This window comes from Cryptomeria japonica, chromosome 8, assembly GCF_030272615.1.
Source record: "Cryptomeria japonica chromosome 8, Sugi_1.0, whole genome shotgun sequence".
Lineage (NCBI taxonomy): Eukaryota > Viridiplantae > Streptophyta > Pinopsida > Cupressales > Cupressaceae > Cryptomeria > Cryptomeria japonica.
This window is the reverse complement of record NC_081412.1, coordinates 115,565,923-115,638,011: the sequence shown is the minus strand read 5'-3', so window position 1 is coordinate 115,638,011 and position 72,089 is coordinate 115,565,923.

Below are 72,089 nucleotides of genomic sequence, written 5' to 3'. Positions count from 1 at the left end.
AAGACATCCAAATGGATTTCTTGTGTGATTGATTTACCCAAGAGGTTATCCACATAGTCCTCCATTAGAATGTGCATCATGTCATTAAAGATAGCGGTCATAGCTCTTTGATATGTAGCTCCAACATTCTTGAGGCTAAAAGGCATGATATTCCAAAAATATGTTCCCCAAGGACATGTAATATTTGTCTTATGTTGGTCCAAAGGTGCGATCTTAATTTGGTTATAGACAGAGAATCCATCCATGAGAGATAACATTGCATGTCTAGTTGTAAGATTAACAATTAAATCTATGTTGGGTAATGGAAACTCATCCTTAGGACAAGATTTATTAAGGTCTCTTAAATCTATAAACAAACTGATATGTCCATTTGGTTTTCCTATAATTATAAGATTTGACACCCATTTTGGATAATCTATTGGTCCGATGAAACCAACATCAAGTAATGTCTAAAGCTTAGCCTTGACCAAAAGTGTTATTTGTGGATGCATATTTCTCAACTTTTGCTTTACATGTTTTGTGTCTAGTGCTACTATTAAATGATGCATGACAAGATTAGGATATAGATTAGGAATACTGACATATAACTATGCAAATTTGATCTAACGTTCTTTGAATAATTTGAAAAAATTGGAATACTCTTGCTTTGTCAATCATGTTGTGAGATAGATGTTACAAGGATCTTCTTCAATCCCAATGTTGGTTACTATTGTTTCCTCTAGTAACACATGTGGTCGATCATGATATGTTGGTAGGGGGAGAGTGTCAATCCTTCCATCCTCTAGATCCTTAGAATTTTTTCACCATCAGATATGCCATTTCTTTTTACTTTTTTATCGTCAAAGAGTTACAGTGTGGTTTGTTGGTATGTGGCGACTAGTCATGTTTCTAGGCTTAAATTTTGGTGACTTTTTCATTCGTGTTTTCTCCCTATTTCAGTTAGTATTTATACGTGAGTGTGGGGGGTTGCAAGGGGGTACCCTATTTGCAAGGTTCACTGGGGATGGCCCCTTGTGGCATTGTGTGCCCCGACAGGGGATTTCGGGGATAGAATCCTTGAAGCCACATATTATGTATAATCTATAATTCCAAATCTTGGGCATTTATTATTAGGTCACTAATCTATTATGGATATTTTGTGTGCTTTATTTCCCTAGAAGGCAACCCTATTTTATGAGGGTATTGTATTATAGTTTGATATCCTATTGTAATTTTCTCTCTATTGGATAATAGAAATTAAGTGGATGATTATTTCTCTAGTGGATGTAGCCTACTTTGGGTGAACCACATTAAATCTTTGCATTATTGTGATTTGTTATTTTTGCATATATTTTCCACACTATATAATTATTTTTATTTCTCATGTTTGCCTTTAAAACCCTAACATGGTTTTCACTAGAAGACCTTTTATTTATTTTTATATTTTTATGACTAAAAAGATTGACACCCTCTCCAAAATAAGTTGCACTATTAAGTTCTATGAAAAATCCTATTCTATTGTCCTCAATAAGAATATTTTAGGAAAGTCCAAGGTAATCAATAATAGCCTCATCATTTTGGAATGTGTCTAATCATGAAGGCCCTTGTTGGTCCCAATCTATGAGTTGGAGATGAATGAGTGAAAGGCCAATGGTTTGATCAAAGTCAAAGGTTATGAGGGTAAAGATGCATGAATCTTCATAGATATCAATGACATTATCAAGATAATCACCAATACTCTCTTTGTCAGTTTCAATAGTGGAGGTAGTTTGACTAACACTATGAGAAGCACACGTATTACCTGGGTTTGTTGAATCTTAAGGCTTAGACCCTAAGCCTTGAGACATATAGGGTTTGAGATCCCCAAAAAAATCAATCCATGCTTTTTCACTTGCTTAGTTTTATAAGAAGGAATGGGATTAACTCCTGGAAGCGAATCTAGTTCATTGAAAGTATTCTCTACTTCATAATCACTTGAAGCATAAGAGTCCCATTCCCATTTATTAGAGTTTTTTGTTGGATAATATCCCTCTGATTGTTCCTCCTTATCAATAATATTTGTTGTAGCATTGGATTGACTCACTTGCAAAGAAACTTATGCTAAGGGTTTTGTATTAGGACCACACAATCTCAAAGGTGTGAAACCCAAGCCTTTGTTTCTTTGCTTCCTAGGAAATATTTGAGGTTTATAACTTAGGTTAAGGGGTTGCATAATACCTTGTTTTTGTAAGCCAATGAGACCTTTACCATCATATCTCATTTTTTGTAAAATTTTGAAGCCTTCACCATAATTTTCTACAGGTATCTTGAAATCATCTTGATCTGATTGTACCTATATGTCCTTGTACAACATTTTTAAGAGATCCTCTTCTTCCATCTCACCCCATTCAGTAAAAGTGGTAGGATTCCACTTTATGGTAGCTTTTGAAACATGTTGTGATGATTGTGGTTTTCCATAAGTCTTAAGGAAGTCCATAACTTATCAGATGTACATTGATTGTTGTAGGATATACTCTCTCATTCCTTTATCCTTGGCGTTAGCCTTGATATCAAGTTGTTTGGAGGTGGAATATTTTAATGATGTGGATGAACTCACTTCTTGATTGATAGGAATGGTGGCTTCAACTTTAGGGTGAATGTTATTGCAATAGAGGTATGTGTTTGGGTCACATGAGATAGTAATCTCCACTCCATTATATAGAAATTTGATGCATTGATGATATGTGGAGGGAACATCTAGCATGGCATGGATCCTGGTCAGTCTAGGAGGATATTGTAAGTGAGATCAGGGTCTAAGACTTGGTAGAGGACGTCCTTCACTACTAGTCCAACTCTAATTGGTAGTGTGATTGATCCTTTGGATGAGTTCTCTTTGTCATTATAGGATTTTATGGTTAATTTTCTTCTTTGCATCTATAGCCCCTTCAAATAATCCTAGTGTTGTAACCAACTTTAGGGTACAAATATTTAGACCCACTCCATCTATCAACACTCGATGAAAGATTCAATATGTAAAGGGGTATTATGAGGTTGGTGAGGAGATGTATCATCATTTTTTATGAAGGTAAGGTAGTGAGGTGAGGAAAGATGTCCCACCATGGCTTGAAATTGGTCCACATGTAGGTTGGTAGGTACAAAAATATCTTGCAATGCCTTGTCTAGGATGGCCTTGTGCTAAGGGGATACGTGCATGAGCTCAATAATGGAAATATGGGTAGGTGTCTTTCTAGGCTGACCAACAAGGTCATACTAGTTGGATAAGGAAGTGGGTTTGGACATGGTACCTTGTAAGGTCACTTTAACCTAATGGGTTGTTGCATTACGTTCAATGGTTTTATCTTTAACAACTATGGTAGAAAAATGATGGTCCATCTCAGTAATGTGATTAATTGTGTACTTGTAGGAGAAATTGGCATACATGGCATTAGTATCAGGAGTACTCTTGGTGGATTTTCCTTTATCATGTTTAGGTAAAGGATCCTTAAATACTACATGTTCCTAATTGGATGAATGACCTTTAAATTTAACTGGACCACTCTCAATGAGATCCTCAATGATATTCTTAAGCTTATGACAATTGCTAGTCTTGTTCTCTTTGTTAACATGGTATTTATAATATTCATTATCATTCCACCATCCAAGTTTGATCCTAGGTTCAAATTATTTATCTTCCAGTAGGCTGATGAGCTTATGAGCAACAAGATTCTATAATACATACTCCATTGGTTCACCCAAAGGTGTAAATTTTCTTCGCAACATAGGATTTTTTGTCCTTTGGGTGTTAACTTGATTGTTCAATGTATTAGGTCCTAAAAAAATCACCAATGGCTAGGTTACCTTAACTAAGTTTGTATCTACAACCCCATAAATGGCGATGTTCTTCTTCTTAGACAAAAAGGGGATTTTTATTATTATTTGAGCTAGGATTATCCTTGTTGTCCTTGTATATTTTAATGGTGCCTTGCTAAAGGAGAAGTCTCTTGATAGATAGACCCTTTTTTATGACTTCTTCAAATATGGTCAAACATTGCGATCAGAGTTAGAAGACTATCTCATGAAATAAATTTTGCATGAAAATTTGAACCATTTTCTCTTGTGGAATATGACAAGGGAATCAACTAGCCAAGATTCTCCATCTTTGTAAGAAGGACACAAAATATTCTCCCTTTCTTTTCTTGGTATTGCATAAGGTCATCAAGCTAACTTCATGCTCAATGTTGTCGAAGAAATGCAAGATAAACTTATTATCTAGGGCCCTAAAAGACTTGATCCTAGGAGATAATCTCAAAAACCACTCCATGGCTTGCTTGCCTAAGCCACATGGGAAGATGCACATGAGATAAGAATTATTGTAGCCCACCTCTATGGAAGCCATGAAGGAATCTCTAATATGATCCTTAGGGTCACCTTTCCCTTTGTATCTATCAAATTTTGGCACCTCAAAATTCAGAGGAAAAGGTGGCATAGGTATGCTTGGAGAAAAAGGATAAGGACAACTATCTCAAAATGAATAATTCTTGATGGGGGTTCCTGATCACATACTGGTCATTTGTTGTTGTAATTCCTGAACTTACTGTGTCAAATCCCCAATAGGTTGTGCCATGTTTCCTTGAGTCACCCCTATGCCTAAGCCACCAAGTCAAGGATGAGAAGGAATGTAGTTATTGTATTGACCACCTAGAGCAGGAATATAGATAGGATATTGCCCATTGAGTAGAGATGGAGTAATATAGTTATTGTATTGACCCTCAAGTTAGGATGGAGGTGGAGGAATATAGTTATTATATTTACCATTGGGTAGAGGTGGAGGAATCTAATTATGATATTGTTGGTAATTTTGATTGGTAGTTTTCCCATGGTTATAGCTAGTATTGAAAGCATGACCTTGGTTTTGATCATTAAATTGACCATGTTGTTGACTGGAAGAAGCATGACCACTATTTTGACCATGAGTTTGACTATTGGTCTATTATTGGTTGTTCTTTCGACCACCCATTTGAAGAGTGTTGACATGGGATTGGCTTTGATCTTGTTAGGGTATGCATTTGATCATCTTACATGAGAATGGTCGACTTCTATAAAAGGGATGAGGGTGACTTGGGAATGGGGATACCTCCAAATCCTTTTCCACTGATACTAGCATCATTATGGTTAACATCCTTAAGTTTAGAAACATCAAAATTGGGAGGAAATTTGACACCATCTTGGGCAAGAATTAGGAAATAGCATTGTGGGTCCTAGTGTAATATAGCCTCAGGCATTAATGAATTTAGCATTAAACATATGCTATTGAATTTTTCCCAAGGTTGGGGATTCATCATTCACATTCTTAACATAACCTTGATCTCTAAAGGATTGTTGGTTGAAGAAATAATTATCATAATAATAATAATGCTCCATGTTTTGAGATCTTTGAGCATCCTGGGCTTCGTCTCTAAGCTTCTAGGCTCTAGTTTCAACCATAAAAAGGAAAGGTTTGACCTAGGTGGTGAAATGATAAGATGAAAATAATGATGATGGGGATTAGGCTAAGGTAATGGATTATATAGAGAAAGGTCAAAAGTTGTCCCTAAGGTCCTAAGGTTATATTCCAATGATGATAGGATCAAGACTATGAGGTGTAGCCACAAATCGATAACTCAATAAAGATGTGACCTCTCAAGAGATGATTGATTCCAGAGTAAGTTAATCCAACTCAAGAAAGTAAGATGATCTCCTACCAAAAGGTGATAGATCTAAGTAGAAAATCACCTAGTCATGTCAAGGTTGATACAATATTATGAGGACAAAACACTTTGGGTTCCTAAAAGACAGATTTTGGATAAGACTCTGGGGGAAATGATTGGAAAATGGATGAAAAGCTATGGTGAAACTAATGGTGATTGGTCAATAATCTTATGGAATTAGCTAGGAAGCTCAAAACCTCACTGAAGAAAATGTGTTAGAGTAGATAACAAATACACAACAATAGACTGCTAGATATGAAAAAAGATAGGTCAAATATCCAACTTCCTAAAGAAAAAATGCAACATAAGGCAATAGAAATGTAGGAAGGACAAAAATTTGTCTAATGAAAATAACATCAGCCAACTTGAATCTATTCACTCAAGTACTGGTTCAATACCTCAAAATACTAGGTCAGATACAACAAATTGTAAGCTTGAGACTTCTAAAAGCCAAGAAACCCTAATGTGAAAAAGATGACCTAATGTCAACAAGATTGTTAAGGTACCAACTAATCTAATCTAGCATGTCTATAACTCTAGATAAAAAAGGGACTACAATGAATCTAAATGATGCCAAATATGGGGTCAAGTTGTAGGTCTAAAGTTATTTTAATTATTAATCAAATACGCAAGGATATGCTGATAGATATGTAGGGATACTTAAAAAATACATGCCAGGATCTCTCAGATACATGAGGATAAACTAATAAATATGTGGTTCTAGTGAAAGTTTACCTATGTTTGTTTCAGATGTCAAAATTATGACTAAATTTAAGTGTTTGGTAATCAATGTGGCAAGAAGACACTGCAAACACAAAGAAACAATGGCTATTGATTGCTGAAAAATAATAATTGTATGGCCTAGTCTCCTTAAAACCCAAATTTACACTAGTCTAGCACAAAATAAGACACTCCAAGCAATCTTTACAACCCAAGGTCAAGGCAAATTGCAGAAAAATCAAGCCCACACTTGGTACTTGACCAACTCAAATGATCAACACCTTAAGGAGTGCTTTGCATTCTTATTTTTGTGAGAGAAGTACAGGTAGGGAGCCCTAGGCCTGGAGGCATAACTTGATAACCCTCTTTCTAGAAGTTGCAATTAGCTTATATAACCCAAAAAATTCTATCTTAACTCAAGGAAGTACAAATGGTGAGTACCTTTAGGGTGTGATGCATATCCCTTGCACTGAGATCACCACAAACATTCAATCAAAAAGGGTTGCTACTAAAACAAGGTTTCTAGTCGCAATTTGGGGACACCAACATGCATACATTTGGAGTGAGACACTTAAGTATCTAGTCAACCACTTTAGGGCTCATATGTCCCCTACACAATTGACACACTTGGTACGTAGTCATAGGTTTGAGCTTTGGCTTTGGCTTTTTCTCCCTTTATATAGTGCCCTGAAGGAAATACCACTCTAGGTAGTTCCCCTTGGAGTGATCACTTCTCCAAAGGCAGGCCTTCTAAAAAGAAAAAGAAGATATTGTGATTTCTTTTATACCCAAGATCCACAAAGGTAAGGGGAGATGATACTTTCACAACACCTTGGGGTCTAATCTTAAAAAAGCATGCAAGTGCAAAAGACATAAAAAAACTGATTCTTTTTAAGCACCAAATCTAAATGTGAGCAATTCTAAGAAAAGCACAAGCACAACTAGCTATCCCTACAAAACCACAAGTTAGTAATTGCAAAAATAACCCCACTTCCATGCTAGGTCCTACAAGAAAGATGTTAGTAGTCTAAGGGGCCTTCTACAACCAAAAAAAAGTTGCACCATTTTGTTAGTACCATCAAGGGTTAGCTAAAACTAAATCAAATTTATAAAAGAAAAACTGAAACAAGAACACAACAATTGATTGGCAAACACACAATTAAAGACTAACAAAAACAACAAATATGCAGAAAGATCTAAAACCTACAAAAACCCTAGTTTGCAAATACCTTGGAACACACTACAAATACACAAAAATATCAAGCGAATATGGCAAAAGATCCAAACCCTACTAAATCTTCATCTTTCAAAAACACATTAATAGACTACCAAATATGTCGAAAGGGAAAACAAATACGTTGACAGATCAAGTAGATACACCAAAATAGGGAAAATTGTAACAAACAAACAATAAACCCTAAATGCAAAAACAAAAACATAATATTAGTTGATAGAAACATTAAAAGAGGATGCAAAAATATGTCAAGACCCTACAAAAATGTTGAAACACAAAATCGTCGCAGATCCAACTTGCAACTTTTGAAAATGCTTCAAAAACTACAAGAAAATGATTAGTATGAAGGGACAAGGGTTCCACCATGCATGCCAATATGTTTATGCTAAATTTTGAATATATTTGTAAACCCTAATAAGATCCAACCACTAACCCTAGATCTACAAACTAATTCAACAAAACTCAATAGAGAATCTATCAAACATGCAAATACTAATGAAATTAAACAAAGTATACCTTTCACATGTCTAATAGGCTTGTCTTCATTATTCTCCCATCTTCCATGATCTTGTATTTAGTGTTTTCTCTCAGATTTGTGTTGCACTTGCATAAGAGCTCAAGGAAGAATCGATGTGGTTGTGATGATGTATGCTAGAAAGATTTTGACAGAATGTAGTTATGCTCAAAGCTATAGCTTCTGGAAAATGAGGGGAGGAAGCCTCTTTTATAGAGATCATCCTAAAAATGAAGGGTTTAGATTAAGAGGTTAAAAGGTGAATGGCCAAGATTACATAGATGAAAGAGAATCAATTATATTTGAGGGTAGCTAAAGATAAAGGGAGGAGATTAAGAGGTGAGAGAACTTTGGAGAGAACACAAAGTGAATGAAGAGACAATTAACACTTGTCACATGCCTACGGATTTTGATTATGATCCATGTGAACAAGTTGGAAGGCTACGATTAAAGATAAGAGGATAATGAATTAATTAATTAAATAAAAGTATTTATTTAATTAATAGAGGAAAAGATGGCCATATTAAATAAAAAAATATTTATTTAATATATGAAAGAGGTGAGAATAAATAAATAATAAATCTTTATTTAAATTGGAAAGAAACGGCTTAGTGAATTAATTAAATAAATTAAAATATTTATTTAATTAAAAGCCAATTTTAGGTGTCTATACTGAGTGTTATATCATGTACTTGTTATATTTTGTGGACTCATTCACATAGTCCCTGTTTTATTTAAGCAAACTATTTTGTGACTATTAGATTTGTACTAAAGTTCTTGAGATGTGAATAAACAATTGTTTGAAGAGGAGGTACACGCTCATGTTGTGTTGTTCAAAGATAGGAATATGACATACTAAAATTCAAAACGAAACAAAATAGAAATGAGTAGAAGATAATATATAAATATGATACGATTTTTTTTTCAAAAAATGAATAGAAAAAAATTGATTTATCAACAAACAGACATTCTAATAAATTAGAAAGTAATTAAAGATTATATTTATTAATAGAAATATTAAAACAAACATTATAACTTGTTTCATCGTACTTGTGTGTGCGCGTGCGCACGTGCACATATACATATACATATATACAGACACATATATATACCAACAACCAAAATATCGAAAAAAAAATAAAATAAAAAATAATAATTTAAAAACATCCTTACCTTTTCTCTTAAATATATCTATAGACAATTTGAAACTAATAATGCCTTTATACTTGAGCTATGATGATTGCTCCATATTAATGAAAGGAATAAATGCTTATAATAAGCATAATTAGTATTTAAAAAACATCATGAAAAACCACTTTTCTTTCTAGTCAAAGAAAACTTAAATCGAAATCTTGCCAATTGTTTTTTGGACGTTTATCCCATCCTTTATTTTAGTTTTTACATTAACAAAAAAGTATATGCTAAAATTACTCTGAGATGTTGGAAAAAAGTTATTTTCTATTATTTATTAATTTTTTTGAAATTGTATAAATTATTTAATTAATTGATAGTGAGATGTAAGGACGTGGGTCTAATCAAAATCTTTACTAAGGATGACTTAATTACACAAAATCTTCTTGACAAAATTGAATTAAGATTTACAATGGTGACACCAAATATCATGATTTTCACTTAAGATCAATATTTATTGCAGGTTTAATTTGAAGTGTAATTTAATGTTGTATATTTTGTTTTAATATGTGATCATGTTATAGAGGGAAAACAATACAAAATTGATTTTCTTTATAAGAAGAATTTAAAAAGTTAGGCGAGTTGTGATTAAAGAAATAGATAGAAAAATGATTGAAATTATATATTTGCATATCTATTTGTGGGTTTGCAAGGCTTTCAACTTGCAAATAGTATATTAAGAGTTTCAAATACTTTGATTAGTTTTTAATCAATAAACTAACACATTTTAAGGTATGCATAACTAACAAATGTTAAACAACTAACAAACTATAATAGCAAACCTGCACATTTTAAATATTGAACATTTATAGTTGGCTTATTTTAAATATGGCTTAACACATTTTAAATAGTGAACATGTGAAATTATTAGATTTTCAACTTGGAAGACGTTTTAAACAATAAGTATTCATAATTAACACATTTTAAGCAACATGCATTTACAGCTTGCACATGTTAAAACATCCAACTCGTTGTAACAATGGGGCAACACGTTTCAAAGAACTAGCATTTATAACTAACACGCTTCAAATTATGTGCTAGCACATTTGAAATAATGAATTCATATAGTTAGTTTTAAAATTGTTGGCACAACTTCAAATAATTGATAGTAGTTACATCAATTGACACATTTTAAAAAGCCATGTGACATTTTTCAAAAATGTGCATTTGTAAATGTTAATATATAAATTGTTTAAACTATTTATATCGAAAACACATATAATCAACGTATCATACACATTTTTAATTATTAGGTGAACATGTTTGACTAAGACATTATAACAAGTTATCACATTGCTAAACATGAAGACCATTTTTTAAACATCAAATCAATACATTTTAAACAACTTACACAGCAACCAATATATTGGAATGATGAGCTCACATAAACGTATGTGTGTGTGTATGGCTAAACTAATTTTAAAATAACCAATATATTTTAAATGACTAATATATACAAACTTTGATTACCAACTATTCTTAAATACCATCCAAGTCAATAGTCAAAGGTAAATTTTGACTAGTAAAAATAGTAGAACTATCTACCACTTTTTGTTGTAGATAAACTATAAAATTGTTATTTATTGTTTAACCATTGAACTAGATGATTATTAAGAAGGGATTGTATCACCTAACACTTTGTCTTTTAATGAAAACAACAAAATTGCATATACATCAACAATTATATCTTTATATGTAGTAGATTACAACATATGATGGAACATGCATTCAACAAAAGTTTTCCTTTAGCTAGTATATCATAAGTAGGGGGGATGGATCCATCAAAACCAACTAGGGGACAAACTTGATACAATTGTATCTCTAAATGATTTGAACCTTGACATATGGCATAACTGAGGAACTACCATCATACTTACCATTTTAATTACAACCCCTCAATACACCTAAAACTTTTTTCTTGTTTATGGAAATAACTAAATTATATAGATATCAACAATTCTACCTTTTTATAGTGAACTACAAAGATACAAATGACCATACATCCAAATCAAAAGTCACCCCTTGGCTAATCTATCACAAGTAGTGGGATCCAATACATCAAAATTGCCTAGTGGTTAAACATGTGAGAATCGCACCTTTAAAAGATTTGAAACATACTTTCTTAATGGAAATAAATTCATAAGATTAGGCCTCTCCTCTCCTGTAAGTCGAGTCTCACCAACTTCTTATTCCCACCCACCCCAGATCGACGAATAGTTCCATTCCTTCCTCTCCTCACAAATTAAACTATAGCCCCTCGATAACGAAAACTACATTTAAAAAAAATGAATTTTTTTAAACAATAACAAAATTTAATTAAAAACACATATAAATATAATCCTAGTCAAAGGTAAATTTTGACTAGTAAAAATAGTAGAGCTATTTACCACTTTTTGGTGTAGATGAACTATAAATTTTCTATTGATTGTTGAGCCATTGAATTAGATGATGTTTAAGTAGAGATTGTAACATCTAACAATTTTCTTTTTAAATGGAAACAACAAAATTGCATAGATACCAACAATTATATCTTTGTGTAGTAGATTAAAACATCTGATGGAGCATACATCAAAGCCAAAAGTTTTCCTTTAGCTAATCTATCACTGTGTGAAGTAAAAAATGATGATGACCAACTATTGCAAAACCACAAAGATCCAACCACAAACAATCCTAGTTCTACAATAAAACATTCACCATACACCAATGAAGACACCTAAGAACATGCAAATTAACAAATTGAAATAATAATACCATTCACATGCCAAGCATGGTTTGATCTCCATTGTCTCCTATCTCCATTGATCTTGCTTGGTATATTTGCTCTCAGATTTTGTATTGTGCACAAAAGCTCAACAAAGAACATATTGTGGTTGTGAAATCACTTGATCACAAGAAGGCTTGATAAACGCATTAGCTAGGGTTGATAAAGGTGAAAGAATCCTCTTATATAGAAGGCACTTTAGAAAATGGAGGGATAAGATTAAGGGGTGAAAGAAATAAATGGTCAACTAGGATTAAAGGGTAGGTATTTAAAGAAATAATAAAATAATGAAGGGGGTAGGTAGAGGAAAATTAAGAGATAAATGACATGTGTCATGAAGAGAAAAAGGCTAATGAATTAAATAAATAAAGATGTATTTAATTAATAGAGGAAGTGAGACCAATTAAATAAATAAAGTATTTATTTAATTTAGGAAAAGATAATTTAAATAAATAAAAAATATTTATTCAAATAAGGAAAGGCTAGAAGAGGCTAAATGAATTAATTAAATAAATAAAAATTTATTTAATTAATAGAAGACTTAGGATAAAATAATTAAATAAATAAAATATTTTTTTAATTAAGCTAGGACAATTTTAGTTGTCTACAATCACAAGTAGGGGTGATCAATCTTTCAAAACCGGCTAGGGGCCAAACTTGGCACAATCATATCTCTGAAGGATTCGAAGATTGATAGATGACATAATCAAGGAATATCCATCAGCCTCACCAATTGAGCTATAACCCCTCAATAACACCTAACACTCTTTCTTTCTAATGGAAACGACTAAATTACAATGATACCAACAATTCTCTCTTTATATAGAAAACTACAAACATAAGAAGGAGCATACATCCAAACCAAAAGTCGTCCTCTAGCTAATCTATCACAAGCAACGGGATCCAATACAACATGTGATGGAGCATGCATCCAAGCCATAAGTTGTCCTCTAGCTAATCTATTACACGTAGGGTCGATCAATCCTTCCAAATCAGCTAGGGGCCAAACATGACACAATCATATTACCGAAAGATTTAAGTCCTGATAGATGACATAATCAAGAAACATACCATCATCCTTACCAATGAAATTACCCCCCTCAATAACATCAACCACATTCCAAAAAACATACTTTTTTTTAAACAATAACAAAATTTAATAAAATAATCACAATAAATTTTACCAAAAACATTCTTAATTTCATTCACTCAGGTAGGTAGTTTCAAAATATCATGTGAATGTTTGTTAACCCTAAGAATGTGGAGGAGGCGGGCATCACATCAAATCTAAGAGTCTTAATTCCGTGGCTCTTGCATTATAGTGGTTAGGCGTTAGAAAAAGAAAGGCGTTGACAAGGAATAACAGGTTTCTCCTATTTGTACGTTGTCTTCTCATGATGACGTCACTATTGGATAAATAGAAAGCATAATATGTTTTTGCACACGTCATCATAAACTAATAAAATAATAAAAAATAAAAACAAGTCAAATTGTAGATTTGTTCCATACCTACTTCAGGACTAAGTTTAAGTAGCGAATAAATTTGCTCTATTTTTATATTATGTGAATGATTCCGTGAAACAAAACAACTCGTCCACTTTTAATTCTTTGTTGAAAAGGAGAATGAAATAAGATTTGTTTTTATTGTGATTTGCTTTTTATTTTCTTTTGGATTTTTGGGTTTTTTCTTTATAAGTTAGTTCTTGTTATCTTTTGATATGCCTGTCAAGACTTGATGTTATTATTTATTTATGATAGATAACTACCTTGAGACTAATATATTTTGATGCCTTTTGGATACATGTATTGAAGATATTTATACTACTTTATTATATAGATTTTTGTTTGGATGTTGTGTAGGGGAAAGGACCCAGTAGTTGAGCGTGTTCCAATTCTTGTGATAGAAGTTGTTGATTTAATACCCCCATACTTGTTGATTTAATGTCCAACCTTTGTATAACATTACACCAATAGTTGTATGATAAGTACCAATAATTGAATGAAATATACCATTTGTTGTGAAAAGTAACCAATCATGTGATGCCACATCAGTTGCACAAGTATCAGGGCCCTTTTGCACACCTATTGGTCTCACTTTTTTTTAGGTTGTTTTGGACACCTTGGCAAAAAGCATGCTGATGTGGCATCATATTTGATGATGTGGCGTTGAAACCTTAGTTATAAGCAGGGGACTTGCCAAGTAAGTTGCTGTAAAAAAATCATAGTGATTTGAAATTTCCATGTAGGATTTTGAGAAGCACGAAGTTAGGGTGCACAACTACTGGGTCCTTTCCCCTATTATACTTCTTATCTAAAAGTGTTATATACAACACTAATCCATCATAACATTACAAGAAAATAATCCTATTTAGAATGAAGAAAATCACTTTTAAATAAATAAATAAATCTAGTACCAATATTTATAATTTACGTTAGATATTAGTATAATTGAAAATAATAAAGAAATAACATTAAAATGAACAAATGTGTAATGTCTCACACTTTTGCTCAAGACATTAATGGATGAACAAGCTTTTAGCTAAAACCACACAAATACACATCAACAAGGATGCGAGACTAACATTTGTATCCAAAGATGTTACACTTATAAGCTATAAGGATAGAGGAACATGAGATCTTGCTTGAATACTCTAAACTAGTCATAACGATACCAAGCACGACTCCCAACACAAAGTGCAATAACTCTCATAATATGTAAGGTGCACCACAATCTCAAATGATAGACAAGCAAGCCAAACCTTGAGGAATAAATCTCCTTTTAGATTTTTTTCTAAAAGCTTGTGGGAAGTACCCATGTAGTCTCATGTTTCTTAGGAGGTAATCAATATGGATAAAATACATAATTAATCACTCAAGTGGATGTTAGAGTGTAGGGTTTTACCTAACCCATGCCTAGGTGTCACACTTAGTGGCTAGGTCTAACTTAATCTTGACATTAAAAGTTAAGTTCACTTTATAGATTAGACACTTTTTTGTCTCACCACTCAAAAATCTCACCTCATTAGATGTTGGAGATATTCTCTTCACATCTTATGGAAGGTTTGAGACATTTGTCCATCACCCTCCACATGTGTCATTCAAATTTGAGGGTTAGTCATAGTTGGTTTGCACCATCTCACCTCACACCCATCTTATATATATATACGAGTGTTGCATTATGTACTTTAATGCAATTTATGTGAATTAATTTTTGTTGATCAATATTTGGCTCATTTATGATTTATACCGCATGAGTGATTATTTGGATGTGTCTCCAATAGTGAAAACATATAACTTCACAGTTGATCATAAATTTCTTTAAAAATGACGAATCACATTATATTTCAAGAAAAATGATGAAAATAATATTTTAAGACTTGCATGGAGTGGTTGGTTATCCAAAAAGAGTAAGATTGAAAACTATACATTAGCCTCTAATGTTCATCATGACTAGTCATATATACTATAACTTGAATCCTAATATTCAAGGTGAACAAGCAATACATGCTCCAATAATTCTACTTATTAATTATCCTACATAATCTAAGGAGCCAAAAACTCAAATTAACTCTTATGAGGGTTTAGGGAATATGAAAAAGCCTCAAGTAATCACCCATGGATAAGCTTTATAATTTCCCAACTAATTTAATTACACCTTCAAATAAGTAACCTTCTCAACAATTTTAATTCCAAAATAATATTTTTCTATTTTTTGTGATAGTACATAACATAATATCAAATCTCCAATAATAGAGTCATTTCAATAAATACAATAATATAAAACACATAACTCGATCTTATATTCAAGATATACTATGATAACATACTCCTTACCATATTAAGACCATAAAATTTACATTTTTTTTTTAAATTATTTTATTTTCAACTTCAAACACAATGATTATGAAGAGCATGCACTAATCCAGGAAATAACTCTTCAAGATATGAAAACTAAACAAGTATTTATCCAAATAAAATTATCTAAAAGCTCTTTTCAAGTCACAAAATCAACATTTAATTGAATAAAAAATTATATATTTGTATATTATATTAATTTTCTAGTATTTCCAATATGTTTTCTTATGTGTTTTATTTAATTAAATGTGACACATAAATTTCATATAACCTTATAAAAAAATCACTTATTAGATCTCTCTCTCTCTCTCAATATTAATATTATAAAAATTATTTAATTAAATATGACACATAAATATATATAATATAAATATTTATAAAAATTACTTATTGGAAAAACTAGCAAATTAGTTAATGCTTATATAACACACACAACACACTTACATTACTAGTTTCATAATAAAAGAGTTCTAACTAATATATAATTAAGATAGATCTAGGTTTCTCACATGTCATAGCTCATAATCTGGGATCATACTTTAAAATGTATCAACTCAGAAATTCATGTTGCCTCTAAATTGTTATATATTATTGATTTTACCTTAAAATCTCATGTAGTAGGAAAAATGTGTCTCAACATTACTTTTCAAATGTTTGCATTTATTAATTATTTTATTTTTATTATATTTATTCACTATTTTTTGTTCACATGAGAGGTGGGGGATCCCGCTATGAGGTGACACTCTTTTCTACCTATTATATATTTTTGGAAGTGTGTAATTGGTTGTAAGAGTATCTAATGCCATTATGATGTGTAAGAACATCTTATGACTCTGTAAAATGGGAGTTACTTATGACAAATTATGGTGACATATAAGACTATATAAGAAGGAGGTTATATTAAAATCTTGACTAATATTATGATAATTCAAAAGGAATTCTTAATGGGTTGAATAATATAAAATAGGGAATATAATTTTATGAGTTACACATGAAAGATTCTATTATATAGGTAATGATATTCTATAAGAGAATATTACAAAAATATTAGAAGACCACGTGGTCTTTGTTTTTTATGCAAGAGCATTCAAGTATATAAGCAATCCTATAGATCCAAATATATTATTTTCGTCTTATTTATTATTGTTGTGCTTTGATTTTTGGTCTTGTAGGAGGTATTTTTCTTCAAATATTCTCTCCTTCAACTCTACCAAATATTATTAGATTTGGGAGGTTGATCTGCTAAGTTAAAACTTGTTATTAAAGTTGCATTTTTTTATTTTTTCTAAAATGTAAGAGGAAGAAAACCCTATGCCTAGGAAAGAATGGGGCATTTAATCCATATTATGGAGCCTTTGAAATTTAATTTTCTTTGCCTATGTTGAGCATGGACAACCCCAAGCTCTTGGTGATGGAGAAAGTGGATTGCGAAGAGATTGGTGGTGCCTAGAAGTTTCCTAGTGGTCATTGTGTGGAGGCCCAACTGAGAAAATTATCATGCTTAAATAGAGTAAAAATTACAAATAATTTGTTGGTCTTTGATACGGAAGTTCAATGTCCGTATTAGAGATAGTAATGGTGTCTTGGTAGTGGCAAAACAAAGAAAAAAGAAGTGTGGAAGGTTGGAGTGGGTATGTGGGCACCAATAGGAGCATATAAAGAGAGAAATTAGTGAATTTTCACATTCTTGGTTTAGACTAAATTTATATAGAAGATTAAAGTTGGATAAGTTAGTGTAGATTTAGCGTTTGTCTTGATAATGGTGTCCTATAGCTTGTTGTTTGTAACAAATTTTGCAATAATTTTCAATATCAATTAATAAAGCATGTGTGCCTTTGATTTTAAATTCTTTTTATGGTTAAATTTTTTTCTTGAATTATAAGTACTTCCATTTCAAGAGTTGGGAGTTTTGCAATCTTTACTACAACAATTGACAACCCTTTTTGGATTAGCAATTGTTGAGTTGTATTAATTGGTATCATATCTAATTTATTTCAGAAGGTTTGAATAAAATATGGCACATAGAGGAGGTGGTAGAGGAAGAGACCCTTGAGGAGAAGATAACACAACATTTGTGGATATGTTGAGAGGAATCACTACAAGGCTAGAAGCCATATCTAGACAACACAATGGAGAGGAGTTCATGTTGAGGATGTTAGTGATGAAGAAGAAGAGGTATCAAAGATTGAAAAAGTAGGAGCTAATGAACAATAGGATAAGTTTCTAAGGGTGCTATCAAAGTTGGGTAGTAAGCCAAAAATGGATCCACCAAATTATTGTGGGAGTTTGAATCTAGATGAATTGATTGATAAGGGTGTAAAGATGGATAAGTATTCTTATTTAGAATTCATTGAAGACAAAGGAAGGTAAAATATGCTTGGACAAAATTGAAAAGGAGTGCATTACTATGGTGGGATAAAGTGTAGATTGAAAGAAAGAGGAAAGGGCAAGAAAATATTAAATTATGGGACAAGATGGTAACCAAGTTGAAGGCTAAATTCTACTGACTGGGCATTTGTGCTAGGCATGTTGAAGATGATGATGAAAAGGTAGAAAGATATGTGAATATTTTGTGTGTCTCAATATAGGACATTCTTATCTTGGTCATGCTAAGAATAGTGGAAGAAGCCTACCATTATGCACTTAAAGTAGAAGAGAAGTTAGCAAGAAGACAAGGTAACTTTAGAGGAAGGGGTAAGCCTTCAAGAGGTAGAGGACAAGCAAGCAGTGAAAGAGGGAAACCACCAAAAGAAGAAGAAAGCTAGTATCAAACTAATTATGGCTCAAATATAAGGAGAATAGGAGATTTCCCAAGAGGAAGAGGTGAAACTTTGAGGGGAAGAGGAGAATATGGAAGAGGAAGGGGATTGTCAGGGATTTGTTTCAATTATGGAGAGACAAGTCATAGGGCATTTGAGTGCCCTTATGAACAACAAGATATTGGAAAAATTGATACTAGAAGAACATTCACATAGAAACTGAAGATGAAACAAAAACAGTAGACCTAGAGCATGGAGAAACTATTACGTCGAAGATAATACTTTTAAAATTGAAAAAGGAGCAACAAGAACCAACACAAAGAGGGAGTTTGTTAAAAAATAATTGCAAATCACAAGGAATATGTTGCACCCTAATTGTGGAAAATGGTAGCATATACAATTTGGTGTCTCAAGAGATGGTACATAAGCTAATATTACAAAAAATAAAACATTCAAATTCATACTAAGTTACTTGGTTGTAAAAGGGTCATCAAATTATGGTAAGTGAGCAATGTTTGATGAATTTTTAGATTGATAATTATAAGGATGAAGTCATGCATTATGTTATGCCAATGGATGATTTCCATATACTTTTGGGTAGACCATGGCAATATTACAAGAAGCCTATACATGATGGTAAAGAAAGTACATATACAATCACCAAGGATGAGAAAAAGTATGTTATGAACCTACTAAAAGAGAAGCAAAGTGTAGTGATGTAAATTGTACCTTAATTGTGAGTCCAATTGTACACTCTCCTTAGCACTTTATTTAGTTTCCACTCCCCTAGACCATTTTGGGACCATTTATAGCCTAAGGAGATTTATCCTATTCTATTTTAAATCTTAATTATCTTATTCCATATTCAATCGTCATCCAATATAGAAATTAGGACCGGGTCTAACATTAGAAGTCTTGATTCTTGTATCCCCCTTTTGAAAAACTCATTTTGGTGGGATCTGGGTGCCCAACACACGTATCCCCCCAAAATCATTTAAAATTTTAATTATTTTGAGTATCATCCTTAACATTGGAGTCTAGTCTTAATTTTTGTTTATGATTATTTTATTTCATCTTTTTATCAAACATCGGCCTTGTGAATCATATAAATCTAGTTGTTTTTGTCATTTGGAAATACAATTTTTATGATAGAAAAGCTCTACCAAATTGATCACATAGGTTTGAAAATATAAATAATAATCTGCAGCATGAAGTTTTCAACATTGTTCGTTGACCAGTAATGAAAATATTATTGAAGCTTCAAAGAATGTTGGAGGATGATAGGGATTTACTAACTAATGATTGGATTGTACCTTCTCCTTAAGGGATGGTATGATTCTATGTTGTTCTCACATTTCTAAGTTTTAATCTCTAGATTTGATATTTATCACTTGCTACTATTTACATGTTTATGCACTCTTTGAGTTTATTTATACAACACCTTTTGATTTATTTTCTAGGGATCACTCTAATACATTTGAGTAGGGATTCCTTTAATGTTCATACATATCATTTCCTGAAACAACCTTAGACACACTTAACGTTTAGAGAACACACACTTAGTTTCAAATCCAATTCAGTTATTCGTTGAGGTAGGAATACCAAAATAGTGGCTTGACTTTGACAAGATTCTATTTATCCACAACCATTTTTCCTCTCTTTGTGCTTCTGCAAGTGCAAAATTAGAATTTTATGATAGTCCAAACATACAAGACATTATGTATAGACAAAGATAGCCAACATAATTTCTAGAGTAAAATATTGGATAGGGGTGCCCAACACCCTATTCCTACACATTTTGGTAGGATTTTTGAGGAACAATAGTTCTATGTCCACCAATCCCAAATCTAAATAGTTACTATAGTTTGGACACTTGTTGGACTAGGGCACACAACACACTAGTCTAACATAACCACACTTTTCTTTTACTCATAGGTACCCCTCTACATCTATGTTCCATTCTTTTAACTTTCAATTGCTTCCTATGTGTATATAATTTTATTTCAATTATTTACATGGTCATTTATGCATGTTTTAAGCCTCATTAGACAACACATAAATCAATTTATCCATCTTATTTGGAATAAAAAAATAGAACCTAGGTTATTTGACTCTCTTTGATTAGAGTTAGTTAAAATAAGCACCTTTGGTCCATTTGTATTCCAATGTTTTATGAAAGATAGGTTGGTTCTAGTTAAATCAATAGCTAGATTACTCCATCTCTTTTTCATACCAAACATTTTGGTGAACCAAATATCTTTTACATACCTTTTGATTGTAAAAAGTATAACATATGATTTACATGCATTATTTATGTCTTCTATGGTGTTTTCTTAGTTGATTAAGTGTTTAAATGCTTTATCATTTCATTATGTCACATAATTTAAATACATTGGTCTAAACAAAATTTTCTTTTCTTAGATTAGAAAACCAAAACTTTGAAATAAACATTTTTCTATCCCTTAATCAATATTCCATCTTGTCATCATTTTATTCTAATTTTCTCTCTTATACGCTCTTCTGTAAACATTTATCTTGGAAAAAAGTAATCTTATCCAACCATGTTGGATCTCTTTTTACAATATTTTCATGCATTTGATGAATCATTTAGTAGTGATGACTTTGATATGCTAGATGAGGCCCTTGATGACTTCATCTTGATTGATCCTCTACATCTCCTAAACTATCCCTTTGTCAAAGATTAATTAACATGATACATGTTACTCGTTATAAGAATGAGCCTATAAAATCTAAAATTGTTGTGCATCTTCATCCTAATGTTCCTCAACCTCAAACAAAACCAATGATTGTTGTTAAAGGTGTTAAGAATCCAATGAGACCTCCTAATTATTACTTAAACTTTACAAAGCAACTCACTCAAGATAATAGAGTAAATTAACAAGTATATAACCTTAATATAATGTAGTTATCACACATATAACACTATAAAAAATAAGAAACCTAATCATTTATCATTTGCTTGCACTTCTTATCTTCCACATTCTAAATTTGTGCCTCCTTTTGCATGAAAATTACTCAAAACTTTGATAAGGAGTATTGATCTTATTGAGCAACATTGTACTACTCCATCTAAGATCTCCCTTTGGGAATTAATTCAAACTTCACCTACATAAATGAGTTTTAAAGGGAGTTACATGTGTTGGTGTGTATATTGACACATCCTAGGTCATCTTGTATTGGAGATAAGATGGGTGCCACTCTTGGGTGGTTTTAGCCCATGGTTTTTTAATACCGTTTGACGGTTTCAAGTATTCCATCTCCTATATATTAGGTGTGTGAGATGGAGGTTGTGTATAAGAGTCTTAGCTATTGAGTTACCTCTAGATCTCTATTGGTGATACTCTTGTGAGAAGCTTTCTCTGCAATCATATTGTATTTTGTTGTTGATTTTTGAATAATATATTGGGTGGCTTTTGGAGTGTGGGGTTTTTCTCCTGAAAGGGTTTTCCCCACGTATATCACTATGTTTTGATATGCATGCTATTTATGTTAATTTTCAGTAACTATTGTAAATATTTGTAAAAGTTTTGCACTACCCTCCTCTCAAGGTTAGTGTAGGAAGTTGTTCCATTACTTAACTTACTTACAATAACCTGAGAAAGGATGATGAATCTTCTCTGAAAAATAAGACTCTATATATATCAATGATTGGTAGTTTGTTGTATGTGATTGCCCTGATATAATGAAGGCAGAGGGGATGGTAGCTAGATTTCAAGTTGTACCTAAGGGAACTCATGTCAAGGCAAAAAAAAAGGATATTTAGATATTTGAAGATTACAATAGATTTTGGTTTGTGGTATCCTAAGAGTGAAAAATTCACTTTGACTACATATACAAATACAAATTAGGTCAGAAGTGTAGATGGCTAGAAGAGTACAAGAGGTGGAGCTTTATTTATTTGTGACAATCTTGTATCTTGGTTGAGTAAAAAGAAAGACTCAGTTTCCCTACCTGCAACAAAAATAGAGTATATTACAACAATTTCTTATTGCACCTAGATTTTTTGAATGAAGTCAAATTTGAAGGAGATGAAAGTAGAGTTTAATGAGCTAATTTCCATTCTCTATGACAATACAACTGCCGCAAATATTTCTAGGAATCCATTGATGCATTCAAGGATAGTTGGATCATGTTGAGACTAGGGAGAAAATTGTAGACATTTTCACAAAACCTCTTCCAAAGGAGACTTTTGGGTATCTTTGATAGAAGTTGGAAGTAGTTGCTCCCTTCTCTTGAATCAAGAGGAAGTATAGGTTGAGGGGGAGTTTTGACTCCTTGGCACAAGTAGACTTGGTGGTTTTGGAGTAAGAAAGAATGTATTCAAGATGATGAAGAATGAGATCCAAGATGAAATGGGGAGAAAGAGACTCAGAGATAATGGCCCAAATGCCAGTGTTTTCCTTTTTCATTGATGTCAAAGGGGAATAAAGTGACCCAAAATGATATATCTTATGTTGTATTCAAATGCTCAAAAGCTTCTTATAGATCAAGTATACATCATAGGGGGAATCTCTAACTAGTTTGGTTTATGTTGGTGTTCTAGTAGCATTTTCTTATTTGTCATCACTGACAAAGGGGGAGATTGTTGAACATATGTTGTCATTGATGTCAAAGGTGTGACAGGAGTATGATGTCCAAAGTGTTAGTAGATCAATGAGAATTAAATGGCATTGCTTTTGACATGACTTGTCTAAGCATTTGAGTTTCATATTTATGGAAAGCTATGTTGGATAGATCTCTTAATGTTATCATTTTGCTCTAATTTGGGTTGTTCCTGATTGGATATCTTATGTGATGTTGTCTAGAAGCATCTATGATATGCTTCAGAGGTTTTTTGCTTAGGAACAAAATATGCATTCAGTTGTACTGTTAAAATATTAGGTTCAACATTTTATCATAGATGAAAGTTAGAACCCATGGAAGTGAAGTATACACATGATGTTTCATATTCCATAGTTTCAGAGGTTTATCTTCAACAGATAGAAATTTAGAAGTGACAAAGTGTTCACTATGCTTGTTGGTCGACTGGGTTGGTGTTCCTATGTGATGAGCTAGTGAATTGTAATGTGTGCCAACCAAAAGTAGCATGTGTACATTTGGGCTAGTGGAACATGTCCTGGGTAACACATAGCATGTCCCTTCTTTTGGAGTAATGTGTAGGCATTTGGACTAAGCCTATTACATGCCTATTGTAAGGTTTATTATTGTGGCAGACTTGAAGATGCAATAATCTTATTCTAGGCTGACATGTGAATGTAATTCATATATATAGTTGATTTAAGCTAATTCCTAGTGTGGTTCTTTGATGTATACATCTAGAAGGTATTGATGAGCGATTATGTGGGTGATGTTATGAGTAGCATCTCAATCATTGTGTGCAATTTTGACTAAAGATCATATGCACTATGTGAGAGTGTTCTCATATTGTTCAAATTAGAAGGAAGGAGAGTATTTAACCTTGAAGTTCTATAATTCATATCTTTTGTATTTTGGCAGGGTTGGTGTCTCCTATAGGTTGATGCCTACAAATATAATTGGGGATTGGTGTCTTTGGTAGGTTGGTGCCTACTTCATATTGTAAATTCCTTATTATATTCCTACTTTTGTGAGGTTGGATATGGGCAATAGATCAAAACATGTATTCTCACTGTGGTTTTTCCCATTCTAGGTCTCCGCATAAATTTGGTGTTCTTTGTGTGGATGTGTGTTGATTATTTGCTTTATCATTAAGGAAAATCTAGAAATACTGCTTTGATGATTTGGGGTTCATGTTTGAAGAAAATATTAATAATTTCTAATGTTTAATCAAGTTGAGATTAACATATATTAATCCAACCCCCCTCTTAGTATATTGTGTGCCTTTCAATCATAAGGTTATGAACAAGTCAAGTCCACTATGTAGTCTTTCTTTACATGATCATGCATGAATCATAGATTCATCATAAAATCTCATACGCATACTATAATTTATTCCTTGACAATAACAATATTTTCCATTTCTTTAACAACCATGATTATACATTTTATCTCGGTACAGTTTTTCTCTTCATCACAAGTATGTGTTCAGATCTTAGTGGATGATTCTAAGTGCATATATTATCTTAATTATCTAGCTTAGATTTATATTAAAATATCTTATTCTACCTCTCACTTTGGTGAAGGATATTTAATCCCGTTTCAATATGGCATCATCTAATTAAAAGATGGAGTTAATAGAATAGTAAAATAGACAACCTTCAATATAACCTTGAATCATTTTATTTATTTATTTATTTATTTATTTTTTTTGTGTGTGTGAAACCTTGAATCATTTAGCTACCCAATACATAAGTGAAAGTTATAGGTCAAAACCTCTTCAACTAAAAGTGAAGAACTAAGGGGTATCCATTTCACCAAAGTTGCTCAAAGTATGATACTAGCCTCATTCCTTATGATTTTAGACCTTGCACCTAGAAAGGTTTGAACCATAGTGAGCTCATTCAAAACCATTCAACTTCACCAATAGACTAAGGGCCCGTGCTCATTTAACATATGCCATTTTATTATTTAAATTTAAAGTGTTACACAATTTCTTTAATATGAGCAAAATTAGTGCACATTATGTGACATGTTATTTTATAGTATTTAAAGGAATTTAATGTGCAATTAATTCACATGCAATTACAAAGAAAAATAAAATGAATTAGACCTACATCATGTCATTAATATCATCTACATGTTTGCATATGTTTTCTTTAATATCACTTATTGTTGTTAATCCAACTTGCCAAAGGGTTTGAACTAAGACAACTTGTTCACATATTGGATTAACAAAATCACAAATGGTGTCCCTATGTTTTATATGAGCACAATAAAGTATCTAGAAGATGAAAGTATGGGGCACTTGGAATCAACCTTGTAATACTTGAGATTAAAGACATACAAATTTTAAAGACTATGTGCATATTCTAAAATAATCATCAAATTAAAGACATGAATTTTTGAAAAATATTGATCTAATTCTACACATCTTCAATACCACTATTCCATTGGTTTTAAAACTAAATGTCTCCAACCTTCATAGTTATTTTTTATACATTATTAAAATTATATATATCAATTCTGCTATCTAAATCAAATTATACTTAGCTAATTGTATTTATTTGTTTGCCCTAAATAATTTAAAATATATATTTATTTTCTTTACCTAAAGACTCTTGTTAAAAATTACCAAGATTAAATAAAAACTATACTATTACAAAATAAATTATTTTTTTACAATTTTTGTTTTATCCATTGAATATGTCTCATTATGCCAACATGTATAACCTATAATGGCAATAGATGGAGTCATGACTATGAAAGAAAAAGCCAAATAATATATATACATATATAACTATTATAAAGTTGTAGCGTCCTAAAATTGCGACACTTGCAATTTCGACTACATTTGGGTCTTCACGATGGCGACGCAACGTTGAACCTGAATGGAGACCTCGAAACCTGTTTACGAGATCAAAAACTGCATCTTTCTGCACCTTGGCCTGATCCTCCTTGCACCCTGCTGTCCCGGGAGGTGGGACCATGGCGCCCAACACCCTAGTCCCTGGCCCTATTTTGGGCCCCGTCTCTTGTTGGGCATCGGGTCTTCAAGTTTGCAATTTGGAAAATAATGTTCCTAGGTCGGCCTAAGGTCAGAAAAATTAGTCTCCTAACCCTAATTGACAAGTATATAAATTGCATTTCCCCTCCCAGAAAGGGTGGTAGGAAAAGAGGAAAAACATATGTGTGCATGAGGCGGAAGCGATATTCAAACATTCAAACATTCAAGCATTCAAGCATTCCTTCAAGCAATTGAGCATTCTAAGTCTCCATTCAAGGCTAAGTGTTGCATTCAAGACAAGGATTCAACCATTGAAGAGGAGATCACTTACAACATACAACATACAACATCATTACACCTTCGCATGTAAGAATACAAACATTCTTACAACAAGGTATCAATACTTGATTACATTACAAACATTTACATTTACAGCATTCTCATTTCTTGGTTAATTCCAAAACTGGGGTTTGACCTGAAGGCAAACCCCTCATCCCTAACCCCCCAATCGCCCTCTCTTTTCTGTGTGTAGGTTGCAAGTATGCGGTTGTAATTGAAGATCTGGAATCCTTGTGCAGAGACGAACAAATCCCCCTTCGTCTCGCGGATTTTTCGGAGGACCGTGTGCACTCCGGGCGCCATCGTCCCGTCAACTTTCGCTCAAACTTGCAGGACAACATTGTCTCGACATTTTACTGCTAATTTCAGGTCTGTAGCTTCATCCCGTATCCCAATCTCCGTCTACAAGCGAATCTTTCTTACTTTTACATACATTCCTAGTTCAATCCTTCTATCTACATTCTTTACAAAAGAGGGTATCCTTGATGTCTCCACCCTTGAAACTCATTTAGAATCCAGTCTTGCATTGTGTGGGATTGGATCTTTTGGGTTTCAACCCCTCTTTTGAACGTAAAGTCTCTCCCAAGTGAAAACCGTCAACCCCAGTGACCTCCTTTCTCTCTCCATGGAGTGGGGGAACACCTAGGGTTCGATTTTCCGCTTTACAAAAGTAAATAAGTATTTAATATTTATTATTTTTTAACTAAAAATGAATGACTTTTTTCAATTGTAGAATCAAACGTTACAAACAAAAATACAAAATAAATAAATAAACAATATAGAATAAAAAATTTAAATGTCCATATATGTAAGAAATTCAAAAAAATAGTTCCAAAGTAAAATAAACATATTTTAAACTAGTGTACCTATCTTTACAAGCATTAATGTAAAAGATATTGGAAAATATTCTTCTCCAAATTCTTATTTTCTATTAGAATAGGTGCCTCCAAATAAATATGCTATTTTTACTTTAAAATTATTTTTGTTAATATACATTATTCTTTCTTTATTTACTTTATTGAAAGTTGTTGTTTTTATTATGTAATTTGATAAATAAAATAGTAAATAATTATGCATTTCACTAAATAGTTATTGATACGCTTTTTTTAAAAAACTATATATGTATTTAAAACAATGTCAAAGTCATTTCACTTTTTTTTAATGAATATCAATTTAATATCTAAATGAATTAATATTTTATTTTATTTTTGATGAATTAATTTTTCAGTTGTGTTTTAGTTTTTATATCTTCAACATATAAATTTAATTCTTTTTTTCCAATTATACTCTATCCTTTGCCACATCATCTCTCAATATAATAATTATTAATATGGATATCTTAAATATATTAAAAATATATATCTCCGGATTTTTAAAGGTATTTCAGATATCTACGCTAATAATATAAGTCAATGAAAATAAAGAAAGTTTGTGATGACCACGAGTGCAGGGCATGCGAAGAAGTGACTATCAAATTCAATGCAAATTGCCACGTCAGATGACAAAAACACCCATTTAAAGGGGTCTACATGAATAATTTATTATTAATCACCATGTGCACCACCACGATTCCACGTGGGACCTCTTAGTTTGCGTAAAAATCGGGAAGTCTATAGACTAAGGTTGGGGACCATATTTTTAATTTAATAGGTATTATGCAGGCTTGGACATAAGTTTATTTTTTACAAAATAAAAATATTTTAAATGTTAATATATTGATTATAGTCAAGTTTTACAATTTTGTCTTTAGTCTTGAAGAAGTTAAAATGAGTGTTTTTAAAGCTTGGTACATTGCATTTAATGATATGAACTTGAATAAAAATTTAAAATTAGTGTATAAATACTATTCGATTGATTTATATTGGTTTTGTGATGATTTAATGTATATTTTTAAATTAGTTTTATAATAGAAATTGAATTGTAGGTAAAATGTTAACATTTTTTTAACCATTGATTCTTGATGCATGGTGGTTTGTGATATAGATTAGATGGTATCAAGAATGGTTTAGAACATATTATTGACCTTTCATTTAGGTTGTATGCACTAGAATTACGTGAAAAAGGTAGAATGATGAAATTATCTTTTATAATTAGGGTTGATTCTATGCTCATTACAACAAACTTGTAAATGCGATAATCAATGCATAGTTTACAATGTTGAATACTTAGAGAAAGTAATGAACCACGGGGGTTTCACTGGCTAGGTAATATTATATAACGTGCATTCATATTGGGGGGTTTAATATCTCAAAAATGAGGGTACAATATATTGTTTATCTGTGAAAATAAGGGGGTTTTTAATGCGAGCTATGAAAAAATACAATATCTGGTGAAAATAGGGGCGCTTTCAATTCTGGATATGTATTGGGAGGGGTGACAAAAAAGGAGTTTAGGGCAATATTTTTTGAAAATAGGGGGATTCTTTAGTATGCCATGAATGCACGTGCTATAACCCAAATTCACTAAGTGAAGCCCCCGTGTAATGAACAAACATTTGTCACGACGATCAAACAAGTGCTATGACAAGTTCATACTAGTACAAGATGCATTTTTTTGACATAGACATTTAGTGGAATTTAAAGGGTTTCTACACATGAATCAATTTATTTCACATACAGTTCTCCATTTTGGTCTCATGAAGAAATATGGGAGCACTATATCTATTGTAAACATAAATTATTTAGAGCTATCTCAATGGAAAACCTTTATTAGATATTCATTTCACGTGTACAAATGAGAAGAGTTAGAGTTTTATAGTTGTAGATCAAGTGTGAAGGAGTTTTTGGATGCTAGATCAAAGCTCCAATTAAAGCGAGAGACATTCTAGCATGTATAAAGGATTCCAAAGCTAGTTAATGAGATTTATATGGCACACTCGTGCTATAATGTATCACTCCATTAGGGTTTTCTCTATGGAATTCTTAGCGTCTTTGTGCTTAATCTTGTGTGTGTTCTCTACATTGAATATTTCCATGTTGTTGTGAAATATTGAACATGTTAGTGTGTGGCTAAAATGTGGGGGATGTCTAGACCCGCAAGAAAACACAAATCACACACACACATGAGACATTAAGTTAGTGAAATCAAGAGATGGAAAATGCAAACTAATCTAACTGTTAGTCCAACAAATCTTAAGATTGCTAAACCTGTCCCATGCTCCTCTATCTCTAAATATCTCTAAGATTCAAGGTGCCCCTTACTTGGGAAGAGCACTTGATCCTCAAGATGACAACCTAAAGAACAAGTTATGAAAGATGATTCTAGGATCAAAATGACTACAACTAAGATCCTAGCTAAGATGAGATGATGGATGGAGATGCAAGATGCAAGATATGAAATGAAATGAGTTCCAAATTGAAAGATTAACTAAACTAATTAGGCTAATATGAGGATGAGATATGAGAATCCTATGAAAATGATATGAATTAAGCTAGCAAGATATTCTAACATGTATTAAAAGAACTAAGCTAAAATGCAATTAAAATGGCCTAAATGCTTAGTGATGGGGATTGAGTTCCTTGGTAACCTGCACAACACAATTAGACTATAGATTGGATGCAATATAAGTGAATGGATAAAAACTTGGATTCATAAAAAAAATGATTCTGAGAATGAGAAAATGGGCTCTATTTATAGAGAAAATAGATAAATGGATGGTTGAGATTGAGCAATCTCAACAAGGGCTAGGATTGAAAGTTACCAATCCATGTGAGGGATTCAATCCAATCCCAAGTTGACAAATGTCATCTTGAGAGGGCTTGAGAGATTCTAAGAAATTATTAGATGCTAATTGATCAGTAGGGAAGGCTTCAAGGGGTGACATCATTGGATAATGCTTTTATTCAAGGAAGCAGGCTATTGTCCAAGAGGTAAACTCTTGTGCAAGGATAAAATATAGTCAAGTGGACAACCATCATGGGTTAGGGGTGTGGGCTTGTAAGAGGCATTAAATGCCTTTTGAAGACTTTGGAGGCTAACTTGCTTCGAGAGGAAAACCACTAGTGGTCTAGGGGACAAATTTGGGGGGATTTAACAAGTTACTTTGTTGAAAGGAGAAGGTCTTAAACACATTTTGAAGACTTTCTCCAAATTTGGGGAAGTGACTCCCCAAATTTAGGGATTGGACATAATGAGGAGAATTAGGCTAATTAATGGAGGATTAGAGGGAATCTAGAAGAAATTAGGAGGGCAACTGGGAAATGTAGGATTTGGCAAGTGGGTGAGGGAAAATAGGAATTTTAGTAAATTAAAAAGATTTAATTTAGCCAAAAGAGGACGCAACTTGCATTTGATGGATTTTGCAAGTGGGGGAGATTTACAAATAAATTTTGATTTATTTAGATGCAAAGGAGATTTTAATTAAATGTAGATTTAATTAAAATAGGAAAGGGAATAAATTGACATTTTTAATTAAATGTGAATTTAATTAAAATGGCTAGAGGGGGGGGGGGGGGTATATTAGTTAAATCTTAATTTAATTAATAAGCAATTAGAAAAATATGGATATTAATTAAATCTTAATTTAATTAATAGGAAGAATTAATGATGATTAAATGAATAAAATCCATTTAATTAGTTGTGCCAATTTTAGGTGTCTACATTTTGCCCCTCTTTGAGTTAACGTGTGACCACATGTTGATTCAAAGAAAATGTTTATTTGTCGTCAAACCTTTTCGATATGATGCCCCAGCTATTGAGAATTGATTTGATATGAAAAGTTGATATGAAGTTGGTGTCGATATGAGACTGATATAAAACTGATGTCGATATGCCCCCTTGAAAGATAAATTGAGAAAATTATGATTTTCAGGGCAATGGCACGATGCTGAACGATTTTTGAATTTTTTGGTATTTATCTGCCGATAAATTTGAAGAAATGAGGAAGACTAATGTGGGCATAGCACGTACATGCCCCACACGTCCAACAAGATCGTGTTGGTATGAATCCTGATTGTCGATATGGTTCAAGTATCGATATGTTCCAAACGTCGATATGGGCCAAACTGCTTGTTGATATGGGTCCTGATTCGATATGGGTCTTAATTCGATATGGGTCCTAATTGTTGATTTTTGATATGATACTGAACTTCGATATGTTTCTTGATGTCGATATGGGACTTTGATTGATTTATTTTCGATATGGAACTTGGATTGATTGATTTTTTATATGGAACTTGGTTCATAGATTTCAATATGAAACTTGGATTGATTGATTTCGATATGAAACTTGGATTGATTGATTTTCGATATGGAACTTGGTTCATAGATTTCGATATGGAACTCGGTTCATATATTTCGATATGGAACTTGATATCCAGGGACTTTGGACATGTATTTGTTTTGACTGACGATTGATTCTTGCTTGTATCATTGATTTTCCTTTGGATCAGCATGTGGTCACACATGTGCATGATGATATGATATGAATCCAGCGATTTTGATTTTGATGAGATATCTAATATGCTTTTAATCTATATGACTTTTGCAGATGATGATGCAGATGATGTGATGTGTGTGTTTATTTTTATTTTTTATGATTTACATGCTTATATGATGTTTGTAATGATACTATATGTTTAGAAGGTGATATGAAGATGATGGTTGGATTTGATGAATGCAGATGTTGCTAACATGTTTTGTGGTTTTGTGTGATGTGGATAATGTGATCTAGCACTCTACATGTTGTCAATATGATATGCTCATGTATGGGGATAATGAAATGATTATTCAGATTGAGGTCAAGTCTGGTTTTAGGAATGACACCGCCTGTATAAGACAAGGATGATCAAAGCGTCTAGTTTTAGGAACGATATATCCTGTATAAGACATGACCAAAATGTCTAGTTTCAGGAAAGATACATCTTGTATAAGACATGATAGATGATAGTTGGAAGAATGATGAAGATATGAAAGTGAACAAAGATTCCATGATGATGCGATAGATATGAATGTGATGGATGCAATGATGAATGCGACTAGATGATGATGATGAGATGCATCTTGAAAATGAGATGTATGATGTGAGATATATCTTGAAAATGAGATGTATGATGATAATGATAATGAAATGATACTAATGCAAGATTAAAATGATATGCAACCTAATGCAAGATTAAGATGACAATGATGTGCAACTAATGAAAATCTTAACATGCATTCGTTCTCAATGTTGCCATCTGTTGTGATCAAAGTGCCCATGCTTCCTTTGTTTTCATCATCAGGCCTTGATTTGTTGAAAGTTGATACAAGCATCATGGCATAATTGAACCATAACGACTTGTATAACTTACATGAGTTTTGATATTGCAAGACGACACAAGCGTCGAGGTATAATTGAACCAAGACGACCTGAGTGTTTCTTGCGTAAACAGACAAGAGTTAACCTCTTGTCCCATACAAACCCAAAAATATCCTCATCGATATGCCGCTTGATTGCTTCGTAGGAAAAATTTGCATGGTAAAAGGATTCACTCACAGATAGCAAACAAATAAAACATCACCTTTCTTCCTTGCTTCTCTAGTTGTAAGACATCCTTGAGTCACTTAGGAAATATGATAAGAAAAAATTAACAACCATAAGTAAGCATGTATACTATTGGAAATGTATTCTTGTCAAGTAAAACATCTTGCAAATAGATATGTTGTTCAATTCCAATCAGTTTAATTCCATGATATCTAGTCTTCTTACACTGTTGTTGTTATTTGTTGGTTGTTCTGATCCTAGTTGTCTTGCTACATGTTTTTTTTGATGTTGAAACCCAAAGGCAAAATGCCCCTAGCGAGGTCACAAACTTGCCCCCACTCTAAATACTACTCGATATGAATATGTACAATTGATCACCAAGCCATGGTGGGATATGATGCAGATAACTGATCAGATAATCAAGGACAATGACCACGCTAAGTATGTCCGAGATTGATATTGCGTGTATAAGTATTCTATGATGGCTATTGGTTTCGATCAGATGGATCAAAGATAGGATGCGATTATTAATAGATAGAAGAGTTTCTCTCTCACAAGTGGCGCTTGTTGCCAAGTTTTCACCATTTGTGTTTTATTTTACTTTTGGTTTTTTCATTTATTTTTTTGTATTTGTTTTATTTGAGTTTTTTTTTGTGTCACAAGGTGCTTGTTTGCTAGGTTTTCACCACAGTGGCGATTTTTGATACTTTTTTGATTTTTTGGTTTTTTGCTTGATCCGTGCATTGGATGACTCAAGTGTAGAATTTCTTTAGATGGATGTTTTTGGTTGGCTCGTCGAGCACATCCCCTTTTGAATTCGACAGATGATATGCTCCTGACCCATAGGGTGATATGATGACAAAGGGTCCCAACCAGTTAGGTTCAAACTTCCCCTTCTTTTCTCGATCTTGCTGATTTATGGGATTTTCCTTTAGGACAAGATCACTAATTTTGAAATCCCTTGGAATGACTTTGTGATTATAGCTTCTACACATTTGTTGTTGATATGCCTTGAGATGGTCATAGGCACGTTGTCATTTTTTATCAAGAAGCTCTAGTTCTTGCAACATGTTTACTCGATATTCCTCATCTAGTACGAGACCCTTCAAATATACTCGGAGAGATGGGATTTCTACCTCAAGAGGTAGAATTATTTCTGAACCATACACCAATGAATATGGTGTAGCCCTTGTAGGTATCCGGATACAAGTCCTGTATGCCCAAAGTGTCGGATTGAGTTGTATATGACAATCCTTGCTAGCATCATTTACTATTTTCTTGAGGATTTTTTAGGATTATTTTGTTTGATGCTTCTGCTTAGCCATTCCCCTATGGGTAGTATGGTGTGGAGAAGCGATGTTGGATTTTGAATTGTTCGCATAGCTCTCGCACATCTTGATTCTTGAAAGGACATTCGTTATCTGTGATGATGTAACTAGGAATGCCATATCTGCAAATGAGACAGTTGAGGATGAATGATGAGATCTTCTTTCCTGTCATGGTGGTCATCGAGACTACTTCGATCCACTTGGTGAAGTACTTCGTGGTGGTGATAATGAACTTATGCCCATTTGAAGAGGAAGGATGAATCTTTCCTACCAGATCAAGTCCCCATTGACAAAAAGGCCAAGATGTGGTGAACGGTTGCAACTCCTATGTTGGTGCATGTATGAGGTTACCGTGAATTTGGCATTTAGGACATTTCTTAGCAAATTGATAAGACTCTCTTTCCATTGTCGTCTAGTAATATCCCATTCTTAGAAGTTTATTGGTGAGAGTAGGACCACTTGAATGTGTACCACAAATACCTTCGTGAAGCTCATGTAAGGCAGAGTCAGATTCATTACGATTGAGGTATCGAAGGAGAGTACCATCTAGACCTCAGTGGTAAAGTGTGTCAGCAGTTAAGGTATAGCGGGTGGCCTGTCAAATGAAGCTTCATTTTTGGTTGTGAGATAGGTTGGGAGGGAGAGTATTGTTTTTGAGATAGTCATAGATCTTCCCGTATAGAGGGGAATCGGAACCAGTTAGGGCACAAATGACTTGGGATGCAAAATTGTCATAGGGTGGGGAAAACGATTGCTCCACTAGGAATTCGTAATGATTCTATTTATCTGGAATTTGTAGAAGTGAGGCAATGGTGGCCATTGCATCAACAACCTTTTTATCCAATCTTGGAATTTTCTCAAAGGTGATGTGCACAAAGTACTTTTTGAAGTCATCCACCATTCTCTTGTAAGGCATTAGTTTATCATCTTTTGTTTGATAGTCATCATTGATTTGGTTGATACTAATTGAGAATCCCCATAGACTTTCAATTTTGTGATGCCAATGAATACATGGTTAAAATGTGGGGGATGCCTGCACCTGCAAGAAAACACAAATCACACACACACATGAGACATTACGTTAGTGAAATCAAGAGATGGAAAATGCAAACTAATCTAATTGTTAGTCCAAGAAATCTCAAGATTGCTAAGCCCATCCCATGCTCCTCTATCTCTAAACATCTCTAAGATTCAAGGTGGCCCTCACTTGGAAGAGCACTTGATCCTCAAGATGACAACCTAGAGAACGAGTTATGAAAGATGATTCTAGGATCAAAATGACTACAACTAAGATCCTAGCTAAGATGAGATGATGGATGGAGATGCAAGATATGAAATGAAATAAGTTCCAAATTGAAAGATTAAATAAACTAATTAGGCTAATATGAGGATGAGATATGAGAATGCTATGAAAATGATATGAATTAAGCTAGCAAGATATTATAACATGTATAAAAATAACTAAGCTATAATGCAATTAAAATGGCCTAAATGCTTAGTGATGGGGATTGAGTTCCTTGGTAATCCACACAACACAATTAGACTATATATTGGATGCAATATAAATGAATGGATAAAAACTTGGATTCATAAAAAAATTGATCCCAAAAATGAGGAAATAGGCTCTATTTATAGAGAAAATAGAGAAATGGGTACTTGAGATTGAGCAATCTCAACAAGGGCTAGGATTGAAAGTTATTAATCCATGTGAGGGATTCAATCCAATCCCAAGTTGACAAATGTCATCTTGAGAGGGCTTGAGAGATGATAAGAAAGCATTAGATGCTAATTGATCATTAGGGAAGGCTTCAAGGGGTGACATCATTGGATAATGCTTTTATCCAAGGAAGTAGGCTATTGTCCAAGAGGCAAACTCTTGTGCAAGGATAAAAGATAGTCAAGTGGACAACCATCATGGGTTAGGGGTGTGGGCTTGTAAGAGGCATTAAATGCCTTTTGAAGACTTTGGAGGCTAACTTGCTTCAAGAGGAAAACCACTAGTGGTCTAGGGGACAAATTTTTAAGAGCCTTACAAATTTGGGGGGATTCAACAAGTTACTTTATTGAAAGGAGAAGGTCTTAAATGCATTTTGAAGACTTTTCTCCAAATTTGGGGAAGTGACTCCCCAAATTTAGGGATTGGACATGATGAGGAGAATTAGGCTAATTAATGGAGGATTAAAGGGATTCTAGAAGAAATTAGGAGGGCAAGTGGGAAATGTAGGATTTGGCAAGTGGGTGAGGGAAAATAGGAATTTTAATAAATTAAAAAGATTTAATTTAGCCAAAAGAGGATGCAACTTGCATTTGATGGATTTTGCAAGTTGGGGGGGGGGGCAGATTTACAAATAAATTTTAATTTATTTAGATGTAAAGGAGATTTTAATTAAATGTAGATTAAATTAAAATGGGAAAGGGAATAAATTGATATTTTTAATTAAATGTGAATTTAATTAAAATGGCTAGAGGGGGGGGGTATGTTAATTAAATATTATTTTAATTAATAGGCGATTAGAAGAATAGGAATATTAATTGAATCTTAATTTAATTAATAGGGATAATTAATGATGATTAAATGAATAAAATCCATTTAATTAGTTGTGTCAGTTTTAGGTGTCTACAGTTAGTACTATATTTTTCATTCTAATTTGTATGTTAGACTATAACTTAAAGGATGCAATAAATATTTGACATAAAAATTCATTGCTGGTGATCATAAGAAGCATAACCTCTATGTTGTATAGATCAAGTGTTAGCAAAGCAATACCAAATATTTGTATTATGGTAGTGAGCGTGGTATGCTATCCACAAGGTCTAGCAGAAGTGGAAATATAACTCCTTATGAACCAAAGATTGGCATGAGAGAGTGGACAAGAGATATAATGGCAATGATAATATGGGAAAAAGATAAGATCCATTTCAAGTAGTTGGAAGATGATGTTTCCAAGATTTAAATTTAGTTGACAAGATTGATAGTGTTGATACCTAAAATTGACACATCATCAATTATCTAATAAATTACCTAGTTCCTCTATAATTGATTTTTTTTTAAAGAAAGGGGTAAAAATTTATTAATTCAATAATACCAATACAAGCAACACCAAAAAATACCCCCTAAGGGGCCATAACTATCACATCTTATCCTCCTGAACAATCCTTTCTAGATCTTGAGCATACTCTTGAGGCAAATGGCCCCAATCACCAACATCCCAATCATCAAGCCTCTCTGAGGCCCACTTGGCCAAATAGTCAGCTGCCCTATTCCACTCCTATGGAACATAATGAAAAAGAAACAAACTCCAAGGAGTCCCACAAGCTAAGAATCTAATGGCCCACCATTGCCAAATGCCAATCAACATCATCCATCTTCTGTCTATTCAACATATCCACAACCACTTGGGAATCAGACTCACAAATTATCTTACTCCAACCAAGTGCACACCCCCTTTCAAGGGCTAAAATAACAACAAGAGCCTCCATGTAATTATTAGTCTTATGTCCCTTATATTTTGAGAATAAAAAGACAACATTACCATAGTTATCCCTACCAACTCCTCCAATGCCAACATGCCCCGGGTTTCCTCTAGAAGAACCATTTGTATTAAATTTAAGAATTCCCATAGGTGGGGGAGACCACTTACCATCTCGATGAACCTTCTGCTTAGTATGTCTACCCCTTGCATGCTATCTCCTGATGGGAACATCTCCAAAATTCACACCAAAAAGCTTCAAATTCTGGACCACATGGAAATCTATTGGAACAACTACCTCCAAAAGATCACACTTATCCTTTAGAGTTTCTTGTATCATATGCATAACCCACAACCAAACTTGCTCCACCAAGATCCTCTTATCTTGAAAAATTCTTTGATTTCTTTCAAGCCACAACTGCCAAATAATGAAGTAGGGTCCAATATTCCATTCAACCTTAAGAAATGAAGGCTTAATAGGAGGCCTGCCCAAACTACTCCTAAAATCAACCAAAGAACTGGCATGAACACAAGAGTCCCCCTAGATATCCCACCACCAATGCCAAACCTTTCTAGTAAAAGAACACTGAAAAAATAAATGTGGGCTAGTCTCCCCACTTTTCCCACACAAAACACACATAGAAGGTCCCTGAAATACCCTCTTCCTAATATTCTCCTAGGTGAGACATCTATTCTGTACAACTAACCACAAGAAGAAATTACATTTTGGTCAGGCCATCTTGCTCTAAACCTGCTTCTCCCATGACACATTAGCCCCACCGAAAGCTTGTTTATCCAATTTTTAATATCCCGAAGCCACAATAAAATTCCCCTTTGGGTTAGGGCCCCAAGAAAGAATATCTACTCCACTAAGTGAATTACACAATCTATCAGCTAGGATGCTAGCCAGCTCCTTCCTATCCTCTACAAAATCACCAACATGCCATTCATGTGGTTCCTTGCGTCTAGCCACTCGCCCTTGCCCCAAGTTTATAATCACCTTAAAATCCTCAACTCTAACCCATCCAACATCGTGGAAACAATTGCACAAAGAATGAAAATGTGGAAATTGAGCCAAAATAGGAGGGAAACCATCCCAAGAGTCCATCCAAAATAAAGCATCGGGTACCTTATTACAAATCCAAAATAATCCCTTCTTAACTAACTAAGCTCCCCTCTTGAGAGTATGCCAAATACTAGATCCACTTCCTAGAAGATTGTAACGAGCCACTTCCTTGCCATCCACCCCTCCCAAATATTTAGTTTGAGGATTTTAGCCCAACTTTGACTTTGGCTAATACACTATCTCCAGAAAATTTTAGCAGCCAAGGACTGACCATTCATTCCTGCATTGTGCAAGCCCAACCCTCCATCCTGCTTTGACCTGCAAACGAAATCCCATTTGACCAAACTCCATTTTGATGAAAGTAAACTACTTATCCATAAAAATTGTCTGGAAAGAGCATCAAAATCACTGATAAAGCTTGCTGGAGCCATTTGCACAAAGCACCTATAAATAAGGAGTGCCTGGATCACAAACTTCAAAAGGGTCAATCTACCAACTATTGAAAGCCATTGATTAGTCCAATGGCTAACCTTATGTCGTAACTTATTCAAGATCTCTTGCCAAAATCCTCCATGTAGTCGATTAGTCGAGAGAGGAACCTTAAGATAAATAAAAGGAAGGTGTCCAATTGTAAATCTCAAAATTCTAACAATCCTGGCCTGAATGGGAGAAGTATTAAAAAAGAAGATAGAGGACATCTCTTTATTAATGTTTTGTCTAGAGGCTTTCAAATAAATTTCTAAAGTATTTCTAAAGTTGATAGCTTCTCTAATTTTGGCAACACCCATAAGAGCAGTATCATCCACAAATTGAAGATGGGAAGAGGTTGGTATGTCATGACCCCAATTCCAACCTTGGAGAAATCCTTGTCTAACACTAGACTTTATAAACCTTCCCAATACTTCAACCATTAAAATGAAGAGATAGGGAGAAAGAGGGTCACCATGCCGAAGACCTCTCGACGAACTAAATAACTTTGTAGCTTCACTATTAACAAGAACCACAAAAGATGAGGAGGTGATGCAACTCATTACCCATCTGATCCAATCAATGCCAAAACCAAAGGTATTAAGCACTTTCTACAAAAAGGTCCATTTGACCCTATCATAAGCTTTATCCATGTCTATTTAATAAACATTGCCTTCTCCTTAGAGACCCCCATAGAATGCACAACCTTTGTTGCAATTATAATCCCATAAAAAATTTGTCTTTCGCAACAAAGCCTCCTTTCTCCTCAAAGATTAATCTACTGAACCATGTCTTAAGCCATTCTGCTATCATGTTTGTGATGATTTCGTAACCCATATTGCACAGGGCTATAGGTCTAAACTAATCAAGGGAGTTAGCCCCTTCCTTTTTAGGAATAAGTGCAAGGAAATTAACATTCAATGCTTTGAGCATTTACTTGTTTCTAAAGGATTCCTGCACCACCTCCAAGAGATCCAGCTTAATAATATCCCAAAATTCCTGATAAAATTCTATAGGGAAGCCATCTAGTCCTAGAGCCTTACCCTTTTTCATGCCAAAGACAACTGGTTCAACCTCCTCTAATGAAATAGGTTTGATAAGATCATCATTCATTTCATTGGAAACCAGGGAAGGAATGCAATCAAACACCAATAATTCCTCCTCATAGACTGCAGTTGAATCCTCGGTGAATAGATTAGCAAAAAAACTAATAACTACCTGAGCAATTTCCCTATGAGAGGATAAGAGAGCTCCCTCAAAGAAAATGAGAGAAGTAATAGAGCTACCACTTCTTCTATATTTAACCGTATTGTGGAAAATTTTTGTGTTTTTGTCACCCTCTTGTAACCAACCCACCCACGCCTTTTGCTTCCAAAAAATCTCCTCCCTGAGTTCCCATTCCTCTAAATCATACACTGTTGTAGCTTCCTCATTATATAAAGCCTTAGATAAACCATTATCCCTAATTTGGATGGTAATAAAATCAACCCGAGACTGAGCAATCCTCTTTTCCAAGAATATGTTACCAAAGCTCATCCTATTCCACCTTTTCAACTTATACTTTATAAATTACAACTTCTTGACAAAAGAGTACATTGTTGTTCCATAAGTAGGTCTCCCCTCACTCCACCAATCATCCATGAAGTGATGAAGGGATGTATCCTGAAGCCACATGAGATGAAACTTAAAAGAGGGCTTCTTAAAAACATGAAATCTGGTTTCTTAAAACTTGACTAGTCAGTGGTTAGATCCTCTCCAATCCAATATCTCTGAACTAGTGTTCTAGCTATCCTCCATCCAAAAGAAAGAGACCAAGAATCTATATAATATTTTTTCTATAGCTTCCTCCCCACACCTATTATTCCATGTAAACATACCATTAGAGGGTTTAACACCAACTACCCTTAAAAACTCCATATTGTTCTTCAGAAGATCAACAACATAATCCAACCTGGGGGTTCCCCCCCTCTTTTATTCTAAACTTAAAATTGCATTAAAATCACCTGCTAAGATCCAAGGGATAAAGGGAGCAAGCAAGTGGACCAATGTGACCAAAGTAATGACTTCCCTAGGAGATCAGTTGGAGTATAAAAATTAGTAAAAAGAAGGGTCTCACCAGACTCAAAACTCATGGCCACCAAAGATATGGACAACTTGCTAGAAAGCCACTAGATTGGAGTAATCTTACTCGGATTCCATAAAACTGCCAAACCTCCAAAAATACCCTGAGCCCTGATACACTAGAAAAGACCATGAGGCCACATTTTTGGCACCCTATTAAGCATACCATCAATAGATGATTTAGTTTCTCGAATAAAAACCACATCAGGAGAGTAAGAGGAAATCAACTCTTGAATAGCCTTTTGTTTGGGGATGCTATTCAACCCCCGTACATTCCATGAAAGGAAAATCATTTTTGGGGCAGAGAAATGGGAATCAATGGTCTTCACCACTCTAGATTCCACAAGATTCTCACCCACTAGCTTCACCTTTTCTTGATCCTTCTTCCTACCCACCTTCTACACCTTCTCTGGAGTGTCTTTTTTGAGGGCCTTTTGTTCGATTCCCAGTATAGGTGGGGTCCCCTTACTTTTGTTGCCTTCATTAGAGCCTTTCTCCCCAAAATAACTAGAGCATAAGAGATTCAAACTATCTTTAATCATAATACCTCCACTCTCCCTCAATTGATTTGAGGTCTCCAAAGGAGCATCTTTGCCCATTTGTGCCTCCAGAGCCTCCTCCCATGGATTAGCTTGTGCACCATTACCCTGCTCCCCATTTGGATCCCCTGAAGCCAAAATATCTTGACCCATAGGTATATTTACCACCACTCCATCAAATTGTTCAATATCATTTAAAGCATCAAACCTGTTGAGAACCTCATTAGATTGATAGTCTTGAAAAGTTCGCTTCATACCCCTTCCCTTGTTCTGAGATTTAACCGAGACAAAATCCTCTTTGTTAGCAACCATAGGGCTCTTCCCCTTATCCTATTTAGGAGGAGGAACATTTTATTCACTTCTAGAAACTCCTACAAGTTTTGATTTAGGGCACATTCGCTGTAAATACCCATATTCATGACAAATTCGACATTGAAATGACAAGTTTTCATAATCAAGCTATTGAATCCATGAAAATGATCCCAATTGGATTTCCATAGAATCTAGCAATGGCTTGCATAGATCAATTTCAACACATATACCTACAAAAGTAACTATCTTTTTTTCCATAGTCTGACTTGAAGGAAACACAGGCTTCCCTAGTTGTGCCGCAACCAAATTAAAGATGTCCTCCCACCAAAATTCTAGAGGGAACCATGGAAGCTTGACTCATATAGGAACCCTCAAGGGTAGCTTTTTAGTAGGCTTGGATCCAACATGCTATGGTTTAATAAAGAGACCCACCTGATTATAGAAATAGGGACCCCCTTCAAAAGCCCTATTCCTATCAGACATGCACGAGAAAATAACCAGAAAATATCCATTTGCTGCCAACAAAACCTCCATTTCCCCCTCCGGATTCCATGTATGCCGAGCCCATGAATCCAAAAAGGGCAAGGACACCCTAACCCCCATAAATTTACAAATTAAGGCATGATTAGAAAGATAATTGATATCTTCCACCACTGAATCTGGCTGGATCACAAGAATCCACCTGACCTTGCTCATGACAAGGCATCCATTAATCTTTGAAGGTTTGGAACCCTCTAATTATGAATAAGTCTCACCCATGCCCACTTGAGATGATCCAAACAATTCTCCCACATGCAAGGATTAGAGCTACCCCCCCTAACGACATCCCTGAAAGGAGTGTTCTGGTTCACAGTGCTACCTCCAATATTTTCCATACACGACCAATTAAAAGCAGCACCCATGCCGAAGCAAAAAGAACCCCCCAAAACCCCAAAGTGATAAGGTAATAAGCACCACACACCCAAAAAAACCACAATACTCAACCCCACACCACACAAACACCCCACAACCGCCACAACAGACCGCTCACATAAAAAAGAAGGAATCAAGAAATGAAAGAGGGACCCCATCCCTATCTCACCCACCCTGCACACAACAAAAACCCCTCCTGTCCATAGAACAAACACACAACAAAAACTAGGTCATGAGAGCCCCAGCCTCTGATCACTAGATGATAGGGAGATTCTCACAAAAGAGTTGTAATTTGGTTTATAGTTTAGAGAAAGGTGTTATTGTGGGATTCATTGTTTTCTTACCCATGCTCTCCTCTTAAATCAATTCCAACACCTAAACTCCTTTGGAGAATTCTCTACCAACTAGATTGCTCCAGTTACTCAAGATCAAGGCTAGAACTCACTAGAGTAACTTCAACCACTATCATTCCTAATTCAATGCTCTTCACTTGCAGGGGATTAGGAGAGGTCTAAGATAGTTTAACAACTCCCTCCATGTGGTTTTGTATTTTAATTCCCTTCATTTCTCTATCGCTTTCTTGGTTCTTATATTTTAGGCCTTGTAGCCCTATGAGCCCCTTTTAGCCCTACCTTCATGGTTTTTCCTCTTTTATGCTAAAATATTCTAAATTAACCTCTAAAATATTTGATTATTTGGATACCCATTTGGACACTCTGCAAGATTTAGAGGATGAGGTGGCCTGATATATCCATATAGGTACAAACCCCAAAAATGACACTTTCTAAGGGTTTAAGGTTTATCTGCTTTCAATAATGGGTTTGATTGATCTCCACCCTCTGTCAGACCTCCATACTCATACTAAATCTCTGCCCAGTATCCTAATATAATTCCAATCACTTGGAACTATTTGATTTGTTCACCCCCGCAAGCAATAATGAAAATATCAGTCATGTTCCCTAGCCGGGCTATGACAGAGCTTGCCTAGGACATGTTAGTAAATTGCTCCAATGCAACTTCAAGGACACAAAAATGAGTATTTATAGTATACACAGACTCCATTACTTTAATCCCAAGGGCCATAGAGAAAACACAATGGGAATTCAAGTTGGAGCCATTTCTAGGGTCTTAAACCCTTTGCTCAAGCCGAGAGCAGTGAAAACAAGAAAGATTTGAAATACACCAACTAAACTTGCATAATGAAGGAGAAAAAATACTTCTAAAGAACCACAATAGAAAATAATAGACCACCATCAAATAACAATACCAAAATTAATCCATCTAGTACGGACTGCTATAAGCAATTTAACAAGTTTTTGTGAGAATCAGGAAATTGCTTCAAGTTGCTTATTGAGAAATTCAATGTTTTATCTTCCAACCACTTACAATGATTTGAAAGGCCTTATATATTCCTACTCACTCTCAACCAACCCATCAAACTCCTAACCACCAATTTGAGCATTTTTCAAAAATTGCTCATATTGTTGCAAAATGTTGTCAAGCAAACTTGACAACTTTTGCTCCACAATGCATTTTTGTAACTTGTGCATATATAAACACTTTTAACCCCCTAGGATGGTTTCCTAACATCAAACCAACATTTCAAAAATCCTTATGAGGCCTTACAAGGAGTTTTATCCAATTTTGCTATATGATACCATTTTAGGCTTACAAAGGCACATTGGCCAAAACTGAGAAAATAAGTTAACACTAGAGACAATCAAACTAAAAATAACCTTAAAACACACTTTTGGACCTTTTAATAGTCCTTTATTCACTCATTGACCCAATGCAAATAATTCACACCAAAATTGTGAAAATTCATCAAGAAATCTAGGTGCTCCTACACCACCAGACCATCATCGCTCGTCGTCGCTCTTCTCCATCAATTCAATTTGATTACTTCCTCCTCTATAATTCATTGGATAAATTAATATTTATTTAATTAATTATCTAACTTCCATTCACTTATTAATTAAATAATATTTTATTATTTAATTAATAAATCACTATTCATCCCTATTCACCCCATCCTAACCAAAAATCACTTAATCATCCTTCTCATTTCCACCTTGTTGGAAGAATGTGTTTCTATAGTTGTCATTTATGCCAAACTTGTGGTTACAAGAGTTGTTGGTCTTGAATGTCTGTGGTGCAAAGATATCTTGTTGTATTCGTGATGCAGTTGTTTTGTTGGTTGTTCTCAAAGTGTTCGAGTCAAGAAAGTGTTGCTGATGTTGTTTAATGTTGTTATCTTCTTTGGTTATGTTTTTGGTATCATAGATGAGTTGGTTTTGTGGTCCAAAAATATCTTTATGTTCTTCGGAATTTGTCATATATTTCATAGTAGGTTGTGATATTCTATGTTAGACCTATCTTTGGGTCGAGATAAGATTTGTGGAAGGTAATTTGATATGTTATGGGTCTCACCTAGCATGTGGAGATTTGGAGTAGTGTAATTTGCATTGAAGGATATGTATTAATAGATAAATTTCTTATATGGATGCGTTGCATGTTGATAGATGTTAGTTGTGTTCTGATGATTGTGAATTGGTGAATTAATATTTGGAAGATGTGTATTGGTCCCCTCTTTCTCTTGGAGTCGATTAGTGTGTGTGTTTTTGGTCTAAAAGGTATATTTTGGTTCAAGCCGACTTGGTTCAAGTTTTGATGATCTATATTGTATATAAAGAATGTTGTGTGAGAAAAGTGGAAGAGTGTAAGAGGAAGTGTATGGTGTGAAGAAAGTCAAAGATAATCGGTGAAGATCAAAGAAGAAGAGTTGTGATTGAATGATGTGGAAGTTGTTTTGAGACTATGATAGAGGTATGATACAAAGTGTTGACAATTGATATCAAAGTTGTGTGAGTTGATTTTGGTTGCTTGATTTAGAGTTCAAGGATAACTTCATGATCAAGAGATCCTTCTTTTTAAATCATTTTTGTATCTTGCCCTGTTGTAGTTAGCTTAAGGTTTGCAAGTCCTCTTTTGTATCTTTCCCTAAGAGCAGTTAGCCTTGGTTTGCAATTTTAGAGCAGTGAGCTCATTCTTTGTAATATGATATTCATAGTGGATATATTTTGTGGGCAAGTGCTCATCATGGTTTTCCCTTGTTTGGGTTTTCCACATAAAAAATCTTGGTGTTCATGTGTTGGATATGTGTTGTTGATTAATTGTTTATGTGCTACATTAATTTTTGTTTGGACTGATTCAACCACACCTTGCAATCCTACCTTGGGTTCAACAATTGGTATTGGATTTAAATTCTTCTTGAGTAAGATTGATCACTTGAGGTAGGTCTATTATGGTGCAAGACATGCATTAAAAGTTTCAATCTTTGATGGTACAACATTTTTGTACAGGAAGTAGAGAATGGAATCTCATTTGGAGACATTACAAAATGGAATATGGGAAATCATTCAGACTAGATATACACCCCTATAGGATGGTCTTTATAATCCATATGAGATAAAGTTAAAGGAGACTAATGTGAAGGCTAGAGCTATAATTTTTAGTTGTATCAATGATTCAGAGTTTGGAAGAGTATGAATATCTGATAATGATTGAAGATGAAGGTGTTGAGAACTATATTCACAAAGTGATTGATCTTGCTAATGGTATAAGAGCTATCAATGGAAATTTGGATGAATGTGACGTTGTTTAGAAGATTTTGCAGAACTTACCAAAATCCTACAAAGCAACAAGGTGTGCCATTCAAGAAAGAAATGATTTGAGTAAGTATATACTATTGATCAACTTATAGATACCTTAGTAGCCTTTGAAATTTTAGAAATGGAGGAAGAGAAAATAGGAAAAAAAGAAGCAACATTTAATGTGTCAAGACATGATGATCCAGAATGCAGTGGCTATTTGGATGAAGTTGAAAAAAACTCTGTGAGAAGATTGTAACAAGGCACTGGAAAGTACAAACATAAGTTACCATTGAATTTTTTTTCTTGTGATATAATTGGACATTATGATTCTCACTGCACATATAAGGAAGATTATAAGAGATCAGATGATGATGAGGAGAAAAATAAAACTAGGAAGCACAAATTTAATAGAAGAGAGAAGAAGGGCTTATATTATATAGAGGAACATACATCTAAAGATGAGATTGATGATGACTCGAATGAAGAATCTTTGTTTTTAGCAATTAAAGGAAAAGAGAATGCTTTGGAGAAACCAAAAGAGGAGAAGACAATCAAGATTGCATTACATGCTAAGATAGAACCAAATACATGGATCATTGACTCTGGATGTTCAAATCATATGACTGGTGATAAAGACAAGTTTATTAATCTCAATAAATATGATGGTGGATCAGTGAAATTTGTTGAAGAAGATGGAGCAACTATTTGAGGTATTGGAAGTGTTTCTATTGATGGTAATCATAAATTTGATGATGTTTATATTATGTTGAAGGATTAAGACATAGTTTGTTAAGTGTTAGTTGGATGTGTAGAAAAGGTTATGAAGTTTTGTTTAGTAGCATCAGATGTGTGATCAGAAAAGAGAAGATTGGTAAAAGTTGGAAAAGGAGTTAGAACATGTAGAGATGTATACTATTGGGAAAATGATGTCTCAACCTTGCATTTACATGAAATTACTATTTATAGTAAACTTTTATTTGAAAATGAAATAGTGTGAAATTATCCCCAAAGTTTTGGATTGGCTTAGATAAGTATGCTTGTAAATTTTCATCGCAATATGATAGCTAGTTTTGAAGATATTAAAGTTTCAATTTTCAGAAGGTGAGATGAAACGTTTATATTTAATTTTGAGGACTTTAGACCCTCTAAAATGCTTTGAAAAGTGATCTTAACTAGCATAGTAGGTTACAAGGTGATAGAGAAGTTTGTGAGCTTTTTGATGCTTCAAACAGTTCATCAATCAAACACTTGGTTCACAAGTTATGGCCTTTGGAAGTTTGGACTCCTGAAATAGGAAATATAAAATGCATCAAGCACATAAATGAGCTGTAAAAGGGAGGGACGCATGTTGACATGTGTTTTGACATGTCATAGGGCATCTAGATTGGAGAAATAAGGTCGAATCTACTTTATTGGGTGGTTTTAGCCCATGGTTTTGTAATACCATTTGATTGTTTTTGTATTGTATCTCCTATATATGAGGTGCATGGGATAGAGGTTATGTGTAAAAGTCTTATGGCTATTGAGTTACCTTTGAATCTCTGATTAGTGGTATTTTTGTGAAGAGATTTCTTTGCAAGTATATTGTAATCTAATGTTGATTGTTGAATAATATATTGAGCCGCTTTTGGAGTGTGGGGTTTTTCTCCCAAAAGGGTTTTCCCCACATAAATCACTATGCTGTGGTATGCATGTTATTATGTCTATTTTTGTTAAGTTTCTGCAATTCTTGTAACAATCTGAATTTTTTTTTGCATTACCCACCTCTCAAGGTTAGTGTAGAAAGTTGTTTTGCTACGGGTGATCCCATAATATTGGGTTACACTTTTTGGCCAAACTTGACACTAAAACCAACATTTTGCATCAGATCTTTACTTTCTAAAACCTATATCAGCTAAACCATTAAAAATTTGAAGATGAAATAAACTACTAATTTGTGAGGTTTTTCATATAGATTTTAAATATATTTATTTAAAAATAACTAAAAATTAATTGTCCATATTGTTATGTAGCTTTTAATAGCTTAATATTTACAGTAATTAGCATTTTTCAGAAATGAAATCTATTTTGTAATGCATAACATTTTTTATAGAAAGAACAAAATTCTAATTTTTGAAATATATAATTGTCACACCAATATCTAGTGAATGGATATCTTTTCATAATTTTTTGTTACATATATATTTTTTAGTTTTATTTTCAAAGACACGGTAATTCTAATTTGGATAGAGAAGTATTTTGTAGTGCATAATACTTTTTGTATGCATTTGAATTAACTTCTTTTTTTGTATGTTGAAATGAGACTATCAATACCTAAGGAAAATATTTTTTTTTCTCCATTTTTCATTTTTTTTCACATGTGAAACACAATCCTTAATGTTTGATGAAAAACATACATTCATAAGAAATAAAACATAAATATATTAAAAATTATACTATTTGGAAAGCTTATGGTAATGACTAAATACTTAAAAAAACAAATCTTCTAAATGAAATATGTTTATCAATAAAATTCACCATAGCTAACTAGAATCAAATAAGAAATCATGAATCCTATTCTAGTTAACAAATTCTAATAAATCAATGAAAGTATGCATGCATGATAACAAGGCTATAAAATAAATCAAGTAAAACCCCCTGTTGCACAGCTGCAAATCACTTCCATTGTCCTCCTCTTCCTTGAGTAATGTTGGCTCTCAAATATTGCACTGGTAACCTACAAATGACACAAAGATTCGAAGTTTGTGATTGTTGAAAATGGAGAATTGATGCTGAATTTATAGATTTTTGGAGAATATTGATTGAGAGGTGGAACTCAAGTGAGCTCACATGCTGATTGATAGTTGAACTACTAATTTAAAGGTGGAATTCAATTGATTGAATTGATGAATGGATATATTGAATAGTTAATCGAGTTAGCTGAATGACAGAGTTTTGGTGATTGAAAGATAGAAAAAGAAGATTGGAGAGATAATTGAGTTAACTAATTTAATTAATTAGTTAATTGAATTGATCAATTAGTTATAAATTTAGCATGTGCTATAGGATTTTTAATTGAAATTCAATTTCCATTTGCATGTAAATTGAATTTGATTTAGGAATTCAATTTGATTTTGCATGTATTTGAATTTTTATATTCGAAATCATTAAATTGAAATGCACATGTAGATGACATTATCTGAAATTTGAATTTGAATTTGAATTTGAACTAGAAGAATGTTGAAATTAGAGGAAATTAGAATTTGGGGATTTAGATTTGAAGAATAAAGAATAAATTAGCTAATTAAATAATGTAAAGAGGCTATTTAATTATTTAGAAATTGAATTTAAACAAATAATAAAAAATTATTCAATTAAAGGAATTAAATCATAATTAATTAAATAATTATTATTAGAAATAGGGTTAAATGACCAAATGATGAAGAATATAAATTAAAATTGAATAATTAGTAATGTGAAAGGTGATGAAGAAATATTAATTTAGAAGAATAAGATTAATTAACTTAATTAAATAATTAAAGAATTATTTAATCAATTAGACGAATAATTAGTGTGTGATCAATGAGACATTTTGAGGTGTCTACATTTTACCCTCTTTGAGACAATCTCAAAATGACGTTGTTTCAAAGAAAATGAAAAATTTCTACCTCAATATGCCCTGACGATGCTTAGGGTGTAAATTTGCCCCCTCGGAAAATTGGTTGAAAAATTATGGAATTGAGACCAATTTAATGATACCATGCTAGTGAGTAATAGAAAAATTGTTATTAGAGATGAGAATGAAAGATTAGAGATAGAGACAGTTGATGAGAGAATGATCATGTGAAATAAGATGAGAAAAATGAAATGGAAGATTGTAGATGATAGATCCATGAACTTGTGTGCCTTTATTCATAGCACAATATATTCATCACTGAGCCTTATTATGTAACAATGGAGCTTTGCACACTAGGGTATAAGGAACCAAGGTGTAAATATATCTCATTGTAGAAACAAACACTTAGCAGACAATGAACGAACCCTTGGGTGAACCCACAATAGTGGGTTACACTTTTTCGGATGAAAAAAATTGACTCTTTTGTCCAAAACTCAATTTTAGCCATGTTCTATCGAAATCCCCTTTTGATCGAATGTAAAAACACATTCGATCGAAACCCACTTCCGATCAAACCTAAAAAAGCATAAATACAAAATTTGCATTAGGGGATTCAATAGAAGGGGGGTTCGATAGAACCCTAGGGGGTTCAATCGAACCCCCTTCAATAGAACATATATGTTCTATCGAAAGTGCTTTGTTTTGGACTCTCCCCAAACCTCTCATGGTTTCTACAGATTTTTGGCCTTCAACGCTCAAATTGGGGGCTCAAATGGACAAATTTTGACAAACCCAAATGCATGATAGTAGTACTCGAAGCAAGCTTTCTAATGACTATTATTTTAATACAAAAATAGTTTATTGTGATTTTTTTTATATTAACTAAACATAGGTTTCATATCGAACATCAACTTCCGAGTTCAATGATTATGGAAAAATAATAAACAAGTGAAAAAAAAATTGAAAAATATCTGTGCACTAGGTATTGAAGTCCTTCCAACAAAAAAAAAAAGAATTTGGATACATACACAACAAGTTATGATCAACCAAATGAACATATGTCAAAATTACAGTTAACTCGACTTCAAAACTTAATAAAATATGAAATATTGAAGATAATGTAATGAAACCAATTGGAAACATTAGATATGGATGTCACAAAACTAAATTCAAAAGAATCACTTTCATATCTATTTTAGAAAAAATGTTATGACATACCAAATGAGTATCACTCTTTAAAAATGTTGTTTTTTGTAAAAAAACTAGTTTTTGAGGGAGATAGAAAAATAAAAAATAAATTGATTCAAATTTTTTTTAAAAATATATATTTAGAATCTATACACAAAATGTCACAAATCACTAGTTCACATCATCTGCAAATTCCTTATGGTTTAGCAGAAATAAGTGTCTGAATGTGAGGTTTTTTTTAAAAATGAAAATTGAAGTGTCAAAGTTGGAAAAAAAGTGTAACCCACTATTGTGGGTTCATCCCCCTCCATTCTGGGTATAACACCAAGGGTGAAGGTATGTGCAATAGTCACAAGCATAACTATCCTTGAATTTTTGCATAAGATATTTGTCGAAAGAACATACCAACACGAACACCCAAGCTACCATTGCCCTAGAACTTCATAGGTCGACACCACAAACAACAAACAACAAAAAAAGAAAAATATTATGCCCATCATGGCTCCTCTAGTCACTTGTGGATATCCTTGAGTAGTGTAGGAACATGATTTGTCGCCAAATGACAAAAGATAAAGACTAACTAGGACAAAATCCAGTAGCCATACTAATTTGTGTCTTTGCTTTGATTGCTTGATGTGATGGTCAATAATGTCTGATCTCTGAAAATGAATAACCCTATTTAAGAATGATATGTCTGTTTTCGAGTGTAACCTTCTCTATTTAAGATGATATGATGAGCACTTGATATGATTGATAAGACAAATTGAGCAGTTTGATTGTAGATTGTTGATTAGATAGTTGTATCCTTTGATAACTTCATGCAAAGTGTTTGCTGGATATCTGCTAGGGTGTTTGATTCTTGTGAGACATTTTATTGCAAGGTTTTGATTGTTTTTTATTTTTAGGTCTTTTCCAAGAGTTTTTTCGATGTTTTTGATTGATTTTTTTAGGATTGTATTAGAATGTTTTTGAGTGGTTTTGATTATTTTTTGATGTTTTTTGGAGTTTTGTTGTTTTTCGATGTTTTTGGAGTTTTTTAAGGACTTTATTTTTTATTTTTAAGGTTTTAAAGACTTCTGTTTTCAATTTTTAGGGTTTTTTCAGGACTTTTTATGATTTTTAGGGTTTTTTTTTCTATGCCCCCAGTATGAAGACCTATAATGGTGTGATGATCAACATGAATGCACTTAGAGACAAGGAAATTTTTGACATGAAACTATATTGTGTAATATGCAAAAGATGAAAATACAATCTTCTATTTGAGGAAGGATGATTGTCTATACTAATCATTTTGAAGGTTTAAAATATTTTAGAGATAGGAGTTCAATCCATTCTCAAGAACCCTCAGAAAACCCACCTTAACACACTGAGTGACTAGGATTTGTGAACGGAGATGCGGAAAAATTCCCCACCGGTTCTCAAAACTTTGGGTCTTCTTTTGCCTATGTGTGTGCAATTGAGTTTATTCTAACCCTTTTGTTCATTAGAGACCCTTATAATTCTATATGACTCACTACGTGAGTTATTCTAACTTCAAAAGAATCTTGGATAGAGCCTCGCTACTAGAAGAAATCTATAGCCCCAATGAGGTTATCACTATAATCTTTTGAATATTTCTCCATTGCCAACAGACATCCATAGCCCAGATGGAATTACTCGCATGTTCCCAAAGCCAATCTTTTAATGCACTTTTTTGCATGATAGTTATTTGTATTTCTTTTTGCTCTTTTGCCTTGATATTTTGATTTGTAATTTGGCATATTAATTTTTCTTTTATATTCTTGCATTGGCTTATAAGTAATGAAACTTACATGGGTATGACAATTACAGCGACGCTGAAGCAAAATTTTGGATTTTTTACTAGTCATATGATCAACTAGGTATCTATAATGATTTAGAGAGAAATGATTAATTTGTAAGATATAGCAATCAATAGACTTCAAGTAACAAGGAACAATAGTGAAAATTCTACCCAACCCTAGACAAAGCTCATCCACAAGGTGGTATTGAAGATAAGTGACCTTAGATTTTGAAAACTTCGTGCACTAGTATCCAAGAAATGAGATAACCATCTCTTCATTCATGTGAAAAGAGGTGATTAACTTGGACAATTTCCTTTCTTTATTGATGCAACTACATACATATGAAATGATTATATGTAACTATATTCTATAAAATCTTATGAAAATGCGTTTATGAAAGTGCAGCTATGATGCAACTTGGAAGGAAATATGCAATGCAATGCAAAGGAAATGAAATGAAAATGCAGTAAATAAAACCTAAACTATCAGCCCTTAGATGTAATATCATTTAAGGTGCATGATGTTCATGGGATCAGGGAGTGGATCTCCCTCCATCATGGTCAAGTTATATGCTCCATTTCCAATGACCCTGGTTATCATAAAAGGACCCAACTAGTTAGGCTCAAATTTTCCTAGCCGCTCTCGCTCTACAAGATTCCTTTGATTTCTATGAGTACTAGATCTACCACCTCAAATTTTCTTGGTCTGACTCTCTTTTTGTAGATTCTTTTGAGTCTATTCTGATATCCTTGCAAGTGATTAAATGTTCTCTATTTCTTTTCATCTAACATTTCCTATTCTTGCAGTCTTGCAACTCTATAGTCTTCCTCTGATATGATGTGTTTCGAGGAAACTCTTAGAGAAGGTAATTCTATTTCAATTGGTAGAATAACTTCTAAACTATAGACCAATGAATATGGTGTCACTCTTGTAGTTGTGCGCACACCTATCCTATAAGCCCAAAGTGTGGGATTTAACTGAAGATACCAATCTCGTCCTGCTTGATTGACAACTTTCTTTAAGATCTTCACTATCGTTCTGTTAGTTGCCTTTGCTTGACCATTACTTTGTGGGTAATATGGAGCTAATTTTTTTTGTTGAATCTGAAACTGCTCACAAAGTTCACGTATCTCTTGATTCTTGAATGGATGTTCATTACTAGTCACTATACAGATTGGGATTCCATATCGACAAATAATATAGTTAAGCATGAATTTCACCATCTTCTTACCAATGGTGTATGTTACAGGGATTGCCTCGACCCACTTTGTGAAATATTCTGTTGCTATTAGGATGAACTTATGTCCATTGGAATATGAAGGATTGATTTTACCAACAAGATCTAGTCCCCATTGTGAGAACGACCAAGGTGATGTAATCGGTTGAAGGTCCTAAGCATGTGTTGAATCAGATCACTGTGTACCTGGCACTGTCTACACTTCTATACATACTTATAAGCATCCTTTACCACAGTAGGCCGATAGTATCTATTTATTATTATCATTCATAAGACCACTGCAATGTGCTCCACAAATACCATCATGTACCTCTTTTAAGGCAAGTTGAGCTTCTTTCAAATTCAACAATCTAAGAAGTGTTCCATCTAGGCTCTATCTGTACAATGTGTCAACAATGATGTCATGTCTAGATGCTTGACGAATATGATTTTTCATTGATTTCTAGAAAGGTCAGGATACATGTATTGATCGTGTAAGTATGCATATACTTCATTGTACCACGGAGATTCAGGACCCACAATTATGTGCACATATTCAGATGATGGGATCTCATATGCGGGTACTACCAATTATTCCAGTAAGAACTCAAATTGAGTTTCATTGTTCAACATGTCTAGAAGAGAACCTATAGTCATCATCACATCAACTTCTTTGTTTTGCACCATTAGAATTTCGTCAAAAGTGATGTGATTGAAGTGATGCTTGAAATATTCTACCATTTGTTTGTAGGGCATCCATTTATCATCCTTGGTATTATAATCATCATTGACTTGATTGGCAATAAGTTGGGAATCTCCATACACTTGTAGCTATGTTATCTTCCACTATATGGCAATGCAAAGTCCTATTATGAGGGCCTTGTACTTAGCTATGTTATTTGTACATGGGAAGTTCATTGTATAGGACTTTGGAATTGAATCACCTTGAGGGGTGATGAAGATAATTCCCGCGCCTGTCCCATGGTTTATATATGAACCATCAAAATACAATTTCTAACTTGTGGATTCTGTTAATGTGGATATAGACTCATCAGGAAAGTCTGTCAATAATGGATGACTATCTCGTGTAGACACCTAAAAATGTCTCATTAATCGCACACCAATCATTCGTGTTATTAATTAATTCTTTAATTAAGCTAATTATTCTTCTAAACTAACTCAATCATCAACCTTCAATGTTACTGATGATTCAATTTTCATTTCTTAATCAAATAATCATTTAACCCTTCCTCAAATATTAATTAAATATTATTTATTTAATTAATTATGATTAATTATTTAATTAAATAATAATATTATTATTTAATTAATTCCATTTCCAATGATTAAATAATTTCATTTAAATTAGTTATTTAATTAATCTTATTCCTCCAATTCCCCAAATTCAAATCAACTCATTCCATCTAATTTCATTTCCTCAATTTCACTTTTCACCAAATCTGAATTTCAATGAATTTCAGTAAGTTCCATGTGCATTTCAGCATTTGAAAATCAAAATTCAAACTCAAATCAAAATGAAAATGAATTTTAATTCAATCTCCTACAACACATGTTGAAAATCAGAACTGGATGATCAAAGCAGTTAACTCAGTTAACTCTCCAATCTCCCTTTTCACTCCAAATCACCTTTTCTGACTAATCAATCAAATTCAGTCTCCTTCTCAATCAATCTAGTCAACTAGTCAATCAATTGAGTTCACTTTTCAATCAAATGAGTTAACAGATCAATCTATTATGTTAACAGATCAATCAATCCACTTAACTAATCAATCAAAATTAGTGAACTATCAATCAATACTTTAGTTCCAAATCCCACCCCATCTCACCTGAAAAATCTATATATACCAAATCAATTCACCAATTCAAGATAGAATCATAGAATCATGATCTTCAAAATATTTATGTCAATCATATGTAGGAATCCCAGTGCAACACTTGAGAGCCACCTATCACACAATTTGGAGAAGAGCAATTGAAGCCACAATGCAGAATCAAGAGTTTGATTAGCTTTATTCATTCAATTTTGGTATCCAAATTTAATTATCATTTAGGAGTTAGTTGTAATTGGATTTAGAATTGTGATTCGCTCTTTCATATCTGATTATCTTAATGATTGATTTTAACCCTAAAAACAATGGTGAACTCGACATGAATCTAACCTTTTGATGCCTTTTTCATGATTTGCAGATTTTGTATAGACTCAGAAAAAAGTGCTACGCATTTGTCTATGTAGAAATTCACATTTGTGCAAACAACAATTCACATTTGTAGGGCTTATTCAAAATTTTAATTTTAATTGTCATTTATGTTTTTGACTCATTTCCGGTGCTAACTGTAATACCCTAAAAATGGTCATCTAAACCATGGGCCCCTAATCTCGACAACATCACCAAGGTCCTAACCAAAGGCAATTAAATAAATCTTGAGCACACAATTAATTCTTTAATCATCAAATGTCACATGGCAAAATTAATCAACCAATATTAATTAAATATTTATTTAATTAATTAAATCATTCCAAGTAAATCATTTTAAACAATTGTCTTATTTATTTTATTAAATATCCTAGCATATTTAATTAAATAAATCAATTTGCCATTAAATCATCAAAAAGAGGAATTTAATTAAATAAATCAATTGCCATAAATCTTCAAAAAAGGAAATAAATCAAAAAAGGAATTAATTGACCAAAAAAGAATTAAAAATTTGAGAAAAGAAATCAATTGGAGATAATCTTGAAAAACAAATTAAAAATTGGTAAATAATCTCAAAGAAAGCAATTAAAACAATTAAATCTTAAAATTGAATGAAATGGAGAATAAATCAGTTTTTCTTGATTTTATCTTAATTTTAGTTCAATTTCCTTTAAAACTGAGAAAAACATCCAATCACATCAATTCACTTGGATTGTGCTTCCTGTTGGAAAATTTTGACCACTCATCATCATTTGATCTCAACCTTTGGTTTCTTTCTGAATTTTCTATTAATTCAGGCTCTCATCTCTCATTCAGAAAAATCTTGGAGAATATATTCTTATTATGCCATTTTTTCTCTAGGTTCATTGAGAATATTGCATACATATTTAGATCATTTATTGCTTAAATCTTGTTAGACTAATCTTGCATCCATCTAGCATTAATATCATGCTCATATAGATTAAAATCCTTCGTCTTGGTGTAGTCTAGTCACTGGATTGCTTATACAAATCTGAGAGCAATCTTATACTTGCATCTTTTAGAAGGCAATGGGTCGATTTGTTATGGTTTTATTATTCATGTTTATATCTGTCTAACCATGCATGTAATGACTTAATTGAAGTGTTGTGTATTGCAGATACAGATCCTTAGTCCACTTTTCACACACACATTTTTGGCGCCCACCGTGGGGCTCGAACCCACGGCTAAAATATTTCTAATGTTTCTTGAATAAATTTAATGTTTGGTTTTTATAACTAAAAAACATGTGTTAAATTTGCAAATAAATTATTTTTCTTTTTGCTTGTTCTTTTGTGACAGTAAAAAATGGTCTCGGTTTGGAAGGCATAACGTTTTATTGAACTGTTGGATCTCAACCAATTTTTGATATCTTGTTTAAAACCAAGTGTTTTACAGGTTCACCGAAGAGGTTATCCTAAAGATTTTGGGTGTGAAAGTTATTATTGACAGAGTTCAGGACTATCATTTTACTTATTCTTTTGTGACAGTAAAAAATGATCTTGGTTCGGAGGGCATAACATTTTATTTAACCGTTGGATCTAAATAAAATTTTAATATGTTCTGTAAAACCAAGTTTTCCAAATTCCCACCAAAGAGATTTTATAAATTGTCTGTTGTTCAAAATTTATAAATGACAGAGTGAAGTACTATCAAAACTGTAATAACTAGGATAGTCATAAAAAATGGAAATTATTGTTAGATTAGTTTAATTTACAGTTTGCATGATAGAATTTTCTTTTGATGATTTTTTTTTATGTTATTTTAGAAACCAATTTTGGGCTTTTAATGTTTGCAGGTCTTCTTGACAAAGAATTTATCAATCAAACATACGCCTGTCAAAGAATAAAAAAACAACATGACTACTGATGTGTTGTTTTTGCAGGTTGCCTAAAGAGAATCGACTAAACATTGTGTATTCATTTAGTATTTTCTTAGGCACTTAAATTTCTATCTAGTTAAAGAACAAATCTGTCTTTCATGTTTTCAGAAAAATCTAAGAGGTAGGAGAGTATGCTCTTGTCTTTTATAGACAATAAAAAATCTAGACCCTCAAAGTTTTTTTCCAAGTTTTGAGATTTGTGTACCTTTAGCAGGCCTGTCACAGTGGGAAAAAGTAATCACCCTGTGAGAATGACCCACGTGAGTATAGTTGGACCTGAGCATTCCAACTCACTATAATAAATAGGTCTCTGGTGATTAAAGTCTCAGAGGATGGGATTATTTGAGTTTTCTCTTTAAGATCTCTCATATCGAGCATTTTGTAGGGCCTCACGGTCTCAATCATGTTTACGTGACTGCAACTTGTTTCGCTACCTTGTTGGGCTATAGGCCTCAATCATGCTTGCGTGACTTCAAGGGGTAATTTCAAATGGAATTCCTGACTAAGAACTATAAAATTACAAGCTACCTGATTCACCTCCGAAAGGTTGATAATCTTTGTGCAAGAGAGATAGTAACTCTCCCAAGACACTTGCCATATCATGCCTCCATTAGCGTTTGGAGTCGGCTAATACTGTGTTGAGAATCCATTGTGTGAGACTCAGCAGCCATATTCTGATTAGCTATTGGGTGTGTACCTAAGTCAACAAGCAAAGGTTTTCTTCTCTAAGCCAACTTCCATAGGGTTTGCATGCTGTGATTGGAGTTACTATTCATACTGCGTGTTTTCAACCCTCAAACTAAAACCGAAATACTAAAACTGGAGAAAATAAATTAACAAACTCAGTGATGAAAAATCTATCCATGTCACAAACTAGTCCATCTAAGAATTGGTCATACTTAGTTATCATAATCAACCATTGAAAAAACTCAGAATTTTTGTCTCTACTTTGTGAACAGTCATACGAGTCTGGTAAATTTTCGTCCTGCACCATATCCTGTGTTGTATGAGTCTACTAAATTGTTGTCCTAAGGTTAATCCTCTGTCGTACGAAAACTAGTAGTCTGTCATTTCAAGCCAAATCCTGTGTCGTACGAGACAAAATTGAACAAAATTATTTGTCATTCGGGACCTACCCATTTGTCATATGGTACTAGGCAACAATTTGTACGAAACATAACTGTTGTCATCCTGAAACTATTATACTTTCGTACGGTCTCAAAAAATATAGTCGTATGAGTCTCTGATTTTGCTAGTCCAGAACGGTCAAACCTGTCCAAAATAGTCTACAACGAGCCTAAAACTGGTTATCATCCTCCTAAGCATAAACAACCTTGATAGTGTACCTTTGCCGTTGTGTTGCACGATTTTGTCGATCATCTTTAAGCTAGTTCAAATAAACATCTTATCAAACCTAAGTTAACTTGGATAATGTCTTACACAGGATAGATCATTCCTAAAACCAGACCAGATCTTAAGTCACTTCTCTCAATCACTATGTTAAACGAACTACTAGCTACAATTTGATCTTGACTTCTGCAACACATCTTACTCTCAGTCCCGTCGGTTACAAAATGCCCGTTCAAACCAAAAGCTCTTCTAATTTTTTTGACAAAAGAAAGAATCTCATGGATACCTTAGCTCCAATTCCCATGGCTGCCTATGCTCAAATGCTTCAAGATATAAAGAAAAAAATATATGACATGGAAATCCAACAAAATAAATCAATGACTCCATCTGAAAAACAAATGTATGATATCAAGTGTGAGAAACTTCAAGAAGTGCTAAAATGATTATGTGATTTGACAAGCAAATACAAACAAAGGATTGACAATCAAAAGCCAAATCTCAAAAAAGCTCATGAGACACCTTCACCAAGACAAAAAGACACCTATTCCCTAGATAGACAATTTACACCTTTGGGGCAATCTATTGAGTCAACTTTGGAAGAGCTTCTTAAGAACAATCTTATCATATTGCCTAAAAAGACCACATGGGGATGTGCAATTTTGAGTGGTTATTGTGCATATTATAGGCATAACAAACATAAGACTTCAATGTGTATGGAATTAAAACATAAGATTCAAGATCTCCTTGATGATGGTGTCATTGAAATTGAATATCCTAATAACTCACCTAAAGAAAAAGAAGGAACTACTTCTAAGAATGATCAAAATCGTGAACCTATGTCTAGCAAGGCTCCATATGTAGCCTCCATCCCTTCCATGATGCCTTCATCTCCTAAAACTTCTTAGCAACAATCCATACCATCTGCTTAAAACAATGAAACTTCTCATGTTGACCTTCAAGGGCTATCTCCTATGGAAATCCAAGTCGATGGAAATATTGATACAAGTTCCTCTAAAGATTTAAAAATCCTAGATCCTATTCCATCATATAGTCCAATTCCAAACATACCCACTCTAGAGAGTCCCACTCAAAATGCTTCCCCATCATGCCAAAATATGAAGACCTTCCAAGAATCCCCTACGCATATGCAAAATCCTATCCCTTCCTTAGAAATGGCTTCATGTCTAGAGGAAAATCTGGAAAATGAAAAAATAAGTCCTACCATAAATCAAGATCAAGACACCAAAACTCTCTAATCCCATCTAATGATTGAAAAAGATCCTATTTCACTAGATTCCGATGATGATCCTCTTATACCTTTTCATTTCTTCCGAGATGACTCACTTCTATCTCAAGAGAAAAACATCCTTCCAAATCCCATTCCTAACCCACTTCCTAAGCAAGATCATGATGCCTCTTCCACCTTTTCAAATGGTCCTATTCAAAATGAAGAGTCAAACACCCTTCCTACTCTATCCAATGGTCCCCTTCCATGTCAAGATCAAAGTATCCCTTCATCTCCTTGTCATAATCCTCCATGTTTAGCTCAAGGATCCATCATTCCTACAAATCCCCTTAGTGATCCTATCATTCCTTACATTCCACCTCCATGTCATAATGGACTCGTGCCTTCTTTCCAAAGAAAAGTGTATCCTACAAGTCAAAATATTTATAAAGGCAAAGGGGTAGATCTCCACAAGCAAGAACCCATCCATATTAAGAAAGTGTTAAAGGTCATGGCCTCAGGGACATCTCTCATGATGTTGGTATCTCTCATAAATCCTACATTTCTCTAGTTAAATCCAAATATATTCTTTCTCCATCATCGCTTCCATCCATCCTAGGTCCCTATATCCCTCCATCCCTTATGAGGGATCAACAAAGGCACACATCTTTGAGTACCTTCCATCCATCTAAAAGAACTCCATATCATTCCTATCTATCCACACATCTCCCTCCAAGCAATTTGGATGCCAAGCATAAAATTCATAAGTCAAGCAATCCACATGTATTGAAGGATCAACATATCCCATCTAATTGACATGTCAAAAAAAGTAAAATATGATCCAAAAAGAAAAAGAAAAATACAAAATGCCACAAAGGCCCACAAAGAAAGAAGAAAATTCAAAATTTATATGGGTTCCTAAGGCACTTGTACAAGAAATGCGCTCTAAGGAACTACAAAAGCATGAAAAATAAAAAACCATGAGGATCCCTAAGCGGCTTCTTGAAGCACAAAATTCTAAAGAAAAATCAAAATTGGCATCCAAAATTGTTGTTCCTCCATCCAAACCTTCCAATTATATTCCTCCATCACCTCCTTCATCCATTTTGGGTTCTTATGCCCCAAAATCTATAACCTTTCCTCCATCCAAATCTCAAAATATGAGATTCACTTCTCCTCCATATGTCCACTATCCCTCAAGGTGTGTGCCAATGTTGATCTTTCCAACATTTCCATCTAGCCATACACAATTCTTCCAACATCCCATCCATTATCCAACACCTCTTTTTCACCCTTCCATCCCTCTTATCCAATCCTTTGCATAAATCCTTTCCGTAGTTTCATTTCATTATCCTGCCAACATCTTTGAGCATACCTTTATAGCCATAGTCTATTGCAATTCATATTCCAAGGGTACTATCCAAAGAAGTGAGACGTTGGGGTCCTTCTTTCATCCCTTGTCATGCCTCTATTATCTTCCAAAAAAGAAAAAAAATGATGAGAAAATAAAAAAAAAAAAAAAAAAAAAGTAAAGAGAAATAATTTCGTCCACAAGTGAAAACCACTTCTTGTGGCGCCTTGGGCAAGTACCATGATCAAAACCTGGCAAACAAGCATCATGCGTAATCCATTATCCTTTTGCACTTTACACTGGGGGCAAGTTCCATCCATGTACATCCATCTATTATCTTTCTTCCTCCATTATCCCTCATTCGCTCTATCTACATTCATACCCCTTTTCCACCTTTGATCTTGACAAGGTTAAGGATCTTTGCAGGCTTCATGTGTCCTATCTATTACACTTGATCTAGACCCTTTAGCTCCTATCCATTGCTCACTTACATCCTTCATTACTCCCTTTTGATTATTCTTATCATATCTACCTCCTATCCAAATCTATCCCTTGATCTTGATCAACACTATGGACAAAATGTAAAAACATGCTTTCCACAAACCTCTTGACATGGCCACTTCTTTGGACCATATGGCTTCGTTATGCTATATCCTTGCTTCATTACACTATATCCTTTCTTTACATCGCTAAAATCCTTGCTTTACATCACTAAAATCCTTTTTTTACATTGCTATATCTGGACCCTGTGCTTGCATTAACGTTGTGAGATAGTCCTTGAAAGCGTCCACCATCATTCGCTTATCCATTCATGTACTCAAAATCCCTTTTGCCTTGCTAGACACTAGGAGAAAACATCAAAATCCTAAAAAAATCATAAAATGTCCTGAACAAACTCCTAAAAAATCATAAAAAGTCGTTAAAAAATCCTAAAAATCAGAAAAAGTCCTGAAAGAAAATCATAAAAATCAGAAAAATTCCTAAAAAAATCATAAAAATCAGAAAAAGACTTGAAGAAATTCAAACAAAGAAAAGAAAAAAAGAAAAAAAGAAAAAAAAAAGGGAAAAAGAGAAAAATGCCTTGGTGAAAACCTGGTAAACAGGCACCTTGGTAAAAAAAAAAGGAATCTCTGCCAAGCAGGTGAAAACCTGGCAAATAGGTGCCTCTTGTACTCAAGCACTCCATCTATCAACGTGGCACTGGCATTCCCACTTTCATGCATCTTTGCTTTCGCTTGTACATATCTTTTAGTCACTTTTGTGACATCCTGGTTCTTTTCGAACCATCATGGCTTGAAACTGATCAATTTCCTAGTCTTAGGTTAATCAACAGAGCACATTACATGTCCTAAGCAGTATCAACCAAGTTAACTTTGTGTCAGTGAAACCTAGTCATCCACTCTGAGTCAGTTACCTGTCTCCTGACTACTGAAGAGTTTTATCACTGAGTTAACAAGCAAAACAACATAATGGAAAACAATCACTAAACTGTTTGAGATATGCATGAAATTTTCTTTGTGTATTGTCTTTCGCTTATTATTCTCTCTGAGTAACTTAAGGAAGTCTATCTTGACTAAGAGGAGCAAGGATTGGGGGCATAATTTTTTCTTTGTTTTTTGCTTGTAGGAATGATTTCGATGATCTAAAAACATCTAATCAGCTAGGTGTGGTGAAATCACCACACATACCTCGACTCCACTTATTTGCATGCTACAGGGAGGTTCCCATAATTTCTTTGTCTATTTTGAGGGAATTTCTTTATCATGCAATCCATGTCCCTGCAAAATCTGTCCAAGGATATGAATGAAAAAAGGGTCATTGCAGACAAGATAATTAATATTGAACATGAAAAGAAATGAACTCTACTCTGCCTGCTATAATTATAAAATGCTCAATGATGAAAATTAAGCTTTTCAAAATCCAGTGACTAGGTTTAGGTTGCATTTTGCATTTTTTGAATTTAGAGTGATTTCAACATGATAACAATGATCTCTTTATCTTTTAAATGAGAGTTGGAAGCATCATCATTTCTTAGCTAGGTGGTCTCTTTTCATCATTTTTCTGATCGAGTACTTGTGTTTTGAGATGTTAGCTGCATACATAAGCATCTTATATAGATTCATACATTCATTATCACTCATTTACATTTATCTTATTGCATTGAAAAATAAAAAAATTGCATTACTGGTTACTCATTTTCATCATTTATTTGCATATAAAAAGAAACAAAAATAAACACCCATATTCCATTTGCATTCATTCATCTATACTGAAAAGAAATGCATACATATATAATAAAGCATATGGAACAACATCTCATAATCAATCAACACAAGTACGGTGAAATCAAATGACGAGCTTGTAAATCGGCTGTCCCGAGTCCATTTTCGAGATCGAAATCGAAATCTGATGTCAATTCTCTCATCAAAATTTCACAAAATTTTGACCACTTAGCACTTTTCATCAAAAAACTCATTCTCTTTTCTAATTGTGCTCAATTTCTCATGAATCAATGCTGAATCTCAATTTAATTTCTACAAATCAACTTTGCGCTCAATTTCTTGCCAAATTTTCAAAAATTTCTCTGAATCAATTTGTGCTCAAAATAACTTATCATCACTAAAAAATGCCTATAATCATCATGTACCCTCACTATCTTTCGATTTCGCTCCCGAGGGGGCATACTCATGACCTTATGACCTCACAATGTCGAGAAAATTTTCAAATATTCATCAAAAGTCAAGCAAAAATCTTTTTTTCAACTAAAGAAAACCAATCAAAAAAGACCTCATCGCTAGGGGCATCTCAACTTCATCGCTTTATATCAAGTTGAGATCTCTCGATCATCTAAATCAAATCAATCGCTAGGGGCATATCAGTTTCATCACTTCAAATCAAGTTGATATTTGTCTTTTATCTGAATCAATCTCTTAATGTTAATCCGTTTCATCGCTTTTCATCAAGCTGATTATTCATTTAAACTCAATCAAGGGTTTAAAGAGTTTCTTTAATCACACTAAATCCAAGTAGGTGTTCAATATTCATTTCTTGATCAAGCTGAGCAGTTTATCTTCATCGTATCTTGATCAATCAAGTTCAAGATCGATTTTTATCATCACTCACTGTGTCTAGATCAATCAAGTTCTAGATCAGTAAGATTCGCTTCTTGATCAATCAAGTTCAAGTTCGGTATCTTTTGTTTTCTATCATTCCTAAGTTCAATCAAGTTCGGGATCAATATCGCTTTAATCAGACTTCATTCAGCTTTGTCGCTTCGAATCAAGCTAAACACCTCACTTTTCATCTAGTTCGTGATTAATTAAGTTCAGAACTGACATCTCCTAGACATCAAATTTTCTTTGAACCAACGCGTTGCTCGCACACTAATTCAAAGAGGGGAAAATGTAATACCCTAAAAATGGTCATCTAAACCATGGGGCCCTAATCTCGACAACATCACCAAGGTCCTAACCAAAGGCAATTAAATAAATCTTGAGCACACAATTAATTCTTTAATCATCAAATGTCACATGGCGAAATTAATCAATCAATATTAATTAAATATTTATTTAATTAATTAAATCATTCCAAGTAAATCATTTTAAACAATTATCTTATTTATTTTATTAACTATCCTAGCATATTTAATTAAATAAATCAATTTGCCATTAAATCATCAAAAAGAGGAATTTAATTAAATAAATCAATTGTCATAAACCTTCAAAAAAGGAAATAAATCAAAAAAGGAATTAATTGACCAAAAAAGAATTAAAATTTGAGAAAAGAAATCAATTGGAGATAATCTTGAAAAACAAATTAAAAATTGGTAAATAATCTCAAAGAAAGCAATTAAAACAATTAAATCTTAAAATTGAATGAAATGGAGAATAAATCAGTTTTTCTTGATTTTATCTTAATTTTAGTTCAATTTCCTTTAAAACTGAGAAAAGTATCCAATCACATCAATTCACTTGGATTGTGCTTTCTCTTGGAAAATATTGACCGCTCATCATCATTTGATCTCAGCCTTTGGTTTCTTTCTGAATTTTCTATAAATTCAGGCTCTCATCTCTCATTCAGAAAAATCGTGGAGAATATATTGTTATTATGCCATTTTTGCTCTAGGGTCATTGAGAATATTGCATACATATTTAGATCATTTATTTTTTAAATCTTGTTAGACTAATCTTGCATCCATCTAGCATTAATATCATGCTCATATAGATTAAAATCCTTCGTCTTGGTGTAGTCTAGTCACTAGATTGCTTATACAAATCTGAGAGCAATCTTATACTCGCATCTTTTAGAAGACAATGGGTCGATTTGTTATGGTTTTATTATTCATGTTTATATCTATCTAACCATGCATGTAATGACTTAATTGAAGTGTTGTGTATTGCAGATACAAATCCTTAGTCCACTTTTCACACACACACTAACCCATAAATCTTTTTCAATTCTGGAACATTTTTTTTATGCATAAAATGTGTTTAACCCTATGACAGGAAGAGTGACCTTAAAAATTTCAAGTGCTAGGAAGATATTAGAACACAGAAGGCAGAAAAGAACTCATCAGTGCATCCTAAAAGAAGAAAGAAAACTTTGGGATCTAGAGGAAGAACAAGCTATGGCTCAATACCAACGCACCGTAGGTGAAATCCTAAAGAAATTTAACATTTATGACGAGATCGAAGTCCTAGGAAACCTTGTTTGGAAGGAAATTTTCCAAACATAACTTCTATTTTCTACCTTTTTCTTCTATGCTTAAGTGGTTCACATTTGTTCAGAGAACAGTTCACATTTGTGTTGACATAAATTTGCATTTGTGCAAATGGTGGTTTGCATTTGTTCTGATACTAATTCACATTTGTCAGAAGCTAAATAAGATCACTGTTCTATCTTTTCTCAATCCTCTGCTACCATAATGTTCTATTTTTATAGACAATGAAGCCAAATCTATAACCAAAGCAAGAAATTAGGCTTGTGAGCCCACAATGTGCTAACATTTTTATGGATTTTTGTAGGTACAACTAGACCTAGTTTATCTTAATCTTTTTTTGGTGCTCTTTAAAAAGAACAACACAAATCTGCTTTTGTTTATCTCATCATTTCTTTGTTGGATACAATGAACATCATGCTTGTTGGAGAAACATCTCCAAATAGTTTAGAAAATTTTGTAATGAAAGGATAAAAGGAACTCTCTTATTTTCTGTGTTTTCAAGGTGATAGACATATGCTCTCCCCTTAACTGAGTGACCAAAAATTTAGACTCACCCTTCATGCTTTTAGTGAATTTTTGCATTAGGATAACACCTTTAGAAAACTTTCCCTCTCGAGAAGCCCATAAGGTTGGTGAGAGGGGAATGACCTAAGTGGCAATGACTAACACCAAGTAATCAAAGCCACTATAAATAAATGTGTCTGTCACAATGATGTTATGCCTCCCTTAGTGCCTATACGGTATGTTAAAATTTGTAGAGCATAACCTCTACAAATTTGGAGACCTCCTTTTATGGAGTGGAAAACACTACGACCACTCGAATGAAATCCTCATTAAAAAATTTATGAATTAGTGGCGAAGCTGAGTCAGTAACTAGACACTTGTAATATCATAGTGCAAGGGTGAGGAAGAATCTGCCCCCAAGACACTCACCATATATCTCCTAGAAAAATGAGTCAATTGAGGAGCATTTCTCTTTGATTCAAATTCTAGAAAAAGACAAAAAAATGGGCGTACCTTAGGGTGTGATAGGGCATTTTGAGCTTACAGAGTACCAAGATGTGGGTTGTGGTACTATTCATGACCTTTGACCTTAGAAGAGTAAGACTGTTGTATGATCGAATGACCAAGATTTGTCAAAAACAAAATGGGGTCTTGAAAAAGATTCCAACATTCTTAGGGGTTTGAAAAAATCCTTTGAACAAGTGCTTTCTTTATGTCAGGTTAATTTTCTTGCTTTGCTACTGTGTCTTTTGCTACAAGATCAAACATTTTCAAACATTACCAAAAAAAAAGTGGAATACAAACCAAGTTTTCTCAAACCATCAACAAAAAATCTCAAATTTTAAAGAAAACTCCAAGTATCCACAATCAACAAATCAAACCAAATTAGCCACATTCAAAGAAATGGAGAATATGCTATATTTTGTGATCTTAGGTCCCATACATTTAGTCCATGCATAGTCACTTATTATGTCCTTATTTTTGCACAAGTCCTCACCACATACTTAGCAAGTAAGGTCAACTATTCACATCCAAATAGTATTTGCAAAGTCATCATTTACATCCTCCCTAGGATAGAACCGGTCTTGCACATTTCAATAGGTTGTCACCAAGTTCATCATTTTAAATATTGCATTATCATCATTTACATCAGTAATAGTCTATCACCTAATAGAAGTCTTAGAAGCATATCATTTGCATGGGTTTAAAGGGTGATGGTGAATTCCCATTTGAACAACCCAACCTTGGGTTAGATGATGATGAATTAAAAATAATTGGTGGCTTGGATACTCTTGCTTGGGAAGTGAGAATTGATCTTCCCCAATACAATGAAGTCAAAGCTGTTATAAATGATGAAATCTGAAAATTAGTATGGCTTGAAACTGTAAAGCGGAAAATCGCAGTCGAACCCTAGTTGGTCTCCCCTCTTCCAACTCCGAGGAGAGAGAAGGGAGGTTCGCTAGGATTCGATGGGTTTTCACTTAGGGGGAAGACTTTACATTCAAAAGAGGGGTTGAAACTCATAAGATTCAATCCCACACGATGTAAGATTGGATGCTAAATGAATTTCAAGGGTTAGGAAAGCAAGGCTACCCTCTTTTGTAAAGAATGTTGATTAAGGAAATTAAGCTAAGAATGCATAGAAAGTCATAAAGATTCACTTATAAACTGAGTTCGGGTTATATGATGAAGCTGCGGACCTGGAATTAGCAGTAAAATGTCGATACGGCGCTGTCCTGCAAATTTGGGCAAAAGTTGTCGGGACGATGGCGCCCGGCGCCACGGTCCTCCGAAAAATCCGCGAAGCGAAGGGGGATCTGTTCGTCTCTGCACAAGGATTCCAGATCTTCAATTTCAGCGGCGTACCTGCAACCTACACACAGAAAAGCGAAGATGATTGGGGGGTTAGGGATTAGGGGTTTGCCTTTAGGTCAAACCCTGGTTTTGGAATTAACCAAGAAATGAGCAAGAGCTGTAAATGTAAATGACTGTAATGTAAAACAAGTACTAATACCTTGTTCTAAGGATGTTGGTATCCTTATGTGCAAAGGTTTAGATGTTGTATGTTGTATGTTGTAGCATGTAGTATGTGATCTCCTCTTCAATGGTTGAATCCTTGACTTGAATGCAACACTTAGCCTTGAATGGAGACTTGAAATGATCAATTGCTTGAAGGAATGCTTGAATGCTTGAATGCTTGAGTATAGTTTCCACGCCTTTTCCATCATATCGAATGAGAGAGGAAAATGTCATTTATATACTTGTCATTTAGGGCTGATAGACTAATTTTCCCGACCTTAGGCCGACCAGGGAAGTATATTTCCAAATTGCAATAAAAAAGACCCGATACCACTTAGGAAACCGGGCCCAAAATAGGACCCAGGGACCAGGGCGCTGGGCGCCCTGGTCCTGAGGGACCAGGGCGCTAGGCGCTCTGGTCCCACCTCCCGGGACATCAGGGTGCAAGGAGGTTCAGGCCAGGGTGCTTGAAAAATGCAGTTTTCAGTGTCGTGAGTGAGTTTTGGGGTCTCCATTCAGGTTGTGTGTTGCGTCGCCATCGTGAAGACCGAAATGCAGTCGAAATTGCAAGTGTCGCAATTTTAGGACGCTACATTTAGCCCCCACTTTAGCGGGAGTATGTATGCTCATACTTTCGGTAAAGTACAAGGAAACAACGTTGAAAGACTTTCACCACGTCAAGGAGGCAAGACACACCAAGCCCCCAGTGGACTAAGGATCTTACAACTTCGATTGACAAAGTAAAAGGGAAGATCACGAGGAAGAACCATGACTGTCAGTAGTAAGGTTCCCTCACTATGAGTCATGCAAAAGAAATACCAAAAATCTTCAAGACAAAGCTAAGTTTGCCAAGAAATTTTCAAGTATCTTTGAAAGGATAGACAGGGTGTATGGCCCCCTACGTTAAAGCGATCGCACACGCCTCAACGGGGGTGATTGTTTTAACGTAGTGATACACATAAGAAATGAGAAAGGAAAAAGGAGCACGTTATCACAAGGATTTAGCCCCCAAGTGTGAGATAAACCCAAGGATAATAGACACGAAACACAAAGCACGAGGTGACTTCGCTTTCCTCGGGGTCAGTATGCTGTATGATAAGTCATGTATATATCATATGGATGTATGCATAATTGTTCTTCATTCCCCAATCAAGGAAGGTCACCTAGAAGAAGGGAACACATGTGTCTTTTGAGTCAACATGAGAGAGACCAAAGAGATCTCAATGCTTTGCATCGTCCTCAAGTAGACAACACTAAGGACGACAAATAGAAGAATGAGAATAACATATAGAAGAAGTAACCAAAGAGAGGGGGAGAGAATCTGCCATGCTAATGTAACTAGTCTAGCACGTCATCTACCCCCCGATCTTGCTGATCAATGTTTCGGGAAGGCAGGGAACACGCTAGAGGAGGAACATCCAACACAGCAGATGGAGCTATCACAAGATCCAAACAAGGGCTATGTTCATGTTCCAAGCCACATTGTTCTTGTCTAGGAGCTAGGATAAGTGCTTTAGAAAATTCATTAGATAAATGGTTATCAACATCAACAAGTTCATATTCGCTATCAGAAGCAAGAGGAGTAACATTTTCATCATGCATAACATTTTCATCTATATCATCATCAAGATTTATAAAAATAGGATCTTTAACTCGCACAGGATCAAGACCATCATGCATCTTATGTTTAGGAGATTTAGGCTCAATATCTGGCTGAGGAGAAAATGGAATAATGCTTGTTGAAGGTGTTTTTGGAGACTTCAAAGTTTGAGCTCTAAGACGACGCTTTCGTCGGCGTTCACGTGCAGAACGATTTTGTCTAGTCTTAGTAGGAAGTGGAGAAGACAGAGGAGGAGGAATGTTCTCATCCTTATCACTTGGGTGTTTAGGTTGTGGTCTCTTAGGCTGGATAATAGGAGAAGAAGAAGGTCTCTTCTCTCTATAAAAGGAAGGAGGAGGAACCGCTCCATATAAAGGAGGAATTTTTGGT